This window comes from Thamnophis elegans, chromosome 14, assembly GCF_009769535.1.
Source record: "Thamnophis elegans isolate rThaEle1 chromosome 14, rThaEle1.pri, whole genome shotgun sequence".
Taxonomy (NCBI): domain Eukaryota; kingdom Metazoa; phylum Chordata; class Lepidosauria; order Squamata; family Colubridae; genus Thamnophis; species Thamnophis elegans.
In genome coordinates, this window is record NC_045554.1 from 46194724 (window position 1) to 46266812 (window position 72089).

The following is a 72089-nucleotide window of genomic DNA, read 5'->3' on the forward strand; positions in this document are numbered from 1 at the left end:
TCAGAATAAACCGATTTACACTGTGAAATGAACTTAGGGGCAAGCAAAACTTTTTCTTCCCCTCTGTACCAAAAGCCATTGGGCAGAGTCCCTAGGGAGTGGGCGGCATACAAATCTTATTAAAGTTGCAAAGTTGCAAAGACAGGAATTCAGGGTCAAAACCAAAAGTCAGAGCAGTACAATAGTGAAAGTAGACTCTCATGGTTCCACCACAAAACCGCGGTAGACTAAAGCGCGTGTGACTAAAGCGCGGTGACAAAACCGCACCGTCAAAACTGCGCGACAACAGCGCGCCGACAACAGTGCGCCGACAGAAGCGCGCTGTAACATAACCCTAAACCTACCCTAAACCTTACCTTAAGTTAAATCGCGCTTCTGTCGGCACGCTGTTGTGGGCGCGCTTTTGACATCGCGGTTTTAGCGCCGCGGTGTTGTCGGCGCGCTTTTGACGTTCACGGTTATGTCGTGCCACGGACTCTCATCCCTATCAACGGTACAATTCTTGCTGGACATAAATTATTTCAAGAATTCTCCCTTCACTATAGGGCATTGCATACCAAAACTACTAAACACAATAGCAGTAGCACTTAGACTTATATCCCGCTTCATAGTGCTTTTTACAGTCCTCTCTAAGCGGCTTAAAAATCCGAACAGGCCTCAATACTCTTAGAAGAGAAAGAGGAAAAATTGTTTTCAAAGACAAGTTATCCAATAAATTAGTACTCAAATTATTAAAGGATCCGAATCCTATAAATAACTTTTTGTTAAAAAAATACCTCACTTTGTATTCAAGTCAGGTATGTTTGCAGCCACATGTTTCACTTAACTTAAGGAACCAAGAGGCTCATAACAATCAGCCAGGCCAATAAAAAAACATAACAAATGTTGCTAAATTGCCAAGGTAAGGTATTAATTGCTACAGAGGAAAAATTCCTTGTTAATATGTTTACAGCGTATTAGGAAAAATGCCACTAATCATTCATTTTAGTAGCGCCCGGATCAAAGGCGGCAATCCTGCATTGAGCTTTCAAGACAAATAGACAGAGGAAATGATCCCCCCTTTTCCAAAATTATCTCAGACCAAGGGAGCCCTCGATACGGTTTTAGATTCCCTCTTTACCAGCTCTTAACATGTGCTGGTGATTAGAATAGACAGCCAGATGTTACATTAATAAAGCACTGTTGAATCAGGATTTTCAAGAGATGCATCGAGTGGATAAAATCGAGGTCACGTGATGTGTTAGTACCATGTTATAATGCCTTGGTAAGACCCCACTTGGGACATCGCATCCAGTTTTAATCGCCACAAAAGATGTTGAGACTCTGGAAAGAGCGCAGAGAAAAGAGGACCGGAGGCTAAAACATATGAAGAACGGTTGCAGGAATTGGATATGTCTATAAGAAGGACTAACGGCAGGGGTGAAATCCAGCAGGTTCTGACAGGTTCTGGAGAACCGGTAGTGGAAATTTTGAGTAATTCGGAGAACTGGTAGTGGAAATTTTGAGTAATTCGGAGAACTGGTAGTGGAAATTTTGAGTAATTCGGAGAACTGGTAGTGGAAATTTTGAGTAATTCGGAGAACTAGTAGTGGAAATTTTGAGTAATTCGGAGAACTGGTAGTGGAAATTTTGAATAATTCAGAGAACTAGTAGCGGAAATTTTGAGTAATTCGGAGAACTGGTAGTGGAAATTTTGAGTAATTCGGAGAACCGGTAGTGGAAATTTTGAGTAATTCGGAGAACTGGTAGTGGAAATTTTGAATAATTCGGAGAACTGGTAGTGGAAATTTTGAGTAATTCGGAGAACTGGTAGTGGAAATTTTGAGTAATTCGGAGAACTGGTAGTGGAAATTTTGAGTAATTCAGAGAATTGGTAGTGGAAATTTTGAGTAATTCAGAGAACCGGTAGCGGAAATTTTGAGTAATTCGGAGAACTGGTAGCGGAAATTTTGAGTAGTTCAGAGAACCAGCAAATCCCACCTCTGACTGGTCCCAGAGTGAGGAGGAAAGGGGGATTTTGCAATATGCTTCCCCTGCCACATCCACAGAACCGGATGTAAAAAAAAATGAATTTCATCACTGACTAAGGGTAATATGATAATAGTGTTCTAATATCTAAGGGGTTGCCACAAAGACGAGGGGGGTCAACCTGTTTTTCAAAGCACCTGAAGGAAGGACAAGAAGCAACAGATGGAAATTAATCAAGGAGGGAAGCAACCTAGAAATAAGGAGAAATTTCCTGATGGTAAGAACAATCAACCAGTGGAACAGTTTTTTTAGCAATAGCAATAGCAGTTAGACTTATATACCACTTCATAGGGCTTTCAGCCCTCTCTAAGCGGTTTACAGAGTCAGCATATCGCCCCCAACAACAATCCGGGTCCTCATTTTACCCACCTCGGAAGGATGGAAGGCTGAGTCAACCCTGAGCCGGTGAGATTTGAACAGCCGAACTGCAGAACTGCATTCAGCTGAAGTAGCCTGCAGTGCTGCATTTAACCACTGCGCCACCTCGGCCTCCAGAAGTTGTGGTGCTCCATCATTAGAAGTTTTTAAGAAGAGGCTGGACGGCAAAGGCACATGGAACGCTATTCCCTTCCCACCAAAGGGGGTCCCTATTTTTCTACTTGCATTTTTACGTGCTTTCGAACTGCTAGGTTTACAGAAGCTGGGACAAGTAACAGGAGCTTACTCCGTTACGCGGCGCTAGGGATTCGAACCGCCGAACTGCCGACCTTTCTGATCGACAAGCTCAGCGTCTTAGCCACGGAGCCACTTCGTCCCTTTTATGCAATATACTTACACCCCAAAAGCAAAAAGCCTGCAAAACTTCTGCTTTAAATGGCCCTTCTGCAGAAAATGGGAAAGTGACTAAATATCTTGTAAAGCATTAAAATCTAGAAGATTGTGTAGCCAATAAACGGTTTGTCTGGGCTCAGCCAAATCGAGCATCGTAAGATAAGATGAGGAGATTTGGCTGCTATTAAGAGGTTGAAAGAAGCGCTCGTAAGTCACTTCAGCACATGTGAAATATAGGTCCAAAGTGTTTTTTTTTCCCCCAAAGCAACAAGAACAACAACAACAAAACCCCAAAGCTGCATCGATTTCCCCCGATGCATCCCCCCCCCCTGATTAGAGCTAGCAACATTGCATCGTTTGGAAAAGTAAACCGCTGGCTATAATTCAAACATAATTGGAATATGCCAATGCTGAGATGTAATTTGTGTCTCTGTTTTGGTCTTTTAGCACCATCCAACACAACGGTTGATGAAACATTAATGGGAACTAGTCTTCGGTTCTAACTTAGGCACAGAGAGAGGGAGGGAGGGAGGGGGAGAGAGAGAGAGAGAGAGAAGACTTGCAAAAAGAGGAAAGATGAGCTCATCAGACAAAGTTGAACAACGCTCAACATCGACCATCAAGACCTTCAATCTTTTCTTATTTCTCAGTTTTAAGAAGCAGATTTTTTGGGAGGGGGGGAAGACGTTCAGTGAAGTTAGAATTTGTAGATTGGCCTCCAGACCTTCCAGTAATTTGACTTCTATCCTTACTGTCAAGATTTCCATGTTGCCTTCAACGTAGGGCCTGTTTAACAAATGCGTTGTGTGCAATTTAACTCAACGGTATACTTTAGCCCTGAGGAACTCCACAACAGAAATGCACATAGTGTTGTTTTTCTTTTGGTCTTTTCCCGGCAAAAAGGGGGAAGTGGGGGGGGGAATGCAAAACCAGTTATTAGGAGCAGGTTCCCGCCATAGGATGCTGGTAACCAGAAGCTATCTCCATCTCTCTGGATTTCCATGATCAGAAATTCAAAAAAAGAAAGGACCTGGAACAGAGGTAGGTTGCTCCCGGTTCGGCCCGGTTCAGCCGAAGCAATAGTGATAATCTGGCCTGGATGGCAGAACCAGCAGCGACCCAGGCTGGCCATGCCCCCAAACGGGTTCCCCGGTCTCCGTTGCTGTTGCTGGCATCTTGTTTATTAGCTTTTCATAGTCTTCGTGCATGTGCACAACCGTTCACAACAGTGAACTGCGCATGCACAAGTAACGTGCGACTGGCGTGCGAGCAAGCAAGCGAGCCGCTATCAGTTCACATAGGAACCTAATCCTGGTCTGGAAGACTTTGAGATGCTCCACTGGGGATCAGTCTGTGTATGAGCTTGCTCTCTGTTTGAAGGGAGGGTCAGACCCTTATCAAAGGGACAAAGGTTTTGCAGCTGTCAAAGATCTTCCTTGCCTTTACTAAATGTAGGTTGGCTGGATGGTTGAATCACAGTAGTTTCATACAGCATCTCCCATGTTTTATGGATCTCATGTCTCCTCTGTGCTATGTGCAAAAATGTAAGAACCACCTCTACAATGTATAGGTATGAAAATCTCTCTCTCTCTCTCTCTCTCTCCCCCTCCCTCCCTCCCTCCCTCCTTGTGTGTGTGTGTGTGTGTGTGTGTGTGTGTGTATGTTTTCCAGCATAAGTCTGGAACACCTGGAGCAATTTCAACCAAACCTGGACTAGGAAGAAAAGGATTATTCTTTGCTTGGTTCTAATCCAGCGAAGGGATCCTCCCACTCAATTATGAAAATACGAAGCAGGTTTGAAACTTTGGAAAGAACAAGAGAAGATAAGAAGTATAAATCATATTAAAAGGTGCTCTGAAGACACGAAAGCAATAGGAAAGAATGGACATGAATGATGAACTCATTTGCATTGTAAAAAGAAGAAGGAAGGAGGAGGAGAGAGGAAGGAAGAAAAGAAGGAAGGAGGAGAAAAGAAGGAAGGAAGGAGAGAGGAAGGAAGGAAGGAAGGAAGGAAGGAAGGAAGGAAGGAAGGAAGGAAGGAGGAAGGAAGGAAGGAAGGAAGGAAGGAAGGAAGGAAGGGGGAAAAAGGAATTCAACCAGTGTCTGGAATATTTTGCAGAAAACAGATATGGAACTTTATTCATTTGTTATATTTTTAAAATGTGCCATCATCAAAATAAAGTTGTCTAGTATTGCCCTATGCATCTCCTAGGAATTATGTTTTTTCCCCCAATGTACTTAAACTATATTAAATGAAAACTCTACTGTAGCTAAAAAGAAGTTGCAGTCTATTTCCCCAATACACCTAAGCAATTTCATGCCATCTAAGTTTTGAAACAGAGAAATCTGCCTTATTCAAAACCAGACAGAGGCCAAAGGTGGGGAGCTATTAATGAATTACTCTACAACTCCTAGCTGCTTCAACCGATACGGCCAAGAGGGGTGATAGTAGAAGTATCAGTAGCCGCATCTGAAGCAGATATACAGGTGAAACTTGAAAAATTAGAATATCGTGCAAAAGTTCATTTATTTCAGTAATGCAACTTAAAAAGTGAAACTAATATATCATCACGATTATGAAAAATCGCGGCTTGAACTATCTTGCTTTGCATGTAATGAGTCTTAGTTTCACCTATTAAGTTGCATTACTGAAATAAATGAACTTTTGCACGATATTCTAATTTTTCTAGTTTCACCTGTAGAGCTATATAGCTATGTTATAGCTTCAATGACAAGCAGAGGACAACATCTGGAGTTCGAAAAGCTCCAAATGGTACCCCAAAATCATAAGAGATGGTAATCTTGCAAGATATGGGATATTTTTAACGTGAAACTTATCTACCCATCCATCCATCCACCCATCCATCTATATGTTCTCTTGCAGAGTAGGTACCCTTCTTTGGTGCAATGGATTTCTTGGTGCTCACAAATAAAATATTACCAACTGTTGAGGTTTAATGTCTTGAGGGATCCATCAGCACCCAAAATAAAGAAGGTCTCCTTCAAGTCAAGTTGAAGGACACAACAATCAGTTTTGTTTGGAACTGTGCAATAAGTAAGGGTTTGAAGTTTAATAACATTTGTATGCCGCCCAATCCCGTGGGATTCCGGGCGGCTAACAATACAATAAATCAAAAAAGGAAGAAGAAAGAAAAGATAGATTTAAAAAACACATCATGCACTCCATTTTGAGTGGGGCTGGACCATATTTTGGGGTCAACAGCCCCAGGCCAGCCAGAACATCCAGGTTTTAATGGCTTTACGGAAGGCCGGGAGAGTGGGAAGGGTCCGGATCTCTGCGGGAAGATCGTTCCACAGGGCCGGGGCAGCTACAGAGAAAGACTTCCCCCGGGGTAGTCGCCAACCAGCATTGTCTGGTCGACGGTACCTGAAGGAGGCCCAATCTGTGCGATCTTATAGGTCGTTGGGAGGTGTGTGGCAAGAGGCGGTCCCGTAGGGTTACCGTCAGTATATGCTTGAGCCCAGCAGAAGCCCATTAAAAATTGTTGGTATTAATTGCGAAGTCATGTCCCACCCATGGAAATTATTCCTCCAGGCCTTCCTGTCCTCTACCATCCCCTGGAGTCATTTTAAGCTCACGCCGACTGCTTCAGTGACTCCATCCAGCCACCTCATTCTCTGTCGTCCCCTTCTTCTTTTGCCCTCCATCGTTCCCAGCATGAGGCTCTTCTCCAGGGAGTCCTTCCTTCTCATTAGGTGGCCAAAGTCTTTTGAGTTTCCTCTTCAGGATCTGGCCTTCTAAAGAGCAGTCAGGGTTGAGCTCCTCTAGGACTGACTGGTTGGATGGCCTTGCAGTCCAAGGGACTCGCAGGAGTCTTCTCCAGCACCCAGAGTTCAAAGGCCTCCATTCTTTGGCGCTCAGCCTTTCTCATGCTCCAACCTTCACAGCCATACATTGCTGTGTATTAAAACTATCTTACAGCAGTTAGAAAGATCATTCTCTCTTTTTTTCTTTCTTTCTCTCTTTCTCTCTGCTAGTTCATCCACCACTTGCTTGCAGTTCCCTTGGCTGCTAGTTTGCAAATTTCATTCAACTTTTGTTAGGTGAAGTGAAACAAACACCCGCTTATCTGCATGCCATTTTGGATATAAAAGTGAACTGTCAAAGGCGTTACGAGGTCTACAATTATAATGCCGCATAATCAAGAAACCGCACCTGTCTGGGAATTCATTACCGTATATTCTCTCCCTCCTGACAGAGGGGGTACAGAAATCTCCCGAGTGACAGGTGATGGCTCCAGCTCAGATCTAAAGGGACACCAACCAAATTATTTGCAGGCAAATATTTTAATGTTCATTTGTTATTTCCTCTCCAGGGTTTCCCGAAGAGACTCTGAAAAAATCACTGAGCCATTTTTATCTTCCTCTCAATTCTCTTTTTCTTCTCCTTTGCAAAATTAGAGATTAACGCCAACTGCTCCAGACAGTTCAAGACTATGGAAATTGTCTTTTTAGAGGAGGCAAAAAGAAGACCATTTTTATAAGTAGGGGGGGGGGGGGTCTCGCACATCACATGTCGTAAGTACTGGAAACTTTTTAAGAACCTTTGGAAGCAACTTAATGGTTGGGAGCGTGGCACGACAAAACCGCGGTCCACTAAAGCGCGCCCGATTAAAGCGCGTCGCTGACGTCATCAGCAGGGCGACAACAGCGACCGCGGAGAAAAAGGCGCTTTAAAAAGCGCTTTGAAAGCAAGCCGATTCACGTTAAGGTAAGGGTTAGGGTTAGGGTTAGGTTAAGGGTTAGGTTTAGGATTAGGTTAAGCATTAGGGTTAGGTTTAGGATTAGGGTTAGGTTAAGGGTTAGCGTTAGGTTAAGGGATAGGGTTAGGTTAAGGGTTAGGTTAAGGGTTAGGTTTAGGGTTAAGTTTCGGGTTAGGTTTCGGGGGGTTAGGTTTAGGGGTTAATTTTAACTTTAACGCTCACAGCGTGCTTTTTTCGTCGCGCTGTGATGATGTCAGGTACGCGCTTTCGTCGAACGCGCTTTAGTCGACCGCGGTTTTGTGGTGGAACCAGTTGGGAGGGTGATGGTTTTTTAGGGTCAGCCTATTCTCCAAAGCACCTGAAGTCAGAACAAGAAACAATGGATGGAAACTAATCAAGGAGAGAAGCAACCTAGAACTAAGGAGAAATTTCCTGACAATTAGAACAATTAAATCAATGGAACAGAAGTTGCCTCCAGAAGTTGTAAATGCTCCAACACTGGAAGTTTTCAAGCAGAGGTTGGACAGCCACTTGTCTGGAATGGGTATAGAGTCTCCTGCTTGAGCAGAAGGTTGGACTAGAAGACCTCTAACATCCCTTCCCGCAAAGCCCTCCGCGAGCTGCACTGGCTGCCTATTGGTCTTCGGATACGCTTCAAGGCGCTAGTCGTCACTTATAAAGCCCTTCATGGTATTGGACCTGGGTACTTGAGAGAGCGCCTGCTGCCAATTACCTCCAATAGACGGATCAGATCCCACGGAGGAGAGCCTTCTCTGTGGCTGCTCCGACCCTCTGGAACGAGCTCCCCGTGGAGATTTGAACCCTCACCACCCTCCAGGCCTTCCGCAAAGCCCTTAAAACCTGGCTGTTCCGACAGGCCTGGGGCTAAAGAGCTTTTGCCCCCCTCCTCGAATGGTATGGTTGTTGTGTGTTTTTTAAATTGTGTATTGTTATGTTCGTCTTTTTATCCCCTGTCTGTACCCCCTTCCCTGACTTGAATTGTGAGCCGCCCTGAGTCCCCTTCGGGGAAAAGGTCGGCATATAAATGTAATAAATCCAATCCAATCCAATCCTTTGATCTCTGCTATTATTAGGGGGCACCCAGAACTCCACAGCTCAACCCTGAGCTACAAATATTCTCTTCCGTTGGTACCATTTTCATTGCTTTCACCAAGTGTCCTCAGAGATATCATTTCATTGTACCAAAAGGGATTTCAAACCAGTTCTTCGAGCAAGCATCTGCCGCCCAAATGGACGAAGCCCAACTTTCTATCGAAACAAACTGGATTTGGGCACAATGGCTCAGCAGTGAAAGATGCAGAGCCCAGGTGTGAGACCCGAGCATTATGCAAGGGGGGGTGAGCTCCTGTTACTTGCTCCAGCTCCTGTCCGCCTAGCAGTTCAAAAACATGCTCCTGCGAGTAGGTAAATAGGCAAGCATTTAGGTGGGGAAGGTAAGGCATCCTGTGTGCCTTTGGCATATAGCCATGCTGGCCACATGACCATGGATACGTCTTCAGACAATGCTGGCACCTTGGCCAAGTAATGGAGATACCATGTCCTAGAGTCAGGCACGACTGATAGGGAAACCTTTACTTTTAAGTCGAGATCTAATTTACTAACATATAGAATAGAATAGAATAGAATAGAATAGAATAGAATAGAATAGAATAGAATAGAATAGAATAGAATAGAATAGAATAGAATAGAATAGAATAGAATAGAATTCTTTATTGGCCATGTGTGATTGGACACACAAGGAATTTGCATTTGGTGCAGATGCTCTCAGTGTACAGAAGGAGAATAAAATGCATTCATCAAGAATAAAAAGATACAACCCTTAGTGATAGTCAGTGTTACTAATAAGCCATCAAATCGTACTAGGAAACAAATAAAAACAATATAAATTGAAAGATACAGGCAACATGGTTATAGTCATATGTGTGGAGAGATAGATACTAGGAAGGAACAGAAGAAGTTTAGCAGAGTGGTGTCATTTGGGGGAAAACTGTCCTTGTGTCTAATTGAGTCCCCTTCGGGGGGAAAAGGGCGGCATATAAATAAAATAAACATTCAAAATAAATAAACATTCAATTGTTCTGGTGTGCAGTGCCCTATAGCATCACTTTGAGGGTAGAAATTGAAACAATTCATGTCCAGGATGCGAGGGGTCTGTAGATATTTTCACAGCCCTCTTTTTGACTCTTGCAGTGTGCAGGTTCTCAATGGAAGGCAGATTGGTAGCAATTGTTTTTTTCTGCAGTTCTAATTATCCTTTGAAGTCTGTGACTGTCTTGTTTGATTGCAGAACCAAACCAGGCAGTGATAGAGGTGCAGATGACAGACTCAACAATTCCTCTGTTGAATAGAATCAGCAGCTCATTGGGCAGTTTGAGATTCCTGAGTTGGTGCAGAAAGAACATTCTTTGTTGTGCTTTTCTGATGACGTTCTTGATGTTAGGTGTCCATTTTAAGTCTTGAGATAGGATAGAACCCAGAACTTGAAATTTCTCACCTAAGCAAAGACGACCAAGGGGCATCTGTTGCTGGAAGTAAAGAAACCGATTTTCCCAAACCCATCTTCAGACTAGACTAGAAATGTTCGCTAAACGGCAAGACAAAGAGCTAAGATGGGAAGACAAATCAGGATCCTTAAAAGAAGTTAAATATGGCAAAAAGCAAGGGGGGAAACCCACACACACACACCAAAAGTGATTTTAGCTGCCTTCTTCAAGTCTCGCAAGTTATGTTGGCCATTATTCCTTATTATAGCCCTGGGAAAGAAATGTGCGCTGAAGACAAAAAAAACAAAGTTAGCAATGATTTTTCAGTCACGGAGCTTCCTCCGGGGATCACTTATAAAAGACGAAAGGCAACGCGGAAGAAAGGATGTGGAAAGCAAAATTGTCTAATTGTATCTGTTGAGACAAAGCAGGCTCGCGGATATGCGTGGCGCGAGCAAGCTAAAGGCAAAGACGCATTGAAAGCACCACGTTAATTGGGGCTCCCGGATCTTGGTTCGGGGCAGAAGGAATAGAATAGAGCTGGAGGAGACCTTGGAGGTCTTCTAGTCCAACCCCCTGCCCAAGCAGGAGACCCTACCAAAATAACAGAGGGGGAAGGGAGCTTGAAATTCTTCTTTATAAGAGCCGAGGTTAAATGCAGCACTGCAGGCTACTTCAGCTGACTGCAGTTCTGCAGTTCGGCTGTTCAAATCTCACCGGCTCAGGGTTGACTCGGCCTTCCATCCTTCCAAGGTGGGTGAAATGAGGACCCGGATTGTTGTTGGGGGCGATATGCTGACTCTGTAAACTGCTTAGAGAGGGCTGAAAGCCCTATGAAGCGGTATATAGGTCTAACTGCTATTGCTATTCTTGTCCAACACCCTGCTTAGTATTTAGTATTTATTAGTTTGTCAAACATGTACAAGATGGCAGGTATAAATATAAACATGGATATAAATGAAAAAATAAATACAAATAGATGGGGGGGTAGGACAGAGATGGTAGGCACGCTGGCGTGCTTATGGACCTCTTAGGAATGGGGTGAGATCCACGGTGGACAGTTTGAGGTTGAAGCTATGGGGGGGTTGAGGATGTAACAACGGAGTCAGGTAGAGCAATCCAGGTGTTGACCACTCTGTTGCTGAAGTTGTATTTTCTGCAATCAAGTTTGGAGCGGTTGACCTTGAGTATGTATCAATTGTTTGCCCTTGTAGTATTGAGGTTGAAGCTCAAGTAGTCATTGACAGGTAGGCTGTTGTAGCGGATAATTTTGTGTACTTTACTTAGATCATACCACAGGCGGTGCAGCTCCAGATTGTCCAAGCCCAAAATTTCGAGCCTGGTGGCGTAAGGGATTCTATTGTGAGTAGAGGAGTGGAGGATTCTTCTCGTGAAATACCTTTTAGGCAGGAAACCCTATATAATATAATAGAGGAGCCGAGGTGGCGCAGTGGTTTGGGTGCAGTACTGCAGGCCACTTTAGCTGACTCTGATCTGCAGTTCAGCGGTTCAAATCTCACCGGCTCAAAGTCGACTCAGCCTTCCATCCTTCCGAGGTGGGTGAAATGAGGATCCCAGACTGTGGGGGCGATATGATGACTCTGTAAACCGCTTAGAGAGGGCTGAAAGCTCTATGTAGCGGTATATAAGTCTAATAAATAAATAAATAAATAAATAATTTCAGACAAGTGGCTGTCCAATCTCTTAAAAACCTCCAGTGACCTACAACTTCTGGAGACGTTCCACTGATTAATTGCTCTCACCATTAGGACGTTTCTCCTTAATTTCAGTTTGCTTCTCTCTTTGATTAATGTCCATCCATTGCTTCTTATCCTGCCTTTAGAATAGGTTGACCCTCTCTTTTTGTGGCAGCCCCTCAGGAACTGGAATAATGCTATCATGTCTCCCCTACTCCTTCTTTCCTCTAGATTAGCCAACTCCAATTTCTGCAAACCGTTCTTCGTGTCTTTTAGACTCTGGTCCCCTAATCCTCCTTGTTGCTCTTCTCTGCACTCTTTCCAGAGTCTCCACATCTTTTCTACATCGTGGCAACCAAAACTGGATGCAGAATTCCAAGTGTGGCCTTCCCAAGGCCTTACAAAGTGGTATTAACACTTCATGTGATCTTGATTCTATCCCTCTGTTAACCCAGCCTAAGAGTGTGTTAACTTTGTACGCGATCCACTCATCCATTTCATTGGAAATACTAAAGGCATGTATTGATTGATTAGCCCTTGGACCATATCAAAGTGCAAAGTTCCTAAACAAATTATTATTATTAAAATTTGATAAAAGCAATACAAAATGGAATTGGATAAAATACAATTTAAAATGGAATGGGAATAAAATGCGATTTAAAATGGAATTGGAATACGATATAGTCTAAAGTGACATTGGAATAGAATACAATAATTTAAGATAAGAGATTAAAATAGGATGAAATTATATTTCAGTGTCACCCCTGCAATCTACCCCAATCAGTCCCACGTAGGCAGATCTCAACCAAACCATTTTGTTTTAAGTCCTGTGCTGCGTTAAATGTTATTTTCCGCTTCTGGCCACACAGAAGGGAAGTTGTTTTGATATGGGGATCCCGATGGGTCTTTCATTTGGTATATAGACCAAGGTATTGGAAACACTAGAGAGTCCTCAATTTTTTTTTTTAAAAAAGATAAATGATTGAGAGAGCAAAGCAAATAAATAAATAAATTGAACCAATGGGCTCAAGGACTTGGATTAGTCCAGCTTTCAGAGGTCACTGCCAATTGAATGTTTCTGAAGCATCCGTGGAGTTCCGTCTACAAACAGATATCTAAGCTCTAGCATTAGGGAACAAGGCAGCCTTGCCAGCTATTTACCCTCCTCCTCCCTCTTGCCCTCCAAAATTATGAGCAACTAATCCCCTGTAATCCAATTAGAAAGGATCAGCAAAATGCGGAACTCAAGAGTATGGCTCTCAACAGGGACAAGCAGAACTCATGTTCAAAATTTGCAAATGAGGTTGCACCACCGGGGTTTATTCCGGTAGACAAAAGGCCCTTTAGGCATGCCTGTGATTTGAGCGGATATTATTGTTTTGAACCTCGCCCAGATGTGAAGTAGCCTCTGGCCAGTGGAAGGATCCACCAAGGATGGTCTTTTAGGGGATAGCGTAGCCACGTTGAACTCCAGTCATCAGAGGGTTAATGAGCGGAGGCCTGGATGACGCAGCGAACTGGACTCCTGAATCCATCTTTCCAACTCTGCAACTCTTATTCCACAACTTCAACATTAAGAGCACTTTCACTTAGAGTTCCATTCATAACCGTTCAGGGAATTTGTATGGAAAAGGTCCTTGGTTGAGGGGCAGTTTGGATGGAGAAGGTCTTGGTGCAGGGACAGGCTGTGTGGAGAAGATCTTTGGTCCAGCGGCAGTTTGTATGGCAAATATCCTTGGTTCAGACACAGTTTTATGGAGAAGGTCCTTGATTCAGGAATAGTTTTATGGAGAAGGTCCTTGGTTCAGGGACAGTTTTATTGAGAAGGTACTTAGTTGAGGAGCAATTTGATGGAGAATGTCCTTGATTTAAGAACAGTTTTATGGAGAAAGTCCTTGGTTCAGGAATAGTTTTATGGAGAAGGTCCTTGGTTCAGGGACAGTTTTATGGAGAAGGTACTTAGTTGAGGAGCAATTTGATGGAGAAGGTCCTTGATTCAAGAACAGATTTACGGAGAAGGATCTTGGTTCAGGGACAGTTTTATGGAGAAGGTCCTTGGTTCAGGAATAGTTTTATGGAGAAGGTCGTTGGTTCAGGGACAGTTTTATGGAGGTCCTTGGTTCAGGGACAGTGTTATAGAGAAGGTACTTAGTTCAGGAGCAATTTGATGGAGAACGTCCTGGCTTCAAGAACAGTTTTATGGAGAAAGTCCTTGGTTCAGGGACAGTTTTATGGAGGTCTTTGTTTGAAGGACAGCTTTATGGAGAAGATACTTAGTTCAGGGACAGTTTTATGGAGATCTTTGTTTGAGGGAGTTTCATGGAGAAGGCCCTCGGTTCAGGGGCAACACCCCAAGGACTGGCTGAGACCAGTAGCACTGTCATTTCTCAGCCTAAAACCACCTTTGGTGATAAATAAAACCTGGCCAGAATACAAAACAGGAGAGACTCTCCAAAGCAGGAGAAGGAATCAATTAATGAAATTCTTTGATTGCCGTTCACACTTCCCAGACTTTTGACAGTTTTAAGGATGCAGAAGGCAGCTCCATTACGGCACCTTCTGTTTTACAAACTCTTAAGATGGTACAATATCAAGAGCTGGATGGGATAATATTAATATGCCATTTAAATCCTTTAAGTAGATTAAGAGGAATTATTTCCCCACCTCCCCCTGAGAACAAAAAAAACACGAACAGGTGTCAGAAAATACTTTTCTTTTTTTTTACTCCTAAGGTACACAATTAAAGCCCAAAGAAAATAGGGAAGGAAGGAAATAAAAAAGAAAAGAGGAAGATAAAAGCTTCAAACATATGCTGATCGGCCCGAAAAATATGGAAACCAAATCAGCTATAAGAGGAAAATGAGGACTTCATAAATTCCCCGGCTTAAGGGATCTTTTTTTTGTTGTTGCTGTTGTGTTGACTTTCCTGCTACAGTTAATTTTATTAATGGAGCAGATTGCAAAGGGTTTTTTTCTTCTCCAGTTTATTGGGAAAGAGCTTAGGAAGGAATTAACCTTCCCCAGGAAGCTGTTTCTCATTTCTCTCATCCCCAAAGTACTGAACTAAGTGCAGAAGAGGTAAAATCCCGAATCAAAGACCAAAGAAGGTACGAAGAAGGCCGCTGTTTCAGTAAAGACATGGATGCTCTCGCTAAAAGTGTGACGGGAAGAAAAGCTGATTGTTATTAAAGAAGAGATTGGACAATTATTTGCCTGAAATTGCATAGAGTTTCCTGCTTTTCGTTGTAAATGTGTTTTTATTTTCCATTTTCATTTCGTACAGTCACATATATACTGTGCATAACCGGGGCCATATAACATTAAACAATAAACACAGCCATTCCTCTTGTCAACAATACCCCCAAAAAATAGAAACCCAATGTACCTCTTCGACCCTCCATACACCCTTTCTTTTGCCCCCCTCCAACTTTCCTTCTTCCCTCCAACATTCCCCTCTACCCTACTTCCCTTCCCCCTCTATCACTCCTCTCTCCCAGTACACTCCCTCCCTTCCTTCTCACCCTCCCTCCCGTCCTCTCTACCCCTCTTTCTTCTATCCCTCTACTCCTCCCTTCGGTGTATTTCTACTATCTATTAATATATTCAGCTTGTCCTATTTTTACAGTGAAATTAAAGAGCAACAGTATACAAGTGCAGTTGCGTTACTTTAAAATCTAACACATACTATATAGAGTTTCCTGCTTGAGTATGGGGTTGGACTAAAAGACCTTCAAGGTCCCTCCCAACTCTTTTCCTCTGCTCTCTGAATGCATTTTATGTCACTGTTGTACGCTTCTAGGGTGGGCTGGCTTATAAACACAAAACCGAGACTCACTGTGATGAACTGAATTTTTTTTTTAAATTATCTAGTTGAAGCAGCTTTTTCCTCCCCAGCTCCAATTATTTTTCTTTCTCCAAATTTTCTTCCCCTTGCGTTCCATGGGGATTTCCAGGTGCTGCAATTTCTTCCCTGCGGTCCTATGCTGCATGCATGGAGCAAATTGATCAGCTCATCAAGTGCCTGATAGTCCCTGTTCATACAGAGAGGCAGGGTGTATTAAGGCCAAGCCAGCAGCTGCTAAATTTCTCAGGTTAAAGTCCCTGGGAATTTGCAATCATATGGCATAAAAGGTATTTATTTCTTGAATGAAATGGGGAGATAAACATCAGCTGCACATACAGTGGGTGCTTTTTTCCCCCTTTTAATATTTGGGAGAACCAGAGAAAACCCCTTTAATTAAACGGATGTGAATTTCTCTCATTCACATTTAGCAAGGCCTGGCAAAGAGTCTTTTAATGGAATATTTATGACCACAGACCTTATCTAGCTTGGAAAGCTGCCATGTAAATATTTTCTAAATGAGGCACTGTGCAAGGAAAGACTGGGCACAGAGTCTCTGAGATTCACGGACAGATCTTCATACTCCTAAAATGAACGAGTGAACAAACAAATGAATTGTTTCCTGAAAAAGCCCATTCCCCTTTTGCCCCTCTTTTATTTCCTATAGGAGGGGCCAATCATCTTTCACCGGTGGCCTTACTCCCAAGTCTACCCTGATTTCTGAGTTGTTCTTTTCTTCTGGCAGCTCTGCGCATGCGCACACTGGGAACAGGCTCCAGCTGTTCCTCTGCCTCACTGCTGTCTAGCTTCGTAGGCACCTGATCACTGCCAGACAGCCTCGGCCCCCTCTCTGCCTCCGACGCAGATCCCTCATCCGAGACTTCCCCAGTCCGTGACCCGTCAAAACCGCGCTCAACTAAACCGTGCCCGATTAAACCGCGTCGCTGACATCATCAACAGGGCGACAACAGCCAGCGCGGAAAAAGAAGGGAGCTTTAAATAGCGCTTTGAAAGCAAGCCGATTCAACTTAAGGTAAGGGTTAGGTTTAGGGTTAGGTTTAGGGTTAGCTTTAGGGTTAGGTTAAGGGTTAGGGTTAGGTTAAGGGTTAGGATTAGGGTTAGGTTTAGGATTAGGTTTAGGGGGGTTAGGTTTAGGTTTAGGGGTTAATTTTAGGTTTAGGGTTTACAGCGTGCTTCTGTCTCCGCGCTGTTGTCGCCCTGTTGATGACGTCAGCGACGCGGTTTAGTCGGGCGCGGTTTAGTCGAGCACGGTTTTGTGGTGGAACCTCCCCAGCCTCCGGAACTGGCCCATGTTCCTCCCCAAACTCCTCACTGTCCGGTTTTGCTGACCGCTGGCAGGCCACAACATACCCATTTGTGACCCTAGCAAGTTTTGTAGAAGTATATGAGGGAGCTTAACAAAGGACTGTGGACCCTCCCCCACCCCCCACCCCAATCCCCAAATGAAACTATGTGCCAAGGAAGCATTTTTCCATCCCCACTTGAACAATACGTCTCTCTGGATATTTGGAAACAAACCAACCTTTGGCATTTATCCAGGAGCGCCTCTCGACTTGAACTTAATGGGCCTGGACTCCTTACTTAATTGCACCTTAAACCTCAAGGTGTAAAACACTCACCTGCTCTCGAAAGCATGTCCCATTCAAGTCACCCGGTAGAACTAATATGTACGCAAAGACCCATACAATTTCCTCCATTTCTTCCTTCCAGCCGGCCCGCAAAAAAAATTGAAAACTAATGTTTCCTTTTATCGCCTTGGTTCACAATGCCTAATTAAATGCATATTTAGATACTTCCGTTCAGACTGCTGACCATTATTATTATTATTATTATTATTTTTAACAACTTTTCAAAACGTCTCTTTTGGGTTGCTAATTGGAAGGTGAGAAGAGCTCGGGGTCATTTTCTAATGCTCTCATCCCACGTTCAAACTACCGTTAAGGTTCATCTCAGCATTTCGAGAGTCGGCTTTTAGCGACTCAGGGCCTGCAACGCACTGAAATTAAACAAGAGCAAAGTGGGTGAGTTAGCATGAAAAGGGATGGGTGTTAAATTTTTCCCAGACGCACAAGAGTTTCTGGAACTGGACGATGTGAAAAGGTCAAGAAATCTTGACAATTCTTTTAAGGATTTTACTGGGTTTCCAAGGAGGCCTAATTTTGGATTTATTGTACATATCTACCTGTTTGTATGTGGGCCTAAAGATGATGTGAGTAGCCTGAGGTTCCCCAAAATCATAAAGTACTACAATCCATCAGACCTGCCTAGATACTATCTCTCATCTATCTCTTATTTGTCCTATCGGTCCCAGACCGATCAGGCTGGGGGGGTCAAAATTTATACCCCTCAGACAGGGTCCGCAACTTGGGAGTCCTCCTGGACCCACAGCTGACTTTTGACCACCATTTGTCAGCTGTGACCAGGGGGGCATTTGCCCAGGTTCGCCTGGTACGCCAGTTGCGGCCCTACCTGAACCAGGAGGCTCTCACAACAGTCACTCGAGCCCTTGTGATCTCTAGGCTGGAATACTGCAATGTGCTCTACATGGGGCTGCCCTTGAAGAGCATCCGGCGACTTCAGCTAGTCCAGAATGCGGCCGCGCGAGTGATCGTGGGTGCACCGCGGTTCGCCCACATAACACCGATCCTCCGTGAGCTGCGCTGGCTACCTGTTGATCTCCGGGTGCGCTTCAAGGTTCTACTCACCATTCATAAAGCCCTTCATGGTAGTGGATCTGACTATTTGAGAGACCGCCTTCTGCCAATTACCTCCCTTCGTCCCATCAGATCGCATAGAGTAGGCCTCCTCCGAATTCCATCCGCCAGTCAGTGCCGACTGGCGACTACGCGGAGGAGAGCCTTCTCGGTTGCAGCTCCGACGCTTTGGAACGATCTCCCCGTGGAGATTCGCACCCTCACCACCGTCCAGACCTTCCGCACAGCCCTTAAGATCTGGCTATCCCGTCAGGCCTGGGGATAAGATCCTAATCTCGCCCCGCCCGAATGTCGAATGAATGTTGTGTTTTACTGGTTATTTTCCTTTATTCACATTTTTTTTGTGTGTGTCCTGTCTTACACTCCCCTCCTATGAAATGTAAGCCGCCCTGAGTCCCCTTAGGGAAAAGGGCGGCCTATAAATGTCAATAAAATGCTAAAAAATGCTATCTAATCTATTATGTATCAATCTATCCATCATCTATCATCTCTCTCTGTCCTATATCTACCTACCTGCCTATCATCTATTACTTCTGTATCCCTTTATTTGTAAGGTAGTTGTGACTCAGTCACTGAACTTGTCGATCAAAAGTCAGCAGTTCAGCGGTTTGAATCCCTAGCGCCATGTAACGGAGTGAGCTACCGTTATTTGTTGCTTCTGTCAACCTAGCAGTTCGAAAGCATGTAAAAAAATGCAAGTAGAAAAATAGGGACCACTTTTGGTGGGAAGGTAACAGCGTTCCATGTGCCTTTGGCATCTAGTCATGTCAGCCACATGATCATGGAGACGTCTTCGGACAGTGCTGGCTCTTCGGCTTTGAAACGGAGATGAGCACCGCCCCCTAGAGTCCGGAACGACTAGGACATACGTGCAGAACCTTTACCTTATCCCTTTATTTGTAGCTTAATCTCTCGGCAGACGGTTGAACATTAAGAAGTTTCAGGCTAAGCCTTTGACAAGGCAGTAAGGGTCGTACTTTATGCAAGGAAAGAGATTGCACTTGCAAATCTCTTCCAGACTGCTACAAAACCAGACTCGGATCAAACATTCACATCATCAAATACTTTCGGCCCGTTTAAGGTCTCCAAGCAGGAATGAAGAAACTCTTTTATTTTACGCAAAGGGCAAGGATTTCAGTTCAGCCGCCACTTTATAAAGACGCATGGCGTCACCTAAAGAGTTCATTAAGCAAATGCACTGAAGATGCGCATGGTGTGATTTGAAGGAGGCCAAATCAAAAGGCTCGGTGGGACCACTTACGCTGCGGCTGTCGCACAACACAATTATTTTTTGAGACCAGGCATTTTTATCCAAAAGCAAGAGTACATAAATTTAGACCTAATTTTCCGAGGTGAGTGGAAAATTACATCTATTATCTGCAGGGAGACTATTTTGATGTTGGTGTGGGGCAGGTAATGGAGAAAATCGAAAAGAAAAACTCGAGAGTTTTATTCTGACACAGTTTTATTATTCTGTTTTTTAACCAGATGTTTCTTCCAATCTCCGAGAGGAGCGTGGAAAAGGCACTTAGGATGTTATTATGCCATTTTAGTAATCAGCTGAGACCCCAACCCAACTAAACATTATAAATTGTCCTTTATACCAGTGGTTCCCAAACTTGGCAACTTTAAGACTTGTGGACTTCAACTCCCAGAATTCTCCAGCCAGCTCTGCTGGTTGGAGAATTCTGGGAGTTGACATCCACAAGTCTTAAAGTTGCTAAGTTTGGGAACCACTGCTTTATACCAACGGTGAAATATAAACTTTGCCCATTCTACTCCTTTGGCTGTTCAATGTCAAACTATCTATGAACAAGAAAACAGGGCTGCAACCCAGATAAATATTATAAATTATCATTAACACCAACAGTTAAAAAACATAAATTTTGCACATTCTGTTCCTTCAGTTTTTTTAATTTCAGACTATCTATGAATAAGGAATACGGGGCTGCCAATTGTCTCAGATGTTCTGCAACTTCACACTCGGCTTTCCCTTTTTGGTGGTGATTTTTCCCACACTGACAAACTACCAGATGCTGTGCTGTCTTTTTGGCAGCTTTTTCAAGATCCTACCCCAAGTTGAGCATCAAAGCTCATTTATTAATTCCCTTTTAATGCTTCTGCTCAGCTATGCTTTCGGTCCCCAACAGGTAAGCTACATGCAATTTTAATTAGGACATTGGCAGTCTCTGGCGTGTTGCTTTTGTTCACGGATGAATGTTACAACGTCTCCTGGTTTAACTTCATAAATCCAATTTGCCATTATTCATGAAAAGAACTACAGCAGGGGTGTCAAACTCGCAGTCCGGGGCCTGGATGAGTCGCATGCTGCCCATGCCTACACCCGGTTTAGCAAAGGAGGAAAAAAGCTGTGATACGTCATGTGACAACACCGGGACCACACACGTTTGAGATCCCTGAACTAGAGAAATCCCCCCCAAATTTAAGCAAGTTAACTCAGGAACATCCTCAATATCCATTAAGGGGAAAGATAGCAAATTCTCCTCACTTTTGAACCTAATCTCAGCAACCCACTTGGTCATCTGTAATCCACAGCGGTAATAATCCATCTAAGACAGTATTTCTCAACCTTGGCAACTTGAAGATGTCCGGACTTTAACTCCCAGAATTCCCCAGCCAGCATTCGCTGGCTGGGGAATTCTGGGAGTTGAAGTCCAGACATCTTCAAGTTGCTAAGGTTGAGAAACACTGATCTAAGAGAATTGGCTGCTTTTCCTAAAAATGTTAAGGCACAAAGCTGACAAATAAATTGTACCACAGACAAGACCCAAAGGTTCTGAGACATAGTAAACCTTAGGTTTTAATCGCTTATGTTTCTTGTTTCCTTAATTCGATACATTTTTCAAATACTATTGTTTCTGAAACTTCTGCAACAAATCACGTATGGCTGAATTGTTATTGTTTGTAAACCATTTCATAGCAGCAAAATGCTTCATTTCCAGGCGGATGTTGCCCCCAAAACCCTTGAGATGGAATATAATAGAATAACAGAGTTGGAAGGGGCCTTGGAGGTCATCTAATCCAGCCCCCAGCTCAAGCAGGAGACCCTACACCATTTAGGTGACCTGAATCAAAAATTCAGCACAGCAGAGGGGGGAAAAAACAAGCAAGTTCTTGAAAAAGTGTTAAGAACATGCTGTTTTGTTTTCCCAGTTGGATGAAAATGCCTTCCTTGTTTCTCCCTCTGATATTGATCCCTTTAATGTCCAAGAGTGCTCGGTGGTTCAATAGTGCTGTCAAAGATGCAGATGAAACAAGACTATCGATCGACTGAGAAGAAGGGACAACAAGCCCTTCACAGAAACCACCAACAAATTGCCACCACTTATCTAAGGGGAGGAGGTCGAGCAAAGCCTGAGATTCAGCCTGCTGGAAGCACCACCAGAAACCGTGCGGTCTTCTTCTCTGGCGACATCAGGCAGAGAGAGGCCAGGACAACCCAACTGCAGATCCTGATGAGATCCGGAAGAGAACTTACTGGTTCACCAGCAGCCCGCTTCTCCCTTGAGTGGGACCGAGTCGAGATTCCCGTTTAGCCAGAACAGCCTTGGCTCGCCGGGATTATTTTAAAGTTTGCTATTCTGCTGAAACTGGGAGACCAAGGACAGAAGCTGCTCGGAGGCTTTGATTTGCTTCGTTCCAAGGTAGGTGGCGCTGTTGGCCGTCGTGTCCTCCAAGAAGTAGCGGTAGTTGGCCATCATGCCGCAAGAGGCCGTCAAGCCACGGGGACTGGCGTCGGCCATCCAGTTCAGGCGCCACAGCACCGCCCCGTTCTGTAAGTGGAAATTGGCCACCGGGTTGAGCGCGTAGCCGCGGTGCTTCTCTCCGTAGAGGTACCAGGCGCAAAGCCTCAGGAGGGGCTGCTGTAAGACCCGAGCCAGCTTTTCAGACTTCACCCACCCGTTGTTTGTGAAAAGGCGCTTCAGTTTCTCAGCCGCGGGGTCTCCCGTGATCTCCGAAATTTCTTGCATCTCCAGATCCGTGAAAGGGTTTCCCCGGCCCAGTTCGTTGGATTGTGAGCACAGCAGACCAATCAGCCATTTGGTGAACCCCGGGATGGGAGACAAGGTGGAGAAAGCTTTGATTTGAGGAAATTCATCCTGCGGATTTTCAAGTTTGTTCCGAAACAAAACAAAAAGACAGATTTTTGGGTACAGCTAAATGAGGATGGAAAAAAATAAATCACAACAAGGTCGAACATTTAAAGCAGGAAGCACAAACAGGTTTGAGATGCGGCTATTTTCATCAGCAGGTTATTGTTTGTGTGTGTTTCATAACTTCGTTTACTGCAGAAGTAAAACATTTCAGCTTAGGGTTTCTTCATTCCTGCCTAATAAAATGCCATCTGCCCAAATACTTATACTCGCAATTTGAGAAGCAGTAAAACTACCTACAAGGCATCTCTAAAATCTTTGATTAGCCATTTTCTCATGGATACTGGATGTACTTTCAAGGATTTTTAATTTTTCTTGGGCCCTGGGAAATCTGTAGAGACACTGATTTTTTTGTTCAGTAGGTTAAAAACCTCCCCCTCCCATTTCTAGCCCTTCAAATTTAACAACTGAGCAGCTGAACAGCTGTAACACTCGGTTACCTTTCCAAGAAACAGATGTTCTCTTTATTTTGCCCGTATATTTCTTAAAATTTAGGAAACCCATTTCCTAATATGGGTTTTGCATCTGAGGAACCCAAGGCTATTTTGCCTCCAGTGTTAACTACCGTATTTTTCAGAGTATAAGACGCACCACGATTTTGAAGAGGCAAATTTAAAAAGTTTTTGCACTCTGCAGACCTTCTAAAAACGGCCCCTTTTTCGCGAAAACGGGCCGTTTTTGTGCCAAAAAAGGGCACGCATAGCCTTTAGGAGGCTTGTAGAGTTCTCATGGGGGCGGGGGGGGGGGGAACCAAGCAAAAAAATGGCCCTTTTTTGTGAAAACGGGCCCATTTTTTGTCAAAAAAAGGGCATGCCTACCCTTTAGGCAGCTTATAGAGTGCTCCTGGAGGTTTGGGAGGGGCAGAAATCGGCCTGTTTTTCATTCATTTTTGTCCTCCCCAGCCCCCAGGAGCACTCTATAAGCCTCCTAAAGGCTATGCACGACCACTTTGGGGAAGAGGCTGGGGTTTCAGGAGGCCAAAAATGCTGTATTTAGTGTATAAGATGCACCCAGATTTTCAGCCTCCTTTTTGAGGCAAAAAGATGCGTCTTATACGCCGAAAAACACGGTGTATAAAAGCAAAAAAATGCATTTCCTTGTTCCAATGGGGTCTTCTCCCAAACTTATTCCAACAAGGAAAAAGCTTTAAGAAAATGATGTCCAAATTGCATTTTCTGCCCTCTAAAAAAAAAGGACATTTTAGATTTTAAAAAAAAAAAATCCAGACACCAGTAGACCTTCCTGGAGGTCGAAATGTACGTTATGCCAAAATCCCTATTATTCACAAAACATGAAGTCCATAAGCTGCTGGAAAAATAAATTAGTACTGCATAAAACCAACACATTGGCCACATATTGTCCTAAGCTATTATGTGGCGTGTTTGCTTTTAGCTTCTAAGGTGTGTGAATGCTCTCATTACAGCTTGGTTTTGTGTGTGAACCAATCCATTATAGCTTGTTTAACAAATGATGTAAAAAAATAAATAAATCCTGGCTTTGTAGGCTTGTGAACTTAGCTTATCAGTTATGTACAATGCGGCTGGCGAAGGAGGGGGGGGGGGAATTGTTTTATTCATGAAATACAGAGGCAAAATATACTAGCAACTTCGCAAAGGTTGACAAAATATGTCTTGATTAGCAGTAAGCTCATCAGCTGCCCTAGAATAAATCAGATTTACTGCTCACTTCTGCTGGTCTTAAGAGGAGCCTTTACCATACAGGTAGTCCTCGACGTACGCCCACAATTGAGGCCAAAACGTTTATGTTTTACGACCTTTCTTGCCAGAGTTGTTAAGTGAATCACTGCAGTTGTTAAGCTAGTTAACCCGGTTGTTAAGTGACTCTGTCTTTGCTCGTCAGAAGTCTCAAAGGGGGATCATGTGACTCTTGGACACTGCAACCGTCATAAATATGAGTCAGTGCTTCAATGGTCGTAAGTGGGGAAAACAGCCACATCACTTTCTCCAGTGCCGTTGTAACTTTCAACAGTCACTAAATGAACTGTTTTGCAAATTGAGGATTGCCTGTATAGTGGTGCTCATTTGAGACCCAGAGAGAAATAAAAACTAGGCTGAAAGAGATATTATTGCTGGTTCCACCACAAAATCGCGGAGGACAAAATCGCGCTCGACGAAAGCGCGCATTTGACGTCATCACAGCGCGACGAAAACATCGCACTGTGATCGAAAAATGTAAAAATAAAGCTAAAACCTTACCCTAACCCCCCCAAACCTAACCCTAAACCTAACCCTAAACCTAACCCTTAACCTAACCCTAAATCTAACCCTAAACTTAACCGTTAACGTAACGCTAAACCTAACGCTAACCCTTAACCTAACGCTAAACCTAACGCTAACGCTCTAAACCTGACCCTAACCCTTAACCTAACCCTAACCTTTATGTGAATCGGCTTGCTTTAATTTTAATTTTATTTCAATTTTTAATTTTTTTCGTGGCGCTGTGATGACGTCACATGCGCGCTTTCGTCGAGCACGATTTTGTCCTCCGCGCTTTTGACGGGTCACGATTATTGCTATGGCCAAATCTATTCTTTCAGCAAGCTGACTGGTATTAGCGTCCTGTTAAGGACACGGTATTCACAAATATTCCGATTCCCGCTTTAAGTTTTCCTCGTTCGGTTTCCAAAGGTCAAATCTAAAAAAAAGTTTAAGATCTGAATCGCTGCAGTTTCAAAAGCCCCAGAGCCTGTCTCGTTGCATTTTGATGTGTCCGTGACAGCCATAATATAACATGTTCTTTTTCTGGGGAAATTAAAAGTTACAGAAGCTTGAAATTAAGTGATTTGGAATTAATCAAATAGATGAGGGAAAACAAAGCAAATAATGATATATCTTATTTTCCCCACATTGTTTATTCCCCAAAGGATATTTGAGAGTCAACCGTGAGAAATGTATTACAATACATTAATATCTAAGGGAATGAACCCCGGCAAATGGAGCAGTACCAAGTAATTTAGTTTGGTATTTAAATGAGGCGGCTGCACTTTTAATAAAGCAAATTTCTAAAGCGCCTGCCTCAAAACTAAAGTTCAACAAAACGTGCTTCTCCCTTTGGACCCGTCTTAAGTAAACAACCCACAATCTTCCACAACTATTTGGGAGAGTTTTCCTTCAAGCCCTAATAGATGATTCAAAAGTCAGCCGCAAAAGATTTTCACGTGTTTAAGTTTTTGGACAGGAACTTCCTATGCTGTTCCAGCCCCACCCCAAAGCTGGGTACATTTTGTACAAGGCTTTTTAATGTTATCCACGTTTGGCTAAGCAGTGGGATAATATTAATGAATGACCTCAGACTACAAGACCTCCACAGTCCCTTCCAACTCTGTCATTCTGTCCTTTCGTAGAGCTGGAAGATTGAAACCTGAGTTTCTAACAGCCCATTGAGCTAAAGGACTCCATGGTCTGACTTGGTTTATTGATTGATTTGATTTGATTGATTTTATTGTATTTCTATGCCGCCCTATTCCCAGAGGGACTCAGGGCGGCTCACAAACCAAGTAAAGGAGGGGGGGGGATTCAAACAGGGAAAAAAGACAATGGACAAACAACACAACAATTTAAAACAATCAACAGCCACACTATTCGAGCAGGGACGGGAACTCATCAGCCCCAGGCCTGTCGGAACAGCCAGGTTTTAAGGGCTTTGCGGAAAGCCTGGAGGGTGGTGAGGGTCCGAATCTCCACGGGGAGCTCGTTCCAGAGGGCCGGAGCAGCCACAGAGAAGGCCCTCCTCCGGGTGGTAGCCAATCGGCATTGGCCAGTAGATGGAATTCGGAGGAGGCCTAATCTGTGGGATCTAATCGGTCTGTTGGAGGTAATTGGCAATTGTTTAAAGCAGACCTTGGCATTTTACGATTCCTGGGTCACATCTGGCCCTTTGGCTGTCCCTGTTCGGCCCATGTGAGGTCACGGGAAATGAAACCTCAGAAGTAAATAAAGTGTACATCATGTACACAATATGACTGCATTGCTTTTATTCTGAAGGCGACTCTTTTTTTTTTTTTTTCAATTTAGGTATATCTGTGCATGCATGTGTACCTATGCGCCTTCACAGTAATATGTTGGTTGTATTGGTTCAGCCCTCCCACAATGGTCCTAGTGAGAAAATGAATTGCCCACCACTGGCTTAAGGAAACCGCACTGTTTTGTTTTGTGTTTAAAAAGGAAAGCAGGTAGGAAGGAAGAGAGAAGGAAGGAAGACAGAATGAATGGAGGGAGGAAGGAAGGAAGATAGAAGGAAGGCAGAAGGGAGGGAGGGAGAGTGAGTGGGTGGGTGGGTGGAAGGAAAGGAGAATGAATGAAGACAGAATGAATTAATGAAGGAAGGAAAGAGGGAGAGAGGGAGGGAGGGAAAGAGGGAGAGACTGGGTGGGTGGAAGAGCCGAGGTGGTGCAGTGGTTAGGGTGCAGCACTGCAGGCCACTTCAGCTGACTGTTATCTGCAGTTCGGCGGTTCAAATCTCACTGGCTCAGGGTTGACTCAGCCTTCCATCCTTCCGAGGTGGGTAAAATGAGGACCCAGATTGTTGTTGGGGGCAATATGCTGACTCTGTAAACCGCTTAGAGAGGGCTGAAAGCCCTATGAAGCGGTATATAAGTCTAACTGCTATTGCTATTGCTATAAGGAAAGCAGAATGAATGAAGACAGAATGAATGAATGAATGAATGAATGGAGGAAGGAAGGAAGGAAGGAAGGAAGGAAGGAAGGAAGGAAGGAAGGAAGGAAGGAATTTAATTCCAGGGGCAACATCCCTTTTGGCACCTACCTGCAGCTCTTTGACCACTCGCTTGATGAGATACGTGCCAAGCTCCACGCCCTGCAGGCCCTGCTGAGTCAAACTGATGGAGTAGAAAATTGCAGTGGTAATTCTGTCCAAATCTTCTACTTCCTGCAAGGGAGGCTCTTTTACTATATCCTGGAGAAAGATTAAGAAAATGAGTGATGGCAATCTGGGTTTGAATTCCAGCAGATTCACGTTTCACAGTCCAACTCTCACAGCAGAGGGGGAAAGATTTTGCACACTCAGCTGGGCTCCGATTTCCAACCAAGGATTTGCTCTCTCGTGAGCTGCACAACCCAGGACTCTTTCAAAACATACCATAATTTCAAAAACTGTCAGAGTGCGCACAGAGTGACTATGTGAGACAACCCAGGAGCAAATACAGTAAACAGAAGTTTGTATTTCAATAGTGGTTTTTATCTACAAAGAATATATACTTATACGTACTATAGTCAAATCTCAAACAAACAGCAATCAGCACACACGGAGAGGTAGATAAGCCCCAACAGGGCCTCTTCTTATGACAGGCTCTTAAAGTGATATCAGCCCAAAAACCTTGCTGACTCATTCCCAGCATTACCTCATCGTAGCAGCTGATCATAAATCATTCATCATCATTACCCTGACAAAAACTGAGAAAGCATTGCCGCTGCTAACTGAAATAGGACATTAGGAAACAGAAAGAGGACAATTAGGGTGCCAGCTGGGCTTTGCAAATGGTGACGAAGCTCTACTGAAGGAGCAACTCAATCAGCATCCTTGGATAACAACAAAGGCTCCCTATAAGCTAAACATTTATTTTATTTTTAGTTTATGAATAATTGGTAGACGTCCATGTAGGCCGCTAAGCACTAAGGGCAACTAGAAGGACTTTTAAGAAACTCATCTACATAGGCATTTAAAGTTGATTTTTAAGCCGAGGGGCTTTTTTTAAAATTTCCTTCCTCTTAATATTAACTTGCGATTAAAATTTGAGGCTATGTTTGATCCCAAGTAAAAGCCAAACAATGGTACCTGGATGTTACTGGATATTTCATCAGTCAGTGCGACGTGCAAAACAATCAGGGGTTCTCCGGGTATTGCACAGTGGGCAAAATAGTAACACCTTCTGTAGGACCCAACACGGCGCTTCATATCCATCCAATTTCGAACAGGATGCACAGCTTCGCTACTACAATAAAAATAAAAATAAAGAGGATGGAGGCTTGCAGGTGTCGATGCTCTTTCCAACTTCAGGTTATGCACGGACAATCAACAGAGCAATGTAACCTCGATAATGTGCGTATATCAGGTGGCATCAGATTGCTTTAACTTGGGGAAGTGCCACACGGCTCATCAATTTTTGGCACTTACTCGCTAATCTTCTGAAGAATCTCACAGGGAGACTGCCACGTAACTCGTTCCAAGGTTAGGAATCCAGTAGAAAACCATTCTGACAACATGTTCTTTAGTACTCCATTCATTTCCTGCAAACAGAGAAGGGCAGTTATTAAGGCTTCAGCAGAAAAGATACTAAATAAGCAATCAACATAAATCACACTAGGAAACGAAATAAAACAATATAAATCGTAAAGATACAAACTATAAAGCTATAATCGTAAGTAGGAGATAGGTAAGTGGGAGGATGTGAAAAATAATAGTAATACAACCTTACTAAAGAGTTTTGACAGTGTTGTGGGAATTAGTTGTTTAGCAGAGTGATGGCATGGGGGGGGGGGGGAGAAACCTCGCACCAGATCTCTAGAATATATAATTGCACCAGATCTCTAGAATATAAACTATAACCCTAACCCTCAGAAGCATTTTCCAGTTCAGCTGCTAAATTTTAAAAGAATGCCACACCTTCATACTCTTAAATTGCCTTGGCATATGCATTAGTTTAAAAATAATTCATGTTTTTTTTTAAAAAAAAATAACTGATATATATGCACAGATAATATAAGATCTAATCTGAAGCGCCTTAGCCAACTGATGAACAAAGAATAATTAAAAGCCCTTGTTGCTAAGATTTTACAAGTTACACTTCCTTATTCCATGACCGTATTGCTAGCAGAGACGTTATAGTTATTAATTTCTGAAACCATGAGAGGCTGAACTAAGTGTTTGCAAATTGGTTGGGAGCAGAATGAAATAAACAGTTTTTGGAATTCATCTTCATCTGATTTGCTGTTGTTTTAGAAAACAGCAATTTCACATTAGATTGACAAATGTTCCATAGAAGAAAATTAACTCAAGTCAACCTCCCCTTTTAAGAGGTTTACTGGAAACAAAAAATAATATTAACACTTTTACGAACTGTGATCTCAGAGCAGAACCTGAGCAAAGCAGAAGTATCTGCGGCAGTATTTTTATGAAAATAAATAGAAGCGTTAAACAAAATATATCGGAGAGCTTTCTTTGCCAAAAGAATTAGCTCCAAAAATTCAAAATAAAAGGTTTTATATCATAAAGCGTCTTTTAATTTGCTCTACTACGGTATTAAGATTTGTACACTGGCTTCAAACTGTTTTATGGTATATCATAAACTAGAGATGTGCCACCTCCTGGGTGAGCAGAGACGGTTTAAAGGTGGTTCAGCTATGACCTATCTCTGAACCCTGCCTTTCTCGGAAAATTTGCAATTTTTGTAGTTTCACCTCTCTTGACGAGAGGCAGGAGGAGTTCCTTAAATCTTTCTTTAAAAAGTCAATATTTTGTAGCGAAATGTCATTCCTTCTGCTATTAAAAATGCAAAAATGTTTGTTCTTCTCCTGTTCATTCAGAAAAAGACGCAAACATAAGAAATTACATGTTTTTTGGGCAGCCATGGAATACACTATAATACACATAGGTTTTTAAGGTATAAAAGGTAAAGGTTCCCCTCGCACAAATGTCATTCCCAACTCTAGGGAGCGGTGCTCATCTCCATTTCAAAGCCGAGGAGCCAGCGCTGTCCGAAGACATCTCCGTGGTCATGTGCCTGGCACAACTCAATGCCAAAGGCGCACGGGACGCTGTTCCCTTCCCACCTAAGGTGGTCCCTATTTTTCTACTTGCATTTTTATGTGTTTTTGAACTGCTCAGTTGGTAGAAGCTGGAACAAGGAACGGGAGCTCACCCTGTTACGCAGCGCTGGGATTCAAACCATCAAACTGCCGACCTTTTGATTGACAAGCTGAGCAACTTAGCCACCGTGTCCCTATTTTTAAGGTATATAGTCCTCAATTCTAAAGATAAAAGCTTTCCCTGTTGTGTCTGACTCTAGAGCAGGGATATGATGGGTTACGCGGGCTGGATGCGTCATGTACAGGCCAAGCCCACCTCAGCTCCGTGAAGAGAAAAAACATTGCAAAATGTCACGTGACGGCAATATGACGCTGCGACTTTGACACCCATGCGTGGTGCTCATCTCAGTTTCTTGGCTGAGGGAGCCAGAGTTGTCTGAAGATATTTTCTGTGATCCTGTGACCAACACGGCTGTATGCTAAGGATGCACCGAACCCTGTTACCTTCCCACCAAAGTGGTACCTATTGATCTACTCGCATTGGCATGCTTTTGAGCTGCTAGATGGGCAGGAGGCAGGTAACAGGACTGCACTCCGTTGTGTAGCTCAGGTCTCGAACCTCGGCTGTAACCTTTCCACCTGACAAACTCAGGGGTTTTTTTTTGAGCCCTGAGCTATCTGGCCCTATTCCTCAATGCATACTTCACAAAATTAATGTTTCCGTTAATTTGAAAGCATGATTTCCAAAGATTTAGAAATAGGCTAGCGATGAAGAGTTTTCTTGGTGAGTTTTCTCGCTGAAGTGTTCCCTCGAATTTCCCAAATCTTGCCTGCTTCGATTCAATGGAGGGTGGGGGGCAGACCCGCATATTCTTGGGCTGCCCACGTTTTACAACTGCTTTAACCACCCAAACACTTAAAGAGGTTTTTAGGCCATGAGCTTTTAAAAAGGGCTTAGGGGGGCCATCGCGCCTCGAAAGAAAAGCAAAGACACATAAAAATAGACTGTCCTCCGTGCTGCCCAGATGCACTTTCTATCCTCTTTTTAAAAAAATTCTTTTTTAGTCTATATTCCATTGCTGTACTCTGCCAGTGGACATGCCTAAGCAGAAACACCTGCTCCGAGGTCAGAGGTATCTCTCATCCACCACAAATTCGGCAGGAAGGACATTTACTGTTTCTTAGCAACTGGTCACCAAGGAGCGAAGTCATTTTCCTGCATCGCTGCTCTTGAACCCACTGGCTATTTAACCTTAAGATGCCAACCTTCCCTGCTGACCCCTGAGGACCGGGAGGGTGGTGCTCGCTCCCCGAATAGGAACCTGTGACGCTCAGAGCTAAAAACAAACAAACTACCCTTGATGACCTTCTTCACCTCGTCATCCGGCAAAGAGCAAAGCTGCCAATCATGTAGGGTTCGGGGTCGTTTTTCCTCCATCGTTCAAATTCCCTGGTGGCCAAACCAATCTCGTTGATGACCGCGACTTACAAATGCAGGCAGGTCCCAGGTTAGGACCATAATCGAGTTCAACATTTATGTTGCTAAGCGAAACATTTGCTAAGGAAGCTTTCACCCATCTTACAAATTACCTTGCCCCAGTTCTTCAGGGAATTGTTGTGAAATTAGTCACACACTTGCTGAGTGCCTTTCCCCCGTTGATTTTGCTTCTCAGAAGGATCACATGACCCCTCCGCCAGGACATTGCCACCGTCATAAATATGAACCAGTCGCCAAGTGTTTGATCATGTCACCATGGGGATGCTGCAATGGTCGTTAAGTGTGAAAAACGGTCCTAAGTTGCTTTTTTCAGGGCCGTTGTAACTTTGAACGGTGACTAAATAGCAATAGCAGTTAGACTTATATACCGCTTCATAGGGCTTTCAGCCCTCTCTAAGCGGTTTACAGAGTCAGCATATCGCCCCCACAGTCTGGGTCCTCATTTTACCCACCTCGGAAGGATGGAAGGCTGAGTCAACCTTGAGCCGGTGAGATTAGAACCGCCGAACTGCAGATAGCGGTCAGCTGAAGTGGCCTGCAGTACTGCACCCTAACCACTGCGCCACCTCGGCTCTAAATGAACTGTTGCTAAGTAAAGGACTACTTGTAGCCCTTAACTTACAATCATGTTTTTGACAACCGCTCGAACAACACTGGGAAAATGACTTGCCCGTGATCTTTGTGCTCACAACCACTGCGGCATCTGACACAGAGACGTGCCGTCCGAGGGACACAAGATTGCCATTTGAAGCTTTTCAAGCCAGCTTCCAACAAGCAAAGTCAACAGGGGAAGCCGGGCGCGCTTAACGACTGTGTGATTCATTTAACAGCCACAGCCAGTGTTTCTCAACCTTGGCGACTTTAAGTCCTGTGGACTTCAACTCCCAGAATTCCCCAGCCAGCTATGCTGGCTGGGGGATTCTGGGAGTTGAAGTCCACAGGACTTAAAAGTCGCCAAGGTTGAGAAACACTGGCCACAGCTATTTGTTTAGCAAGCATGCTCAAAATCGGGTGCAACGCATTTAACAAATGTCTTGCTTAGCGACGAAACTTCTGGTGCCTCTTGCAGGCGGAAGGTCACAAGGACTACACACTGCTTAGAAGGGCGGCCATGCCGAAAGAGGAGAAAGAAATCGTGCGAGAGGGGTGTGTGAAGCTACTCAGCTCCTGGGCTCATCCTACGCCGAGGCATTGCCAAAGCAGCTGACAGCATCACTCAGGAACCTGGATTGTGGAGCAAAGGTTATAACTCTGCAGTGATCTTGTCTGGTGCCCTGCCCCACAGCGCACTCATGCCCTATGTGGGTAACTTGAGCTGAAGTTTCAGTAAAGATACCTCTGAAAGAACGTCCGCAGAAAAATTAATGGCTCTTCTTTTTCTGGAATATTCTGTACCTTTTTCTTATCTCAAGGCAAACGGCAGGATCTTATTTAGATTACACCAAATGAAAAAAAAATGTTTAGATGACGGAGGTTTGAGAAACAGACGAAGCTGCCTTGACTGATAACACGGTGTTAAGAAGCTTATACAAATTTTGCCTTTTGAAAAGGGACGCCACGGGATTACGCAAGAGACAGAAAAACATGCTTAACGCGGTCTGCTTCTGGGACCCACATTTTGCTGCTGCAAAAACGCAGTTCATTTTTTAAAAAAGAAAAAAGCTGAATTAAAGTTACGAAACGACAGAAAAGTTGGTAGGCGTCAATTCCACACAAATAACTCAACTAAATTGAAATATTATACTATCAGGTCCTTGCAAGAAATTTCTCTAAAATTTCTCTCTCTTTAATTTCTCTTAAAAAAAACAACCTAGAGTTCATCTCTAGCACACAGGCACAAAGGATAACAAAAGAAACAAACCACGAGCAAAAAAATAATAATTAAAAAACTGAGATCTGATCATCCTTTGAGTTAGATTAAAATTACTGTTCTCAAACTAAGTGCCAACTATTCTACATGATATACAGAACTAAAATAATAATCGTTCTACTAAATGCCAAGTGCGTGTTTTCTGGATGTGCATGATCTATTCTTTTATTATTAGAATTTTTCTCCTGTTAACCTTGTAAGCGACCCAGAGTTTTATGAAGTGAGCAGCCCCTCAATTGTATAACTGGGTAACTTTGACCACAAACCCTATTGAAGGGGGAAAAACAAAACACTTGTGAAGGACACAGCTTGTATAATTAGGCATATTTTGTTTGTTTTTTTAAAACCTTTCCTGCTTGAAGTACAATGTTTCTTGCCAAGGCCAAATTTTATTCTTAGCACAGCTATGCCCTGTTTCCCACATCAACATGTGATGTTCCGCCACATGGAAATTTGGCACTAAGGCATGAACTTTGCTCTAGTTCTATGTGTCTTCTTCAAGGGTATCAAACACTCCACACTGCTACACATATTTTCCTCCAGTTACAAGCTGAACTGCCCTGTTCCCCAATGCACTTTATTCCCAAGCAAAGCAGGAATAAATAGAAAATATCTACAGTTTTGAAACATGTAACCCTCTGGGAAAAAGAAATCTTTGGAAACTGCCATCCCTCCTATTACCAAATACCACAAGAGTTCTATTTCACTATATATATTCAAGATAGATGATGATGATAGATAGATAGATAGATAGATAGATAGATAGATAGATAGATAGATAGATGATAGATAGATAGATAGATAGATAGATAATTACATACATACATACATACATCATATGCATATATTTCATTATTTTAATCAAATTTATCCCCCACCCCACTGCACATTTCCCAAGAATCATTACTAGATCAGCCCCTTCTTATTGAACCTATACCTGTCAGAACAATGCTTTATGTTGAACATCTGCCTAGCTTTTACTTGGCCCAAATTAACAGAACAGATGTTGCACATCTGCTTGGCATCATTCCTAGAGCAGCACCTTTCTGTTGAACCTCTCACTGGCACTGTTGCCGGAACAATCCCTCCTGTTGAACACATGTGCGGCACCATTGCTAGCGCAGCCCCTGTGGAACCTCTGCCTGGCACCATTGCTACCACAGCTCCTCCCAATTGAACTTCTGCCTGGCATCCTTAGAATCCTAGGGCCAGAAGGCACCCGGGAGGCCTTCTAGTCCAATCTCTTGCTCAAGGTGGGGGGGGTTCCATCCCGCTGCCACAACAGCCTCACCTGCAGAGGTCCTACCTGGCACCATTGTCAGGGCAAACCCTCCCTTCCCCCTCCCAACATCTGTATGGAATGATTACCATCATAGCATTTCCCTGCAGAACCTCTGCCTGACTGAACAGCACCTCTGATTGAACATCAACCTGGCACTAATGACCAGAACACCTCCTGTTGAATCTCTGCTTGACACCCCACCCCAAACTACCACTCTCAACCCTTCCTGTTGCACATCTGCCTGGCATCATTCCTAGAGCAGCACCTTTCTGTTGAACCTCTACCTGGTCCCACTGCCAGTCTCAGCCCCTCCTGTTGAATATCAACCTGGCACTGACGATAGAAGTTACCCTGTTGAACCTCTGCCTGACCCTTACTGCCACCAGCCCCTCCTGTTGAATATCAACCTGACACTAATGACCAGACCCCCTCCTGTTGAACCTGCCTGACACCCCCACTACCACTGCCAGCCCCTCCTGTTGGATATTAACCTGACACCAATGACCAGATGCTTCCCCGTTGAATCTCTGCCTGACACACACCCCACTGCCACTCTCAACCCTTCCTGTTGCACATCTGCCTGGCATCATTCCTAGAGCAGCACCTTTCTGTTGAACCTCTACCTGGTCCCACTGCCAGTCTCAGCCCCTCCTGTTGAATATGAACCTGTCACTGACGATTGAAGTTACCCTGTTGAACCTCTGCCTGACCCTTACTGCCACCAGCCCCTCCTGTTGAATATCAACCTGACACTAATGATAGAAGTTACCCTGTTGAACCTCTGCCTGACCCTTACTGCCACCAGCCCCTCCTGTTGAATATCAACCTGGCACTGACGATAGAAGTTACCCTGTTGAACCTCTGCCTGACCCTTACTGCCACCAGCCCCTCCTGTTGAATATCAACCTGACACTAATGACCAGACCCCTTCCTGTTGACTCCTCACTACCACTGCCAGCCCCTCCTGTTGGACATTAACCTGTCACCAATGACCAGGTGCTTCCCCGTTGAATCTCTGCCTGACACACACCCCACAGCCACTCACAGCCACTCCTGTTGGACATCAACCTGTCACTGATGATAGAAGTCACCCTGTTGAACCTCTGCCTGGTCCCACTGCCAGTCTCAGCCCCTCCTGTTGAATATCAACCTGACACTAATGACCAGACAGACCCCTTCCTGTTGACTCCTCACTACCACTGCCAGCCCCTCCTGTTGGATATTAACCTGACACCAATGACCAGGTGTTTCCCTGTTGAATCTCTGCCTGACACCCCCCCACTGCCACTCACAGCCCCTCCTGTTGGACATCAACCTGACAGTAATGACCAGACCCCCCCATCCCCTCCTGTTGGACCCCTGCCTGCACAACCCCACAGCCTCATCCCCGCCGGCTCTCACCCGGAGGTGCGGGCCCGGGGCGTCCAGTGCGGCCAGCGCCTCCAGCAGATCCCGGCGCAGCTCCACCAGGAAGCGCAGGCCGCCCTCCTGCCGCGCCAGGTGCTGGAAGAGGCCCCGGTAGCGCGGGGTCAACGCGTGGCGCAGCCGGTCCTCGGCCTGCAGCAGCGGGCCCGGCTCGCCCTCCTGCAGCCGCAGCACCCGCGCCATGGCCTCGGCCACCCGCCCGCGCTCCACGCCGAAGCCCCCCGCCAGGCGCCTCAGCAGCTCCGCCCGGGACCCTTCGCCGCCGCCGCCGCCGCCCAGAGACCGGTAGAAGCGCATGAACTCGGCGCTCCGCTGCTCCAGCGCCGCCCCGGCCGGCGCCGCCGCCTTCTCCCGGGTCTCGTAAGGCGGGAGCGGCGGGACGGCCCGGCAGAGCGCTTCGTCCAGGAAAGCGGAGGCTTTGGTTGCCATGGCGACGGCGCTAGGCCGCGGCCGGCCGGAAGGAGAGGGGGCGCGCGCGAGAAGGCGGAAGAGCTGCCGCGGGGTCGCCTGGCAGCGGCTCCAGGGGCGCATGCTACCCTCCCCGCTACTCCCCGGCGCTGCCCTCCGAATCTGCTCCCCGGGCGAAGCGGGAGGCAGAAATACGGGCAGGAGGAGCGGCGGGAGGGGTGTGTGTGTGTGTGTGAAGAGGGTGTGAAAGATCGGGCGAAGGCGATTGGGCGCCTCTAGAGGGCCTGTCCTCTCGGCGCGGCCAATGAAAATAGAAGGGGGCGGAAGCTGCTGTCTAAATCGGATGACGTCACCGGCGGGGCCCACCGCCTTGCGGGGAGAGGCGGAAGAGCTGCTCTAGGCCCCGCCCACCGATGCCTTTTGATTTAAAGGGGCCGTGCCAGGAATACAGGTGCCATAGTCGTGGCTGCGGATGATGGGAGTTGCCCTTGCAACTCCTTAGAGGGGGCAAAGTTGGGGAAGAGGTGAACTGAGGGTTTTTTATTTATTTATTTTATTTATTATTTTATTTATTTTATTTATTATTTTATTTATTTTATTATTTTTTATTTATTTTATTTTTATTTGTTTGTCAAACACAGGTAACAGGTATAAGTATGAACATAAACATGAATAAAGGAAGTAGATGCAGATGAAGAAGCTTTATTAGATAAATCTTCATCTAATAAATCTTTTTTTGCTTGCAGTGATGAAAAGGAAAAAAGGAACAGAAAGACAAAAGGAAGGAAAGAGAAAGAGCGAGAGAGAGAAAGAAAGAAAACACATGGCCGGCAAGCCACTCCCACCAGGTCACGTGGCTGGCAAGCCACTCCCACAAAGGAGGCCACACCCACAGAGTAGGTTCCAAAAAATTTTGAAACCCACCACTGCAGAGTTGGTAGTGAATGCAACTCCTGTGTGAGTTATGGAGAGTAACTTAATGGTAAAGGTTCCCCTCACACATATGTGCTAGTTGTTCCTAACTCTAGGGGGCGAGGCTCATCTCCGTTTCAAAGCCGAAGAGCCAGCGCTGTCCGAAGACATCTCCGTGGTTATGTGGCCGGTGTGACTCAACGCTGAAAGCGCACGGAATACTGTTCCCTTCCCACCAAAGGTGGTTCCTATTTTTCTACTTGCATTTTTTACGTGCTTTCGAACTGCTAGGTTGGCAGAAGCCGGGACAAGTCACGGGAGCTCACTCCGTTACGCGAAGCTAGGGATTCAACCTCCGAATTGCCGAGCTTTCTGATCAACAAGTTCAGCATCTTAGCCACCGAGCTAATCTAAACTTACATATCCACTAAATCCCAAATGTTTCCTCTTTTTCAAGAGGAAACTGGACTTTCTTGCTTTTTCTTCGAAGACGTTTCGCTTCTCATCCAGCTCTGATTGGATGGTGGGGAACAGAAGTTGAACGTCTTCAGAGAAAAACCAGAAAGTCCAGTTGCCTCTCGAAAAAGCACCTTTGGGACAACCAAGACCTGGAGGACTGAGGACCTCCATAGACATTTCCACTAAAGCCTCAATAGAGTGGAAGGTACAGGCAATCCTCAAGTTACGACCAAAATTGGACGCGGAAGTCATGGTTGTAAGGCACGCTGGCTGTTAAGTGAGTCACCACATGATTGCCTCTGATTTTACAACCTTTTTATGCTGTAATCTTTCAGTGAATCCATTGTCTGCAATGGAGGGAGGGGGAGGGGGGCTGCCAGAAACTAGAAGTAAATAGTCTCCTGCAAAAAATAAGGAGCTGAGTTGGCGCAGCGGTTAAATGCAGCGCTGCAGGCTACTTCAGCTGACCGCAGTTCTGCAGTTCGGCTGTTCAAATCTCACTGGCTCAAGGTTGACTCAGTCTTCCATCCTTCCGAGGTGGGTAAAATGAGGACCTGGATTGTTGGGGGCGATATGCTGACTCTGTAAACCGCTTAGAGAGGGCTGTAAAAGCCCTATGAAGCGGTATATAAGTCTAACTGCTATTGCTATAATAATAATGCATGTTGAATTGTCATCGTGGTTGCAGGATGCAAAGAGCTCTAAATCCAAGCTGGATTCGTTGTAATGTCCAAAATGCAATCACGTGACCAATGGGACAATCCTCAGGTCTTCCAAATCCAACTCGTAAGTAACGCTAGGGAAGTCTGTGCAACTTCACAGAGTCATAAAGGGACTAGTAGTAAGTCAAGGACTTTCTATCTGCAAGCAACAGAGCCTATTAGCATAGTACACAAAATTGTTTGCTACAACTTCCTACCCGTCAACGAACTCCTTCAGCTTCAACCGCAATGATTACACGGGCAAACTATCGATACAAAACTCAAGGTCAACCGCTCCAAACTCGATTGCAGAAAATAGGACTTCAGCAACAGAGGGGTCAACGCCTGGAATGCACTACCTGACTCCGTTGTTACAGCCTCAAAGCCCCCACAGCTTCACCCTCAAACCGTCTACCGTGGACCTCGCCCCATTCCTAAGAGGTCCATAAAGGGGGCGTGCATAAGCGCACCAGCGTGCCTACCATCCCCGTCCTACTGTCCCCATTTTATTTCTACTCATTTCCTTTGTTCATGCCCATGTTTATACTTATATGTTATCTTGCAAATGAGGTTCCACCACAAAACCGCGGTAGACAAAAGCGCGGTCGACGAAAGCGCGTATGTGACGTCATCACAGCGCGACGAAAAAGATCGAAAAATGTAAAAATAAAGCGAAAACCTTACCCTAACCCCCCCAAACCTAACCGTAAACCTAACCCTAAACCTAACCCTTAACCTAACCCTAAACCTAACCCTTAACCTAACGAAAAACCTAACGCTAACCCTTAACCTAACGCTAAACGTAACGCTAACGCTCTAAACCTAACCCTAACCCTTAACCTAAACCTAACCCTAACCCTTAACCTAAACCTAACCCTAACCCTTAACCTAAACCTAACCCTAACCCTTACCATTATGTGAATCGGCTTGCTGTAATTTAATTTTTATTTCAATTTTTCGATCTTTTTTGTCGTGCTGTGATGACGTCACATACGCGCTTTCGTCGACCACGCTTTTGTGGAACGCGGTTTTGACGGGTCACGTGCAAATGACATCAAATAAAGCAACAATAAATAAGGTCCTTTAAGACGCAAGAGGCACAGAACATGATATCCTTATCCCGAGACTCAAATGTGTCACATATGAACTCAGTCCCTGCAGCTCAAGCACGCGTGCCTCCTTCCTCATCTTTCATCCTGGCCTTAAACCAAACGGGTCTATTTTGGAAGCATCTGATTATTAGTCAAAAATTCAACCCAGGTAGATTCCCTCTCCTCGTTGGCCCACCAAACCTTTGCTGGATGTTGCACCCCCTGCAGAAAACACCCTGTCAAAAGTTGCATCCGCAGGGGCTTCAAACCTTGCCCACCCCCGCCCCAATTGTGGGCTGAAATTTCTTTCCGCCTTAAGGATTATCTTCTCTTTCCCCGCTGCCCTTTTCCTACCCACCGGTCCTCCCCACTCCCTGAAAATTAAAGCACTCTTTGTAGATTCCGGATCAAATTAATTTTCCCCCCAGAACACAGATTCGTGGAGTAAAGATTTTCAAAGGGTCCAGTAATTGAGACCAGCTGCTTGCAGAGGAGCTAAATTAACAGCTGGGCTTAAGACGGGACAAAGTCCAGTTGGAACATTAGCCTTCTAGGAGAATGGATGACCCGAAGCCCCTGGAAATCGACCTCTTTTATTACATGAGGCCTGACACGAAGTAATCAGCTTTAGATTGGGGCTCTCGCATTGTCCAGCCCTGACCTTAATGTCGACCTTTCTGGCCCAATCTCTCTGTCCTTTGGAGTCCAGAAAATTGCACTCCCATAATGAAATTAGGCAGCATGGAAAACGTCTCACAAGCTGTCTACAAAGTTAACTCCAGGAGGAGGAGGAGGAGGAGAGGAGGAGGAGGAGGAAGAGAAGAAGAGGAGGAGGAGGAAGAAGAAGAGGAGGAGGAGGTCCAGTTGCCTCTTTAAAAAGCAACTTTTGGGATGAACCTGGTGTATCTACCCAAGTGGCAGAGATCACCAAATCAGAGGTGGGTTCCTACCAGTTCGCACCAGTTCGGTAGAACCGGTTCGTCAAATCTACTGAACCGGTTAGAAGAGATTCCACCAGTGGACCCGGAAAGCAGGCCACACCTACAGAAGAGGTTCCAAAAAGTTTTGAAACCCACCACTGACACACACACACACACACACAGACTCACACAGAGAGAGAAAGAGAAAGGAAAAAATAAAGAAAGAAGGAAAGAAAGAAAAGAAAGAAAGAGTGAGAGAGAGATGAAAGAAAAAAAGGAAAAAGCGACAGAGAGACAAAAGGAAGGAAGAGAGAGAGAGAGAAAAAACACGTGGCCGGCAAGCCACTCCCACCACATGGCCAGCATGCCACTCCCACAAAGGAGGCCACACCCACAGAGTAGGTTCGAAAAAAATTTGAAACCCACCACTACACCAAATGTACTAAACCCAAACGAAGCCCAGTGCGTATTGCTCACCCTGGTAATCAAACAAAATATCTAAGTCGTCTAGACTTCATACAACTTCTAATCTGTCCTGTATGGATTCCTCTAAAAAGCCAAAAGAACTTCCATTGAAGGGGTGCATCTGAAGAAGACTTACACCTGAGCCCGTGGTGAGATTCAGATTTTTTTTGCTACCGGTTCTGTGGGTGTGGCATGGCTTGGTGGGCGTGGCAGGGGAAGGATACTGCAAAATCTCCATTCCCTCCCCACTCCAGGGGAAGGATGCTGCAAAATCTCCATTCACTCCAGGAGAAGGATACTGCAAAATCCCCATTCCCTCCCCACTCCAGCGGAAGGATACTGCAAAATCTCCATTCCCTCCCCACTCCAGGGGAAGGATGCTGTAAAATCCCCATTCCCTCCCCACTCCAGAGGAAGGATACTATAAAATCTCCATTCCCTCCCCACTCCAGGGGAAGTATACTGCAAAATCTCCATTCCCTCCCCACTCCAGGGGAAGGATACTGCAAAATCCCCATTCCCTCCCCACTCCAGAGGAAGTATACTGCAAAATCTCCATTCCCTCCCCACTCCAGGGGAAGGATACTGCAAAATCCCCATTCCCTCCCCACTCCAGGGGAAGGATACTGCAAAATCCCCATTCCCTCCCCACTCCAGGGGAAGGATGCTGCAAAATCTCCATTCACTCCAGGAGAAGGATACTGCAAAATCCCCATTCCCTCCCCACTCCAGGGGAAGGATACTGCAAAATCCCCATTCCCTCCCCACTCCAGAGGAAGGATACTGCAAAATCCCCATTCCCTCCCCACTCCAGGGGAAGGATACTGCAAAATCTCCATTCCCTCCCCACTCCAGGGGAAGGATACTGCAAAATCCCCATTCCCTCCCCACTCCAGGGGAAGGATGCTGTAAAATCCCCATTCCCTCCCCACTCCAGGGGAAGGATACTGCAAAATCCCCATTCCCTCCCCACTCCAGGGGAAGGATACTGCAAAATCCCCATTCCCTCCCCACTCCAGGGGAAGGATGCTGCAAAATCCCCATTTCTTCCCGATCAGCTGGGACTCGGGAGGCAGAGAATAGATGGAGGGGGGGGGAGGCCGTCAGAGGTGGTATTCACTGGTTCTCCAAACTACTCAAAATTTCCCCTACTGGTTCTCCAGACCTCTGAATACCACCTCTGATCTGTGCAGGGGGGACCAATGACATCCATCTGGCCATGGGACAAGTATGGACACACAACAGGAGATTTCTTTGCTTAAGCGGTGTCTGGATTCAGAAGCTAGAAAGTCTTCGCCAGGGGTCTCCAACCTTGGCAACTCTAAGACACGTGGACTTCAATTCCCAGAATCCCCCAGCCAGCCATGTTGGCTGGGGAATTCTGCGAGTTGAAAGTCTACGCATCTTATAGTTGTCTTAGTCCATTAATGGGAGATTTGGAGAGAATCTGAAGGGTCTAAATTATTGGATTTAGCTCCACCACTTTTTATCAAGGCATCTCTATGCTGCTAAGTCAATGCTTCAGAGATTTTGGGGTGTTTTGCTTTGCTTTGGAGCGCGTGAGCTTGTTACAGCCTTTAAAAAAAAAAAGACATCCTTATTAGAGAGAGACAAACAGCAACTACATTAGAGGCTGAAGCTGTTAACGCTTTTTTATGACATGTAATTTCTCTTCCGCTTCATACTCAAAATCAAAGGCTTTTATTCTCCTTGACACTGTTTCTTCATTGTGAGTGTCAGCCGGTGCGTGCGTGTGTCTGTGTGTATATTAATGAAGGAGGGGTTTTTCCCCCACTTACTCTGAGGCAGACAAATGGCACTGTCAGGGAGACACCGAATTTTGTGTTCCTTCTCTTTTCATCCCGGCTGGGAAAGCGTTTTATAAAGATGATTTAATACGCCACGAGGCTAAGGAACTGGCACACTTCATCCTTATACGTCTGCTTGGAACGGTTTTCGGAGCCCATTTTTTTATAGGTTTATATCAAAAGGAACCGGCGCCTGGAATGTCTTGTCTACACCCCATTTCTAAAGTAACAAGCTGAATTAAAGTATTTGAAAGACCTGATTTCCATCAGGAAGACTCCTGCTAATTCCCCAGTCCTGCTCAGCTGAGGTGTGTTTGAACAAGCCATTGTGTTCTAGGTCATACACCCAGGATTGAGTTTTTCCTAACAAGGGGGTAGAGGGCGTCATCAAACATAAGTTCAGGGCCAGTCTTAGTTGCATTTATTTATTTTTATTTTAAACTTTTTATTTTGTTTATGCAAACCTCACGTCTTTGCAACGCATTACACTTCTTTTACATATCTGTTGTGATTCTTTTATCTGTACATTTTGTAGTTTATAACTATAACTTTAAATATATATATATATATAGCAATAGCAGTTAGACTTATATACCGCTTCATAGGGCTTTCAGCCCTCTCTAAGCGGTTTACAGAGTCAGCATATTGCCCCCAACAACAATCCGGGTCCTCATTTCACCCGCCTCGGAAGGATGGAAGGCTGAGTCAACCCTGAGCTGGTGAGATTAGCAATAGCAATAGCAGTTAGACTTATATACCGCTTCATAGGGCTTTCAGCCCTCTCTAAGCGGTTTACAGAGTCAGCATATTGCTCCCCACAGTCTGGGTCCTCATTTCACCCACCTCGGAAGGATGGAAGGCTGAGTCAACCTTTGAGCCGGTGAGATTAGCAATAGCAATAGCAGTTAGACTTATATACCGCTTCATAGGGCTTTCAGCCTTCTCTAAGCGGTTTACAGAGTCAGCATATCGCCCCCACAGTCTGGGTCCTCATTTCACCCACCTCGGAAGGATGGAAGGCTGAGTCAACCTTGAGCCGGTGAGATTAGAACCGCTGAACTGCAGATAGCAGTCAGCTGAAGTGGTCTGCAGTGCTGCACTCTAACCACTGCGCCACCTCGGCTCTAAGTTTATTACATTTGTCGTTTTGTATCCATTTCCTATTATTTATTTGCTACAGTCTATTTCGCATTTCTATCTTTTAATCATTTTCCGGTTTTGTAGTTGTTTTTTTAATTTTCTTCCTTTCTTTTTTGCTTTCCTGCTTCCCCCCCATTTCCTCTAGCCTTGGCTCTTTATATGATATATAAAGAGCCAAGGTGGCGCAGTGGTTAAATGCAGCACTGCAGGCTACTGCTAGATCAGCAGTTCAGCGGTTCAAATCTCACCGGCTCAGGGTTGACTCAGCCTTCCATCCTTCCGAGGTGGGTAAAATGAGGACCCAGATTGTTGTTGGGGGTGATATGCTGACTCTCTGTAAAACCGCTTAGAGAGGACTGAAAGCCCTATGAAGCGGTATATAAGTCTACTGCTATTGCTATATTGCTATAAACCCCATACCCAGTAATATTCAGATTCTTCTTTCTTTTTTAATTCTTTCATGAGCCTATCCGTCTCTGCACATTCCAATATTTATTTTTATTACATTTTCTTCTGTTGGTGTGTAATTATGCTCAACAATTCAGGAAGACAATTAGGATAAAAGGATTCAGGAAAAAAAATATTTCATTTGTTTATTGGAATTTGTCAAACAAAAATGAGAACAAGAATAAGAGAATAGAAATACAATAGAAATACAATGACAGGGACGATAGGCACGTTAGTGCATTTATGGACTTTACTAACCACTTAAGTCTGAAGTAAGGTCCACGGAAGTCCATTTTTCCCCTAGCTATGTGTGACACTTACTTGGGAGGGAAAATTGTCCTGCCCAGCCCCAGATGAAATCATCTACCTGTTCCCCATGTCACTTTCAAAATCAGTCTCCCCTTAACCTCCCAGTGGTTTCCTCCAGATACCTTATTCCAGGGGTGAAATGCTACCGGTTCGTGCCAGTTCACACAAATCGGTAGTAAAAAAATGCTTTAAAAAAGTTTTTTAAAAGGTGATGATCACACAGAACAGCTGATTGTCACAGCTGATCGTTGGAATCTTTTCTTTTACTTTTTAAAAGCATTTTTTTACTACCTATTTGCCCAAACTGGTAATAAAACAACGCTATTTTTTTTTTAAAAAAAAGTTCTGACGATCAGCTGTGCGACTATTTTTAGCATTTTTAACTACCGATTTCGGGGGAACGGTAGTTTAAAAAAATGCTTTAAAACTTTTTTAAAAGTTGGGTACGCCCACCCAGTCACATGACGCCACCACCAAGCCACGCCCACAGAACCGGTAGGGGGGAATTTTGAATTTCACCACTGACCTTCTCCAAATATCTTCGCTTTGCCTTGTAATTATTCCACAAATTAAGAAGTTTGAAACAAGCTCATCTCTGTGCCTTAAATGAAGCTGGTTTTGTTTTTCCGCACTTCCCCCCCCCAATTATTTCCGTAATTAAAGCTTCTCGGAACCAAAGTGAGATTCACCAGGGTACCCCCCCCAAAAAAAATCGGCCACATTACCCCTATCCTTTCGTTATTCTTGTTATATCTGAATGTTTGAGCCTGTTTCAGTATTAAAAGGCACAGTGAGGATAAGAACTTCTATGTGGTTTTGAAAAGGAGATTTTTTTTTTTCCAAAATAGCATTTTTCCCAGGCGTGCGTACGTAAAAAACACTGCAAAGATTATCTGGAGAACACCTAATTATGCAAATCAGGTCTCAGCCGAAAAACTTCTCAAAATCCAACATCTCCATTTTCTCATTTGATGCAGAATGTTTTAATCAAGTCAACTTGTTTCGTGGTTCCCTCTTGCCAGCAGATGTCAGGTTGGGTTTTTCAAGGTTTCATTAGGATTGAGATGTTCACAGGAGCTACATCGGGGAAGCCGAAATGGGAACAAGCAGATTTTTCTTTCTAGAGCCGCGACGTCGAACCCATGGCATGGGTGCCACAGGTGGCATGCAGCGCCCTCTCTGTGGACATGCGAGCCGTCGTCCTAATTCAGTTCCACCACGCATACGCACGGACCTCCCACTGGCCAGCTTGTCGTCGGGTCTCTGCCGCACATGCGCGGGTTGTGGGTGCATGCGGGGGGGGGGGGAACGACACAGATAACTGATTCAGCAGGATTCATTAACTTCTTTATATACATAATAACACCAGGGATGGGTTGCTGTCGGTTTTGCTACCAGTTCGCAAACCGCCCCCATGCGCGTGTGCTATTCAACGTAAATTGTTCTTTGCGCATGCACAGAATAATTTACAGTGACTGTGCACGCGCAGTCACTAAGAACCCTTGCCTCCTATTCAAGAATGGACGTTAAAAGTAGTAAACTTAGCAGAGGTGGCCAAAATCTCAGCATATTTGAAGGACCATTCAGATGAGAAATATGTTGGAATGGAGAAGATGGATGGACTACTTTCAAAATAAATAGCAATAGCAATAGCAGTTAGACTTATATACCGCTTCATAGGGCTTTCAGCCCTCCCTAAGCGGTTTACAGAGTCAGCATATCGCCCCCAACAACAATCCGGGTCCTCATTTTACCCACCTCGGAAGGATGGATTACCTCCCACAGACCCATTAGATCTCACAGGGTTGGCCTCCTCCGGGTTCCGTCTACCAGCCAATGCCATCTGGCTACTACCCGGGGGAGGGCCTTCTCTGTGGCAGCTCCGGCCCTCTTCAATAAACTCCCCACAGGGATTCAGACCCTCACCTCTCTCCAGGCCTTCCAAAAAGCTGTCAAAACCTGGCTTTGCCGGCAGGCCTGGGGGTGATGAGTTCCCTCCCCTCTCGACTTGTATGGTTGTGTGACTCTTGCTTATTTTAATTATTTGTATTTTGTTTTATGTTCCCCTTTTCCCGTTTTGAATTGTTCGCCGCCCTGAGTCCTCCCGGAGAAGGGCGGCATATAAATAATAAAATTCAATTCGATTCAATTCAATGGAAGGCTGAGTCAACCCTGAGCCGGTGAGATTTGAACAGCCGAACTGCAGAACTGCAGTCAGCTGAAGTAGCCTGCAGTGCTGCATTTAACCACTGGGCCACCTCGGCCTTCGGACTAAGAAATTTCAATTAGCTTATGAATGAACAAGGAATGTTACAATTTATCTAAAGTTAGCTTAATAAAAGGGGAGTTAAAGTACAAGAGGAAGTAGGATGCTATAGTTAGTTAGCTTATGTTAGTGTATGATTGTTAAATGTTTATACCCTGTATTTTGCTCTGGGAGGTTAGGGGGAGGGAGGGTTGGAGGGGGGGTAGGGTTGGGGCGGAGGGAGGGAAGGGGGAGGGGAAATATTTGTAAAATCTATTAAAACTCTTCAATAAAAATAAAAGAACCAAAATGGCACCAGCCCAGCAGCAACGTGGGAACTGATTTGAGGGCATGGCAGGCCTGGGTCACAGCCAGTTCAGCAACCCCACCTCTGAATAACACATAAATAAATGTATAATACCAACAGCAGATTCTTCCAACGTGATAGAGAGGGGAGATTGGTTTCCAGTTTCAATTCAGAGAGCAGACTAGATTAGTTCTCTTGCACAGACTCAGAGCTACATAGGTAAGCCACGCCCAGGCTCCGAGCCCTCTGGCATGGCTCTCATTCACCAAATAGTTCCCATTGGCTGACCCAGTTGCCATGCCTATACATTGGCTGACCTTGTTAGGACCCTGTCCTATTCTAGCCAGTCGCCAATGACTGACCTGTTGCTATATCCTATTCCAGTTCATGAATATTCTGACAAAACTCTTTCGGGAAAACTGAATCATTTAACTTTTCCTTATTTTAAACAATTTCGTATCGCTCTTCAGGGAATCTAAGATTCCAGGATATTAGGAGGATTTGAACCAGAGGTGGGTTCCTACCAGTTCGCACCTATTCGGTAGAACCGGTTCGTCAAATCTACCAAACCAGTTAGAAGAGGTTCCACCAGTGGACCCGGAAAGCAGGCCACACCTGCAGAAGAGGCTCCAAAATTTTTTGAAACCCACCACTGGTCCTTGGATATGATTATTCTACACTATCATGCTCCTATTTATAAAACTCAGGGCCTCTGTGAAAGGTAAGGATGACTACTGCGTTTGTGGTGCAATCAGAACATTGCGTGTGTTGAAGTTGTTTTAACGCAAACCAAAGATGCCTTTTAAAAAACAAGTTGACATCCTATTCTTATGCATGCCAGTGCTGTGTGAGAGGTCATTTAAGGTGGTTCTGACAAGTGTCGTCGGCATCTTTATATCCGGTCACATGGGTGGCAAGCCACTCCCATCTGGTCACATGGGCAGAAAGCCACTCCCAGAAAGGAGGCCACACCCACAGAGTAGGTTCCAACAATTCTTGAAACCCACCACTGAATTGAACCAAAACATTAGCTGAATCGTAGAAATGGTGCTAAGCAGATTTTGCAAATGTCACCCAAACTAATTTAATTTTCCTAGCCAATTAGTCAGGTGGGGAAGGGGAGGGGGGATTTGCACTAGTTTTGGGCTTCATTTATTACCCCAGTAAATGAATTCTTTCAAGGCTTGTACATGGCTTTCCTTCAAGTCCCTTCAGATGTCTGTCAAGCCAGATGAAAATAAATGTTTGTGTTAAAACCCTATCCAGTTAAATAAATCTTCATCACAGAGCCTCACTTCGGAACTGAATGAGGCTCAGCGAATTTATTTCGCTTCGGAGTCGCTCTCGGCACACCTGTTGACCGAGCATAATCTGTTGAATAAATTGTGTTTCCTTTAAGCAGAAGCATCTGAGAAATTATTTCCTTCAACAGCGAGCGGTCCCCGATTCCCCGCGTAGCTTTTAATGCTGCTAAAAGTTTTTGACAACTTGATTTCGGCACTTGTCACCAGCAAGAGCGGTTAGCTGTTCTTTAGGAAAAAAAACGTCTTCGTTTCGCCCTCCTCGGGGTGTGACGGATCAGAGAGCAAAGTCAACAGCGGGAGGGAAGCTAAATGAAAATAGAAATCCAAATTTAATGAAGAGCCGGACAAATAAGACTTAGCAGAGTCTTCGGAGGAGGTGACAGCTCAATTAAAGTCCTTGCTGAGAATTTAGTGTGACGTACGTTCACTTCTAGGTAGGAAGGAATCGCTGCACACCAAAAACAGGCCAGATAGATTTCAGAAGTGCCAAAAAGTTGACAGAAAGTTAACAAGCAGAAGAATGCTTAGCTCTCCCTAGTTCAGACTTCCGTCTTCAGGAGGCAGTGAAATGTTCAAGTGGCTGATGGGGTTACCTAGTTGGGTAAGGAAACGTCTGCAAGGAAACAACCAAGTTCAGAGGCACCAAGGGCCTCACAGTCCTCCTCCTCCCTTCTAGCACTGATGATGTTCCCTAGTTGGGTTGTGAAATGTCTGCAAGAAAAGACCCAAGTTCAGAGAGCACCAAGGACCTCACAGCCATCGTTGTCATCATCATCATCATCATCATCCTCCTCCTCCACCTCCTCCTCCTCCTAGTACTGATGAAGTTACCTAGTTGAGTAAGGAAACATCTGTAAGAAAACAACCAAGTTCAGAGGCACTAAGGACCTCACAGTCCTCCCCCTTCTCCTCCTCCTCCTCCTCCTCCTCCTCCTCCTCCTCCTCCTCCTCCTCCTCCTCCTCGTACTGATGAAGTTACCTAGTTGGGTAAGGAAAGGTCTGCAAGAAAACAACCACATTCAGAGGCACCAAGGACCTCACAGTCCTCCTTCTCCTTCTCCTCCTCTCTTCTAGTACTGATGAGGTTACCTAGTTGGGTAATGAGACGTCTGCAAGAAAACAACCAAGTTCAGAGGCACCAAGGACCTCACAGTCCTCCTCCTCCCTTCTAGCACTGATGATGTTCCCTAGTTGGGTTGTGAAATGTCTGCAAGAAAAGACCCAAGTTCAGAGAGCACCAAAGACCTCACAGCTATCGTCATCCTCCTTCTCCTCCTCCTCCTCCTCCTCCTTCTCCTCCTCCTCCTCCTAGTACTGATGAGGTTACCTAGTTGGGTAATGAAATGCCTGCAAGAAAACCACCAAGTTCAGAGGCACCAAGGACCTCACAGTCATAAATATGAGTCCATTGCCAAGCATCTGAATTTTAATCCCATGACCCCCAAATGGGGATGCTACAGTGGTTGTAAGTGTGGAAAAATGGCTGTCAGTCACTTTTTTCAGTGCTGTTGTAACCTTGAACAGTCAGTAAGTGAATGGCTGTAACTCAAAAGTTCTTCATGGGCATTGAAGAGTGAGAAACTCTTGACTTCAACCGTGACGTATCTCATGAAAAGAATGCCAGGGGCGCCAGTCTCCATTCTCACCATAAAACTCAAATGCCATGCTGGATAATAATGATGCCACGGCTGGCAGGGGGTTGATTGCCAGGCCAAATTCAAGAACCTTTGCTGAAAATTTCCAGAAGAACTTCTCTCTTGGTGAAAAGGGTCCAATTTGTTCAGCTCTGGGTCATTTGTCTTCTCCTGGCAGGTGTTCCTCGATGCCCATCAAGTTACGTTTGGCAATTAGCTGAACTAATGCGGGGGATACTTTCGCCGATCTGCGGCGCGAACCCCGGGAGAAATTCTCTGTTTCCTTCACCAGCTGTTTAGCCTATAATCAGCCAGGTACTGAAGAGAAGGGAAGGCTCTCTTGGTTTGCAAGTATAATTGGATCAGTGAAGCATGTTAGTGCCAACAGCTTCCTAGGGAATCTACTACAACTATCTAATTAATGGGGAGGAGATCTTAAGTTCTGGCAAGAGGTGTGTGCAGGCGGGGGAAAGCCATTTTTCCAACAATGTATATACAGTCTTGGAAACAGCTGGATGGCTTTCTATAATCAACGTGCCTCTCATTCTTCCCGGGCGAGAAGATATCCATGTGTTGGAGATATGGAACTGGGCCAGAAGCTAGGGAGATGTCAAAAGATCTTGGTAGTTTTGACTTTCAGTGGTAGGATAGGCCACTGAATATTGTTGTTGTTAGTTGCGAAGTTGTGTCCAACCCATCGGGACCCCATGGACAACATTCCTCCAGGACTTCCTGTCCTCTACCATCTTCTGGAGTCCATCTAAGCTCACACCAACTGCTTCAGTGACTCCATACAGCACCTCCTTCTCTGCCGTCCCCTTCTTCTTCTTTTGCCCTCAATCTTTCCCAGCATGAGGCTCTTCTCCAGAGAGTCCTTCCTTCTCATTAGGTGGCCAAAGTATTGGAGTTTCCTCTTCAAGATCTGGCCTTCTGAAGAGCAATCAGGATTGATCTCCTCTAGGACTGACCGGTTGGATGGCTTTGCAGTCCAAGGGACTCGCAGGAGTCTTCTCCAGCACCAGAGTTCAAAGGCCTAAAATGCTTTGGTGCTCAGCCTTTCTTGTGGTCCAAATTTCACAGCCATCCATTGCAACTGGGAAAACCACAGCCTTGACTATGCACACTTTTGTTGGCAGGGTGATGTCTTTGGTTTTTAGTAGGATGTCTAGATTTCACTTTCCTCCCCAGAAGCAAGCGCCTTTTAATTTCTTGGCTGCAGTCCCCATCCTTGGAGCCAAGGAAAATAAAATCTGTCATTACCTCCATTTCTTCCCTATCTATTTGCCAGGACTTGAGATGCCATGATCTTAGTTTTCTTAAGGTTGAGTTTCAAGCCAACTTTTGCACCCACATCATTGAATATAGTTGCTTTTAAAAAGAAATGGCAATTGTGCAAAGGAATTTGGCTGCTGTGATGTTTACACAAGATATAACGGTAAATCTGGATTGGATCCCCTCCTAACCACTATAAATTTGCAATATATTCTATGTTGGGTCCCTCGGGGGGTAGGGTTGTTCTGTTAAGATACAGCCTGTTGTGCCTTCAAGTGGCTTCTACTGTTCAGCATAGTGGAGTTGCCATGGTAGTGGCTTCCTAGTACTCCACAAGGGGGCTCCCTCTGGTAAGGGGAAAATCCAACACAAATAATACTGTATTAGACAGGATTACGATAAATAAATACCCGGGGAACGCCGAGTTATCAGCTAGTTTGTTAGAAAGCTACATGGCATGACTGAAACTCAATTCTCCCACCTTTACAGTAGAGAAACTAGGAAGGATCTCTTTTAATCTCTTGCCCTGCCTGTTACGTAGCTGTGGGGTATGCCATCTTTTATCTGACCATTCAGCAACTCTTTGCCCCTTCTCCCAAGGTCTTCCCCACATACCACTGCAATTTTACTCCTCCCTCCTCCGGAACTGAAACACACACAAGCCCACAACCTCAGACTTAATTTTCCACCTTTCTATTTGTCTTTTTTTTTAGATAAGGTTTTATTTCTTTTAAAAAACACAAATATTTCATCATTCGTCAATCATTAAAACATTGAAGTACAATTTTTTTTGTATGCCCCTCCCTCCCTCCACCCCCCCCAACCCCCCTCCTCCTTCCCCCCCCCCCGACTTCCCAGAACCCTTACACGGTATGGATTTTTAACTAACACAGTCTAAAATCTATTGAGAAAAAAGAAATAAAGAAATTAATGACATTCTACATTGACCTTAGCTTCTTCTTACTGAACTAACTTTTAACAGTTTAAATCATTTCTGATCTTAAGCATAGGCTAACTGGAATTTCTTGGTCCCGTATTTATTTTGTATATAGTCAATCCATTTTTTTCCAGTCTCGTTTATATCTCTCATTTGAGTGATCTTTAAGATATGCCGATATTTTAGCCATCTCGGCTAAGTTTGTGACTTTCAATGTCCATTCTTGGATTGTAGGCAAGTCTTCCTTCTTCCAGTATTGCGCCACCAACAGTCTTGCTGCAGTTATTAGGTGCAAAATCAAGTTAGTCTCTACCACTGTAAAGTCAGTACATATACCTAGTAAAAATAACTGAGGATCTATTTGTCTTTTTGTCGGGGAAGCTTAAATCAATTGTACAGTATCTTCCATTGTACCGTTCCTGATGGCATTGACTGCGTTGAGTTGTCTAAGAACAGATAATTCCCCTGACGAATCCAAGGCTACACCTGGATGTAATTGAGATACATGATCAAGATGAAGCCCAATTTCTGCATTAGTTCCTTGCTTATCAGCGCCTGAAACAGAAAAAGTGGTTTAATAGAACAAGCCGTTTGGGAGAACAGGATGGATGGAAAATGGTCACAGCCATCTGTTGAATCGTAAACCTCAGGGCTGCTATTTGAAGGTTCTTGTTTCCCCCCACACCCACCAACCCCCGGCATTCCCCGATCTCAAAATCTCTTAGGAAATTAATCTCTTATTCGATTTTCCTAACAATTTCCCTTTTCACATCACGCTTCTGGAACAATGCCAGAAGTCCTAATAATTTTTGAAAGACGCTCTGGAGTCTCTCAGGAATCAAGATTAGATTAGCGAAAGGGGCATCCCTGGAGCTTTTTAAAGTTCCTTTCTTTTGGCTGCTTCTACCTCCTTTCTTTGTTTTTTTAAAATGAATTTTAAAGACTCCCAAAGTTACAAAGTCAGCTGAAAAGCAGAATTAAAAGTTTCCCGTGACCTTGCTCACTATCCTATTACACTTTTAATGAAGAGCCTGGTCTGCTTTTCATTATAAAACGATACCATCAAAAACCACCATGATGGGGTCCCCACAGCATTGAGACCATTTATAATAACTGTGCTTTTAAAATATCAGTAGTGCAGCTAGTCCTCAACGTAGGATCATGATTAGGTCATGCTACGCAAGGCAGTTGTTGAGTGAATTTTTCTACTCGGAAACCACTTCTGGACTTTGTGCTTGAGGTGGGGGAGGGGGGGAGAAATGAAACTTTGATTTTGGGGTTGAAGTCCACAAGTCTTAAAGTTGCCAAGTTTGGGAACCACTGACTTAGGGCCAGAGTACCTTCGAGACCGCCTGCTCCCACATACCTCCCAGCGGCCAGTAAGATCCCACAGATTGGGCCTCCTTCAGATGCCATCAGCCAAACAGTGTCGGCTGGTGGGGCCCTCGGAGGAGAGCCTTCTCTGTGGCTGCTCCGACTCTCTGGAACCAGCTACCCCCGGAGATCCGGACCTTGCCCACTCTCATGGCCTTCAGGAAAGCTGTAAAAACCTGGCTGTTCCGGCAGTCCTGGGGCTGTTGACCTCACTGTTGAGATCCAGCCCCGATTAGAATGAATGGATGAGGGTGTTTGCTATTTTTAAACTGTTTTCTTTTTATCTTTTGTGTTTTTCTTACATTTTTTTTGTAAGCCGCCCGGAGTCCTTCGGGATTGGGCGGCATATAAATATATTTAATAAATAAATAAAATAAAATAAAACCAGGACCAAGAAAGAAGGAAAATAGCAAGAAGGTTTGATCAGCCGAAGGTTGACAGCATAAGGGGAGATAAGAGGTAGAACATATCTCTGTAAAAGAAATGGACACAGTGAAGCACGGACGGGGCCTCCCGAGCCCTTAAGTCAATGTACCTCAAGCCCTTTCAAAATCCATAAAAGGAACCATCAAATATCCATTACCTGGGTAGATGGGAAGAAACAGCCTTGAATTTAAACCTTGGAAAATAGAATCAGCTCCCAGCTTTCACGGCGTTGGGCCCTGCTAGGCAAATCTTTCACCGGTGTCTAGCTTCATTCACGTTTGCAATAACGATGCTCATCTCCAGATGCCCTGGGAGCTTTCTGGATAAATTTGAAGGCTGAGATTTTATAGCTGTGTGTGCTGAGTAAGATTCCTGACAGACATCCTTTGCCCCGGCCTTGCTTGAAATGAACCTTCAAAGGATTCTCACCCACTACTAACGAGAATAATTTGCCGTTTGATAGCCAATACGGCAGGTAACAGGTTGTTTGCAGGTGAAAGGGGAAGCTCTCCTAGGTATTGACAAAGATTTGTGATGAAATACCACAGCAGAGGAAGAATGGGAGGGAATGTAAGAGTAGGAAAGAGGGGAGGAATGGGAAGAAGAGGGGAAGGGTAAAGGGGAGGAAGGGGAAGGAGAGAAGGGAAAGGAGAGGAGGAAGGAAGGAAGGAGAGAAGAAAGAGAAGAAAGGGGGGTAGGAAGAGGGAGGGAAGGGGGGAGGGAAGCAAGGAGGGAAGGAAGGAGGGAAGGAAGGAGAGAAGGAGAGAAGGAAGGAGGGAAGCAAGGAGGGAAGGAAGGAGAGAAGAAAGGAGGGAAGGAAGGAGGGAATGTAGGAGAGAAGGAAGGGGGGAAGGAAGGAGGAAAGGAAGGGGAAAGGAAGGAGAGAAGGAGAAAAGAAAGGAGGGAAGGAAGGAAGGAGGGAAGGAAGGAGGGAAGGAGAGAAGGAGGGAAGGGGAAGGAGGGAGGGAAGGAAGGAGGGAAGGAAGGGGAGTAGGAGAGAAGAAACGAGGGAAGGAAAGAGGGAGGGAGGGAAGAAGAAGTAGGACCATTGTAAGATAAGATGGATCTATGGGATGTTAAAAAAGCAATCTTCAAGTATATTGTCAACTGTAGGGAAAATTGTTATAAATACATATTATTAATAACAGTTACGAGATCATATAATTGTGAATGTATATATGAAATTGATAAAATAAAATAATAATAAAAAAAGAAATACCGCAGCAATAATAATGATAATTAGTTCGGTGACCTCCTGAGATGGAGGGGGTTGGAAAGGAATCTTTTAAAATGAAAAAAAAAATCACCATCTTTTTAAATAAATACTTGCCGTCGTTATTTTTTTCCCCCTCCCCTCCATGGTTTCCAACAAGAGAGCTGGGAGGACATCATGTTTCCAATTAATTGCCATAGTTACTACGTGAGCATGAATAGCCTGGTTGAGCAGGGCTCAAGCCATCCATCAAAAGCGTGCTTTGATTGTGCAAATCAATTGCTTGTGGACAAAATATCACCGGCGTTGGCTGGGCTAGTGGCTCTTGCACAGGTGAATTTACTGATCTCCCCTATAAACGCTGCTGATGGGAATTAATTACGGTCAGTCAAACTGCAGAAGGACTCTAAGCCACCCAGCCACCTGCCTCGGAAGGGTGTCAGCCTCTTAGCCAGAGGTGGTTATAAGCTGCCTTCTAATCTATGTGGTTTGTGGCACTCCCTGAGCATTACACACACACACACACACAAATCTACTTAGTTCACTGTGTGTTTTAGATCTGTAAAAAGCTCTACAGGTAGGCCTCGCCTTGTGCTCATTGCTTTAATGACCATTCAAAATGAAGACCACACGAGAAAAGAATAGAATAAGAATAAGAATTAGAATAGAATAGGAATTAAAATAGAATAGAGAATAGAATAAGAATAGAGAATAGAATAGAATAGAATATACCATATACAATATAGAATAGAATAAGATAGAGAATAGAATATACAATATACAATATAGAATATAAAAATAGAGAATAGAATAGAGAATAGAGAATATAATATAATAGAATAGAATGTACAATATACAATATAGAATAGAATAATAGAGAATAGAATAGGAGAATAGAGAATAGAATAGAGAGTAGAGAATAGAGAATAAAATAGAATAGAATATATATACAATATAGAATAGAATAAGAATAGAGAATAGATAACATATACCATATATAAGAATATAGAATAGAATAAGAATAGAGAACAGAATAGAATAGAAGAATAGAGAATAGAGAATGAGAATAGAGAATAGAGATAGAGAATAGAGAATAGAGAATAGAATATACAATATACAATATAGAATAGAATAAGAATAGAGAATAGAATACAATATACCATATAGAATATAGAATATAGAATATAGAATAGAATAAGAATAGAGAACAGAAGAGAAGAAAAGAGAGAATGAGAATAGAGAATAGAGAATAGAGATAGAGAATAGAGAATAGAGAATAGAGAATAGAATATACAATATACAATATAGAATAGAATAAGAATAGAGAATAGAATATACAATATAGAATAGAATAAGAATAGAGAATAGAAGAATAGTGAATAGAGAATATAGAGAATAGAGAATAGAGAATAGAGAATAGAGAATAGAGAATAGAGAATAAGAATAGAGAATAGAGAAAGAGAAGAGAATAGAGAATAGAGAATAGAATATACAATATAGAATATAGAATATAATAGAGAATAGAATAGAATATACAATATAGATAGAATAAGAATAGAGAAGAATAAGAATAGAGAATAGAGAATAGAATAGAATTCTTTATTAGCCATGTAATTGGACACTCAAGGAATCTGTCTTTGGTGCAGATGCTCTCAGTGTACCTAAAAAAATACATTCATCAAGAATCATAAGATACAACCCTTAGTGAGTCATAGGATACTAAATAAGCAATCAAAACATACTAGGAAACTAAATAAAATGATATAAACCGTAAAGATACAAGCAACAAGGTTATAGTCATCAGTGGGAGGAGATAGGTAATAGGACTTATGATCAGTCCTCACATCAATGATTGTCACAGCTTCGCCACACTCACATTGTTAAAGTTGGACATTTGGCAACTGGGATGTATTTACAACGGCTGCAGCCACTCAGGTTGTATGATTGTCATTTATGATTCTCCCAGTCAGTTTCTGACAAGAAATATCATTGGGGGAAGCTGGATTGCTTCATTTGCTTAGTCGCCATGATTATTTGCTTAAGGAGCAGGGTGGAAAAAAGTCATAAACTTAGTTACACTTAACAATCATCTTTCTTAGCAATGGAAGTTCCAGTTCGTATTGCAGTTGTAAAGTCAAGCATTAGCAGTAGTTGTCCCAAAGGTGCTTTTTTTCAAGAGGCAACTGGGATTCTTATTTTCTTTGAGACATTTCGCTTCTCGTCCAGACGTTCTAGAAGCTGAAGAAGCTTCTTGGGTGAGAAGCGAAACCTCTTCAAAGAAAAAACAGAATTTCCAGTTGCCTCTTGAAAAAAGCCCCTTTGGGACATGACCTGGATGACCGAGAATCTTCATAGACTATTTTACCAGTAGATAATAATATGTATTGCACACAGAGAGAAAGAGAGACAGAAGACCCAGAGAGACTCACAAACACTGAGAAGCTTCTTGGGTGAGAAGCGAAACCTCTTCAAAGAAAAACAGAAAGTCCAGTTGCCTCTTGAAAAAAACACCTTTGGGACAGCCAGGACCTGGAGGATTGAGAATCTCCAGAGACTGTTTTATCGGTAGATAATAATATGTACTACAGAGAGAGAGAGAGAGAGAGAAGAGAGACAGACAGACAGACAGACAGAGAGACAGCAAGAGAGAGAGGAAGACACACACAGAGAGAGGAGAGAGAGAGAGGAGAGACAGAGAGACAGAGAGAGAGGACAGAGAGAGACAGAGAGAGACAGAGAGAGAGAGAGAGACAGAGAGAGACAGAGAGAGACAGAGACACACACACACAGAGAGAGAGAGAGAGAGAGAGAGACAGAGAGAGAAAGAGACAGACAGACAGACAGACAGAGAGAGCAGAGAGACAGAGAGACAGAGAGAGACAGAGACACAGAGAGAGAGACAGAGACACAGAGAGAGAGAGAGACAGACAGACAGACAGACAGAGCAGAGAGACAGAGAGACAGAGAGACAGAGAGACAGAGAGAGACAGAGACACAGAGAGAGAGACAGAGACACAGAGAGAGAGAGAGAGACAGACAGACAGACAGAGAGAGCAGAGAGACAGAGAGAGAGAGAGAGAGACAGAGAGAGACAGAGACACACACAGAGAGAGAGAGAGAGAGAGACAGACAGACAGACAGAGAGAGCAGAGAGACAGAGAGACAGAGACACAGAGAGAGAGACAGAGACAGAGACACACAGAGAGAGAGAGAGAGAGAGACAGACAGACAGAGAGAGCAGAGAGACAGAGAGACAGAGAGAGACAGACACACACACACACACAGAGAGAGAGAGAGAGACTCTCAAGAAGCTTATAGAATGAGAAGCAAAAAGTCTTAAAGAAAAACCGTCTAGTTGCTTCTTGAAAAAGCACCTTTGGGACAACCATGATTTGAATGACTAAGAATTCCATAGATTCTTTATCAGTAGATACCATAATAATATGTATTACACTTTCTCTCTCTCTGTCTCTCTGTCTGTCTCTCTCTCTCTGTGTCTTCTCTCTCTCTCTCTCTCTCTCTCTCTCTCTCTCTCTCTCTCTCACACACACACACACACACACACACACACACACACACACACACACACTGAAGAAGCGAAACGTCTTCAAAGAAAAACCAGTAAGTCCAGTTGCCTCTTGAAAAACCTCCTTTGGGACAACCGTGGCCTGGAGGATTGAGAATCTCCGCAGACATTTAGCAGTTAGGGTGCACGTACTCGGGATTCTCCAACAACGCTTACCCATTTTTATGAAAAACTCCAGGGGACAGTTGTATTCAGGGAGATAAGTGGCTATTCTTTGAAGTCCTCTAAATCCCCAGGTTTTTTACAAAAGCCAACTCCCTAGGAATATAAAGGGCATCGCATAAGCCTACTTCTCCCAGGACATCGAAACCTCTCATTTTTACAAGCGAGAGTTAACACTCACTTGCTTTCAAAAGGACAAATTGTTTTTCCAAGGGGAGTGCAAGTTGGAGGCAAGTTGTATGTTAAAATTCCTCTCCTTTATTACATCTGTTCCACACGTGATTTTCCCTCCCACCAAAGCTAGCAAAAACCAGACAAAGGTTTTTCCAGATATCTGGATTCCCTGCTCTTCGGGTATTGATTTTACCCGTCCATCTCCCATGGCTCAGTTACGTGAATAAAATAAAGGGAGCCAAGGGGAATAAACTACCGTCCTTCCCGAGGTCAGTAAAGCTTTGATGTGCCCTGCATCAAAGTTCTCATTGGCGTAAGAAAGATGCGCGCGCACGTTCTTCCTTAATGGGAAAACTTAATGTTGGCTATTCACCATTCAACCAGCATCTGCCAAAATATTCACGTCCCTCCGCCCCAGCAGACCACAGGACCAGGATTTTTTATGTTCTTCCTGGGTAGGACCGTCTCCCAGGGAATGCCCCATTCCCATCATTTCTTTTTAAACCATCCTTTCCTCCCTGGGTTGCTAAGCAACAAAAAAAAAATCCTCAAGGTTATGAAGGATGCCGTATAATGATCAGGGCTCTGATCCAGTCAAACTCACATCTTTTGCACATAAATCTTCTGGGCGGGGAGGAAAAACGCATGGCAAAATCCCAGAAATTGTTGGGGAATGTTTGATAAGGTAGATCTTCCTGAGCATGGTGTGTGCGTGTGTGTGTGTGTGTGTGTGTGTGTGTCTATGTGTAAGAGAGAGAGAGGGAGGGAGGGAGGGAGGGAGAGAAGAGAAGAGATTATTTCTTTTAAAGTAGTCTATTTAGCTCTTTAGATGATTTCAGGGACACCTCCATGGTCCAGCAAAAGAGACGACATGTGACTCCACACTTGCACTGTTCCCTCAAGAGTCTTCCTTGTAGACTTTGGAACATCTCAGAAATTGACATTCGGGTTTTTGAGGCCACGCCCAAACTACAGAAAAGACAGCTGAGGGCAGAGATAGTAGCAGACATCAAATATTGGAAGGATGATCAGACAGAAGAGTGAGTGGATGTCTTCCCTATAACTCCGGAGGAAAATATGGTAACTAGTGGGTTATATCTACCAGAGGAAGAAGTTCAAGATAGACATCAATAGCAATAGCAGTTAGACTTATATACCGCTTCATAGGGCTTTCAGCCCTCTCTAAGCGGTTTACAGAGTCAGCATATTGCCCCCAACAACAATCTGGGTCCTTATTTTACCCACCTCGGAAGGATGGAAGGCTGAGTCAACCTTGAGCCGGTGAGATTTGAACCGCCGAACTGCAGAACTGCAGTCAGCTGAAGTAACCTGCAGTGCTGCATTTAACCACTGTGCCACCTCGGCTCTTAAGGAGGAAATTCCTCATCTTATGAGCTATCAGTCAATGGAACAGGTTGGAAGTTGATGTGGTGAATTCTCCTTCACTGGGGGACTTTAAGTAGGGGCTATAAAAGATACGCTTGTGAATCCAACACAGAGCAGGGAATTCAACTAGATGACCTTGAAGTCCCGTCCAAGTTTATGATTCCATCACGGTCTAAAAGGGATCTTTTAGTCCACTTAAATAGGAGCCAGCCGTGTGCACCAGCAGCTGCCAAAAAAGCCAACACAGTTCTAGGCTGCATCAACAGAGGGAGAGAATCAAGATCACGTGAAGTGTTAATACCACTTTATAATGCCTTGGGAAGGCCACACTTGGAATACGGCATTCAGTTTTGGTCGCCACGATGTAGAAAAAGATTGTGGAGACTCTAGAAAGAGTGCAGAGAAGAGCTACAAAGATGATTGAGGGACTGGAGGCTAAAACATGAACAACGGTTGCAGGAACTGGGTATGTCCAGTTTAATGAAAAGAAGGACTAGGGAGACATGATAGCACTGTTCCAATATCTCAGGAGTTGCCACAAAGAAGAGGGAGTCAAGCTACTCTCCAAAGCACCTGAGGGTAGAACAAGAAGCAATGGGTGGAAACTAATCAAGGAGAGAAGCAATCTAGAAATAAGGAGAATTTCCTGACAGTGAGAACAATTAATCAGTAGAACAACTTGCCTCCAGAAGTTGCAAATGTTCCAACACTGGAAGTCTTTAAGAAGATGTTGGATAGCCATTTGCCTGAAACGATATAGGGTTTCCTGCCTAGGCAGGGGTTGGACTAGAAGACCTCCAAGGTCCCTTCCAACTCTGTTATTCGAGTATGAAAACTGAACGATATCCTGTCTTTGGATCACTATCCTCCCCCCCCCCCTCAAAAAAATGGCTTTTTTTTTTGCATGTTTCCTTTGCTTGGCTTTTGCATGGAAGCTCTCCCCAAACAGGTTAACCATTTAAAAATGATATTATTGACATCCAATGGATGTTCTCTTAGAGGCAAGGAGGGCTGTGTCTAAACGTCTCACCCACTTTCCTCACTAATGTAATAATTACGCTAATGTGGAATCACGGTGATTAATTACTGTGTATCGTAAACATTGGTCCCAAACTGACTTGACAATGAATGTTCAAATGTTGGAAATCACAAGGAGCGTGGTAGAAGGGGTTTACAATGAAAGATGTTAATGAGTTTATACAGGGAAAGGTGTTAAAGAGGCTTCTTGTTTTCAGTAAGGTTCAGAAAAAAAAGAGGACAAAATAGCATATTTATTATTCATCTCTCCATCTTTCCATCTATCCTTCCTTCCACACATTCACGAATCGTCAAATTTCTGGATAGGACAATTATGCTATTCCCCTTTTTTTAAAAAATGTGTTTGCTTTCTTGTGATGTTCGCCGTGTTGTTTTTACAAGAAAGTTCAGACAATGCTTTGAAAGCTTTTTTTTCTTAAAAAAAGGACAAGATTTGAAGAGTTTGAGGAGCTTCGCTTTTTGAACTGTGAAGTTGATTAGATGACCCTGAGTGTATCATTAACTCTTCGGGGAAATACAGGTTTAGGTTAACTTGATCTGCTCAAAAGAAAAGACGGGGAATCCTGAAAAGGAAACAGAAAGGAAAAAAGAAAAAAGAAAGAAAGAAATCTCATGTAGCATCATTGCCTGGTGGTGAATAAAGTCAAATTTGTTATCCAAGTAGGGAAATCACACTCTTGTGCAATGCTTAGAGAGCAAATTTTTTTGTGTCTTTTACTGACCCCATACTCCTTGCATTGGAGTGGATCCCTATACATATACATAGATGTATACAAGTGAGTCTCACTAATTTTAAAGGAAGATTTAAATGTGTATTAAATCAAGTCATGTCCTGCTGCTGGTCTGTTGTGTGTGTTTGTGTGTGTGCTTGTGTGTGTGTGTGTAAATCTCCTATCTCCCCACGTTCTTTATTGCCTCCTTAATTCTCTAGTACGTGATCTGCAAAGCCTTCTCATTTTTTCTTAAATAAAATAAAACCGTGTTCTCTGAAATCAGATTGATTATATCTCACCCGGCCAAGCCTAATATTTTTTCTCTTTTCCTTCTTCTCATAGCAAACTACATATAAATGGACTTTTTTTTTCATATAAAAGCACACACTTTTTATATCTTCATAGACTTTTTAAAATGTCCAATTCACATGAAAAATACCTCCAGAAACTAGAGATACAGATAACTTAACGGGGGGGGGGGGGAGAGGGGGGGGAAACCAAACCAAGCTGAACTGTAGATGTCCAGTAGCTAAATTGCCAGCACAGCAAGGGTTTTGGATGCTTCCCCTGTAATTTATATAAATCACTGCTTTGTGAAATGTAATGAAGTTAATATCTTAAAAGTGGCAGAGAAAAATGCCCTTGTTTTGGCAGTTTGGGGCAGAAAAGCAGCAAAACAGTGATTTGAGAAAGAAGACCGGGGGAAAATACTTTAGACTAATAAACTATGAACCCTGCACTCTGTTTTTGCAAAGAGTTTGTTAAATAGGTGAAAATTAACCTCAGCGTAGGACAATTAGTAGTTCTCATCTAACGCCTTATGAAATCAAAGTTACGAAATATCCGCCAATTTGCATCCTATTAATTTCGGCGCAGAGATTTCGAAGAGGGTGGTCAGGGGAACAGGATCTCAATCCAGAAGAACGCTGGGATCTGTTTTCACAGCTTAATCGGCAAATTCCTTTTTTATTTCATTGGTCAAAGAGCCGCACCCAGAGGTGGTTCTCAGCACGTTCTGACCAGTTCTGGAGAACCGGTAGTGGAAATTTTGAGTAGTTTTGAGAACCGGCAAATGCCACCTCTGACTGGCCCCGCCCCCATCTATTCTCTGCCTCCCGAGTCCCAGCTGATCGGGAGGGAATAGGGATTTTGCAGTATCCTTCCCATGCCACACCCACCAAGCCGCATCTTCAAGGGATGGCCCTCAAGCATTCCTTGCGAGCAGTCCAGTCCTTGGTCACGAGATAGGACAAAAGGTCCAAGGTGAGTTGCTAAAATTAGCCGCAAAATTAGCTGAAAAAAAAAAGAGAAGAAGAAAAGTTTCCCCAAACAATTTTGTGGCAATATTGTCTCTCATTAGCAACTTATTCATTGTTAATCCTGTAGTGCTGAAAATAACTTAATTGATTTCATCTGTCATGGGGTAACCGAAGAAGCTGAATGCATAATTGTCTTCAATGATTTTGCTTGCTAATTGTTTCCAAGATAATCCGGGCACGTTTGAAATAAAACACGCTACCTGGGTGGCAACACGTATGACGTCCTCTTGCAGTTCTAGACTGAACGGAGTATTGATTTCCTCGGTGCTAATTTATTATTTCATTTTTTTAAACCAAAAATAATAATCGAATCACAGGGAGCTGATGTCCCTTGATGGCAATTGCATTTAGCTGCTGAGAAGTTCCATACTTTTGACGTTCCATCTTATATTTACTTTTCCCCCCCTTCCTTTTCCTCCAAAGGAGTGTCTGAAATCTGTTTCCTTAGGACAAATGGTGCGTGAAACTACTTTCGGGAAAGTCGTTCCGAATTTGAATGGCCTTCGAAAATGCTTCTGTGATTTAACTACAGAAATATCCACAATGGAGGAATTACAGAATAACAGAGAGTTGGAAGGGACCTTGGAGGTCTTCTAGAGCTGTCCAATCTCTTCTTACAAACCTTCAGTGTTGAAGCACCCACAACTCCTAGAGGCAAGTTCTTCTGCTGATTAATTGTTCTAATTGCTACAAAATCTCTCCTTAGTTCTAGGTTGCTCCATCTGAAACAAAAAAATTGCAGGTCCCATAGTTCTCGATCTACGACCAAAATTGAGCCCAAAGTTTCTGTTGCTAAGCAAGACAGTTGTTAAATGAGATTTGCCCCATTTTATGATCTTCCTTGCCACCCTTGTTAAGTGAATCATTGCAGCTGCTAAGTTAGGGATACCATTGTTCAGCGAATCTGGCTACCCCGTTGACTGGTCGCAAAAGGGGACGATAGGACCATAGGATGCTGTGACCGTCACAAATGCGACTCAGTTGCCAAGGAAACTTGGACCGCGTAGCCATGGGGATGCCACAATGATTGTAAGCGTGGGAAAGGGTCATAAGGCATTTTTTTCAGTGCTGTTGTAACTTTAAACGGTCAATAAGGTTTAATTTTTTTTTAGTTTTTAGGGTTTTTTTTAGTTTTGGTTTATTTGTATGCCGCCCTTCTCCAGGAGGGACTCAGGGCGGCGAACAACTCAAAGGGGAAAGGGAACATAAACAACAGTACACATAATTAAAATACACGAAAATCACACCGCCATACAAGTCGAGAGGGGAGGGGAACTCATCAACCCCAGGCCTGCCGGCACAGCCAGGTTTTGACGGCTTTCCGGAAGGCCTGGAGAGAGGTGAGGGTCCGGATCTCCGCGGGGAGTTCGTTCCAAAGGGCCGGAGTTGCAACAGAGAAGGCCCTCCCCCGGGTAGTAGCCAGATGGCATTGGCTGGTGGACGGAACCCGGAGGAGGCCGACCCTGTGTGATCTGACGGGTCTTTGGGAGGTAATTGGCAGCAGGCGGTCTCTCAATTTTTAAGGTTTAAGGTTTAATTTTATTTATAGGCCGCCCAATCCCGAAGGACTCCGGGTGGCTTACAGAAGGGAAAGAAAGAAAATAAAAGAAAGTAAAAATAAAATAAGACAAGTTAAAAACAACACAGATACATTCATTTCAATCGGGGCTGGACCTCAACAATGAGGTCAACAGCCCCAGGCCTGCCGGAAAAGCCAGGTCTTGACAGCTTTTCTGAAGGCCGTGAGAGTGGGTGAGGTCTGGATTTCTGGGGGTAGTTCGTTCCAAAGGGGCAGCCACAGAGAAGGCTCTCCTCCGGGGGGGCCCACCAGCCGGCACTGTCTGGCTGACGGCATCCGAAGGAGGCCAACCCTGTGGGATCTTATCGGCCGCTGGGAGGAGTGTGGCAGTAGGCGGTCTCGCAGGTACGCTGGGCCTAAGCCATGAAGGGCTTTAAAGGTAATAACCAACATCTTGAATTGCGTCCGGAGACCAATAAACAAACGTAAATCAAGGACTACTGTACAATCCTGGACATTGACAAAAAGAGTAGGATATTTTTGGCTATCCTTAGTTACACTACTGAATGTATCTACATTTTACAGCAGCATCAAGATACAAAGCGCTTAGAAAATGGAAGATTTAATCTATTCCTCTGCATTATGCTTTATCTGTCAGAGTGTGAATGCATCTAACTATCTGTTTAATGAATACATTCGAAAAGCATTCAGATCCAACCGAAGTGCATATTTTTATGAACCCCTCCGACAATGATAAATTGAAATGATACAGCATACTATCAATTAAAATCAAAAGATCAAGCAAAGCCAGAGTTGGCTCTTTCGGCACGCGGTACGTTCCTCCGAGTTATTTTTTTCCGTCTTGGGAGTGAATTTTTCTACTTGCATTTTTTACGTGCTTTCGAACTGCTGGGTTGGCAGAAGCTGGGACAAGTAACGGGAGCTCACTCCGTTACGCCACACGAGGGATTCGAACCGCCGAACTGCCGACCTTTCTGATCAACAAGCTCAGCGTCTTAGCCACTGAGCTACTGCGTCCCTTACATATGTAGGTAGATGTGATATGGATCTTCCTGAAATCCGGGCGCGAGAGTTCGCAGATCAGATGCTAATATCTTGGGGCAGCTGCTCCGATATGCCCAATTATAGAGTTTCCTTAATTTTGAAACTTCCGTTCCTCCTGTACTGACTTCCTTCCTCCCCTCCTTCTTTCCTGCCAGCCCAAATTTTATTTTGCCCGGGAGCAAAAAGATTGTTTCTCATTTCCCTTCCCCGCTCAAAGGACTTCCTTTGATTTTCTTTAAGTGAAGGTGACTAATTGGGATGCAATTGAGGCCAAAGGTTTGCTGGAATTTGTCTCTTTTTTTTCATTTCTGCAAATTAAAACTTTTTTTCCCTTTGCCTGCCTGCCTGCCTGCCTGTCTCTGAAACTCTCATGTTCATCTGTTTGTCCCCGCAAGTTCATTCCTGAATATCTCCTCTCGAGCCAGCTGTTTTAATCCTTGGAATGATGCAGCCTTACTCACGCCCAATCTAGAATTCAATCCCCTCCGTGTAGAAGCTGTGGACTTGTAGATGTTGTGAATTACAATATTCAGCAGTCTGGATCACATTTCTGTTTTAAAGACATTGCAATGACTTTACCACGGCCTCCAAATGGCAACAGCGCCACCTAGTGGCCAGTCCGTGATGATGGTTTTGCGTTGCTGAATTATTACAATTTCTCTCAAAGTTAAATGCGCTTCCTGTTCTGAGAAGACCCTTGTCAATGGCCACACTTACTCGAGGCGTACCTCAAATGTACTTTTCGGCTGCTTGCTTTTAGAAGCAGAAGTGAAATCATCTTAAAATGGCCAAAGTTGGGAAACATTGGTATACAGAAACCCCTTGCCAATTGTTCGTGAAACTTATTTCAGCCAGTTATTACTCAATTTGGATGGCAGAGAATTCCCTTTTGAAATGTATTGCGAAGGAAAAGCGTTCGAAACAACAAGACTTTGCAATTATAATACAAGCCCAAAATTTGAGAGAGAACTTTTATAAGATGTTTTATAGATGGCATTTAGATCCTAAAAAACTGGCCTCTATGTATCCGAATTTACAACCTAAATGCTGGAGATGTGATTGTGCTGATGCTACATACTATCATATATGGTGGATTTGTAAAAAGGTTAAAGCGTTTTGGATAAAAAATATGGTGGATTATGCAAAATGTTCTTTAAAAAAGGATAAAGTTTACCCCTCAGTTATTTTTGTTAGGTATAATTACTGATTGTGCAGTTATAGAGACTAACTTGATTTTGCATTTAATAACTGCAGCAAGACTGTTGGCGACGCAATATTGGAAGAAGGAAGATTTGCCTACTATTCAAGAATGGACATTAAAAGTAACAAACTTAGCAGAGATGGCTAAAATATCAGCATATCTCAAGGACCATTCCAATGAGAGATACAAATTGGAGTGGAGAAGATGGATTGACTATACTCAAAATAAATATGGGACTAAGAAATTTCAGATAGCTTATGACTGAGGCAACAAGGAATGACATAATCTGTTTAGAGTTAGCCTAACAAAGAGGAGTTGAAGCTCAAATGATAGAGGATATTAATTTTTTACTTTTAAGTTTACTTTAGAATATTTTTGTTAAAGATTTATACCCTGTATTGGTTCTGGGAAGTTGGGGGAGGGAAGGGTGGGAGGGGTGGGGTTTGGGTGGGGAGGGGAAGGGAAGGGATGGGAAGTAAACATTTGTAAAAGGTTTTTTTTTAAAAAAAATTCAATTAAAAACAAAGAAAATACAAGACTTGGCAATTATAGATTCAAAATAAACTCTCTTCATCTTCTTGAAAATAAGGATTTCACAGAGGTCCCCAACGTTTGTGGGTCAATGTTAGGCAGACACCCACCATTCTCTTAAATCTTTTATTTTGATGCGCGAGAGGACATCGCACCTCTTCACCTATTCTTGCATCCAAGAATTGACTGTCGGGTACAACTTTTGGATGCTGGACATCAATAGATGGGTCAAGATGGCATTTCAAAGCACTGCAATTTGCTAGATGGAGACTTTCCTGTTGCTTTGAGAGAGGTAGATGAAAGCTAAGAGGAAGAAGATCTCTTAAAAGTCTGGAATCAAACAGGAAAGTCATCAATTCTCCCATTGGGAAGACTGAGTGGAACTTTCATCATCTAGTTATCTGTTCTGTGGGAGCCATCAACAGGACAGAATCCCTGGATGACACTTAAGCTTATTCGATGCCATTGAAGTCCACATTCAAAAGTTTGGACCACTTTTGAGTTCTCAGTTTTGAGTCAGTTTTGAGTTCCAAAATTCTTCAACCAACTGTCCTCAAAATGATGCTATAGAGCACTGCACATCAAGATAACTAGGCACAAGAACAGTCCCCCCCAAACGCCGTCACTCTGCTAAACAAATAATTCCTTCACCACTGTCAAAGTATTCACTAAGGCTGCATTACTATTACTATTAGTCTTCTCATCGTTCCTATCACCCATCTCCTCCCACTTATGACTGTATGAGGCCGAGGAGGCCGAGGTAGGGCAGTGGTTAAATGCAGCACTGCAGGCTACTTCAGCTGACTGCAGTTCAGCAGTTCTGCTGTTCAAATCTCACCGGCTCAGGGTTGACTCAGCCTTCCATCCTTCCGAGGTGGATAAAATGAGGACCTGGATTGTTGGGGGCAGTATGCTGACTCTGTAAACCGCTTAGAGAGGGCTGAAAGCCCTATGAAGCGGTATATAAGTCTAACTGCTATTGCTATTGCTATTGCTTTAACTTTATTGCTTGTATCCTTACGATTTATATTGATATTGTTTCCTGATTGCTTATTTGTACCCTATGACTATCATTAAGTGTTGTACCTTATGATTCTTGACGAATGTATCTTGTCTTTTTTATGCACACTGAGAGCATATGCACCAAAGACAAATTCCTTGTGTGTCTAATCACACTTGGCCAAGAAATAATTCTATTCTATTCTATTCCAAAAAAAAAAAAGGAAAATAAAGAAACTGGAGAAGAATCAGGACAATTATATCAATCAATCAGTGCACAGCTCCAAATCAAATGTATGATGATAATGATGGACTGATTTAAGTCTTGGTTTCAAATTATTTCAATGTTTAGGACAGAAGAAATAGTTACTTCCCCTCAATTCCAAAAAGATAAAAGGAAAGCTCACTCTTATCCATTATTGGGAAATCTACACTGGTCAACCAGATAAAAAGAAACACCAATCTTTAAATCTCATTAAGTGTCTTGGACAACTTTAAAGTTTGCATATCGCTTTGCATTGTTGGCTTTAATGGAGGTTTATTATGGGTGGTTGAAAACAAGCCATCTATTGATTGACTTCCTGTTCTTGGCTCAGACAATTTGGAAAACTCTGATTTAGTTAAACTGCTCTAAAATGGGAAAATTGTGGTTAAAGTTAACCAGGTTCTCAACTATTGTATGATTTAAACATGTTAAAATAAACTAATGACATGGCTTAGGGTAGCTTGAGGATATCCATCAAAGGCAAGCTTTAGCAAGAAAATATGGCGTTGATCCAACCCCAGACAAACTTCCTTTGTTCTTTCAATTAATTTAGTTTCCACTTAACGTGCGGCAAATCTACAATTAGCACTGAAATGAGACAAAAAAGAAAGGTTCTTCTCGAATAAATGAAGGGAAGATTCCAACGAGACCCAAATCCAGCTGGGTTTGCCAATGTGCTTCCCATGGTATCAGTTTCCGTTTAATTACTCCAGAGCTTAGCTTGTTTAAAGCAATTCCGTGGGTCTGGTATTCCCCACCGGGGTAGAGAAACACTGGGGCAGAAAAAGTGGTATTTTCTGCAGTGGGAAGGGATACAAAACTGCCATAAAGTTTGACATTTGAGCCGCATCTTGTAGGGCTTTTAACATTTGGAGAAAATGGGAGTTATAAATCAACCGGAAAACCGCCTTTTTAGAAGAGCGTGACGGAGGAGGAGAAAGAGGAGGAGGAGGAGGAGGAGGAGGAGGAGGAGGAGGAGGAGGAGGAGGAGGAGGAGGAGGATCATGCAATCATAAATATGAGCCAGTTGCAGGTGTTTCAATTTTGATCATGCGACCATGGGGCTGCTGCCATGGTCGTTAAGTGTGAAAAACGGTCATAAGGCACTCTTTTCAGTGCTGTCATAACTTCAGTCACTAAATGAATAGTTGTAAGTTGAAGACTACCTACAGAGGAAACAAAAGTCTGCTTTCCTATGTGATAGTGTTAATGTTAGCAAAGTTTTGTTCTGCTTTTTCTAGTTCTCTTCCATCTGCAAAATAATGGTATATAAGTCAACGGTGGAAGACTTTATTGGGCATTAAAGAAGCCTCAGGGAACATAATGGAGAGCCGCAAGATTCCTTCATAAAGCTTCGCATCCCAAGAGGTTCCAGTAAATACTTCTCAGCTCTTTCCACTTCCTTAAAATGCAACAACCCCTGAGATTTAAGCCTCGTTATTCAAATTCCCAAATCATTTACAAGTCTATGTGTCTTTAGCTTGCTCTTGGGAACGTAGGCATACAAGTTAAGAGCCAAGTTGCAGGATGAGCTGATAATTAATCCCTGGTAACATTTTTTTGTTGTTTTACAGCAGGCTGCACAACATGATGGATGAGGGGCTGGTCGTAAAAGCTCAAGAACAACATGTTGACCAGTAGTAAGCTGTCCGTTGCTGGAAAGCAGGATGGTTGCCTGTAGCATTGATACTGGAAAGCAGAGCTCGGAGTTTCTGTTGTGACACACAGCCCAACATTTATAGAGCCATTGTGAGTTGATGCCCTGATAGGATCTCCTGCTTGAGCAGAAGGCTGGACTAGAAGACCTCCAACGTCCCTTCCAGCTCTAGTCCGATTCTAATTTTTCAGGATGTATTTCAGCACCAAGGATAGCACCCCGGTTAGGAGAAGTGCTGCTCCATTGGGTCATAAGCAGGGGTGGGTTTCTCGCCCCATTCCAACCGGTTCGGTTGGAACGGGGCTGGCGGCGTCCTCATGCACACGCGCAGTGCACGCATGCGTACTAGCATCTGTGCGATGCTCCAGCTGCTCCTGGAGGATCGCGCAGGCGCTGTATGCATCCTGCGCATGCATGAAAGCGCAGAACTCGTCAAAACCGGGTAAGAAACGCGGGCGGGCGGGCGGGCCCTTCGGCGTTCCCGGAAGTTACTTACTTCCGGGTTCGCCAACCAACCAGTTCGCGGGGACCGCCACGAACCGCCTGAAACCCACCCCTGGTCATAAGTGAGTCTTTCATCCAATCAGCCACCTCTTTAAATCAGATTTGGCATATTTATCCACCTATCAAGCCCTGGAGGACTTGGCAAAGGCAGATTTTGTCATTGGAAGGGGTTAAAGGTCACAGATTGTAAACTCTTCCAAGTAAAGCTGCCTTATTGTTATTATAGTGTGACAAAGTATTGTGGCCCGCCAGCAGAGCTGGCAG

At 44.0% G+C, this 72089-nt stretch overlaps 1 protein-coding gene across 2 annotated transcripts; it reads right to left on the minus strand.

The window, feature by feature from the left end:
- Window positions 1-21135: 21135 nt before the first annotated feature.
- On the minus strand, window positions 21136-36990 carry MLYCD (malonyl-CoA decarboxylase). Of its 2 annotated transcripts, none has more exons than XM_032230581.1 (5): window positions 36311-36990; window positions 28629-28741; window positions 28290-28446; window positions 27261-27410; window positions 21136-22421 (listed from the first exon to the last, which is right to left on the minus strand). In XM_032230581.1, the coding sequence occupies exons 1-5, from the start codon at window positions 36863-36865 to the stop codon at window positions 21888-21890; spliced, it is 1509 nt and encodes a 502-aa protein (XP_032086472.1). In that variant the 5' UTR covers window positions 36866-36990; the 3' UTR covers window positions 21136-21887. The 2 variants fall into 2 exon arrangements, with proteins under 2 accessions (XP_032086472.1, XP_032086471.1); XM_032230580.1 differs by having other exon boundaries at window positions 21136-22478.
- Between the last annotated feature and the right edge of the window lie 35099 nt (window positions 36991-72089).

Bases quoted from the DNA above. Each gene is read 5' to 3' on its own strand.
- MLYCD (XM_032230580.1), bottom strand. From the start codon at position 36,865: ATGCGCCCCTGGAGCCGCTGCCAGGCGACCCCGCGGCAGCTCTTCCGC. The intron at 27,411-28,289 runs GTACCATTGTTT...ATCTTTCTCCAG, and splicing joins AAATATCCAGTAACATCCAG to GATATAGTAAAAGAGCCTCC. The intron at 22,479-27,260 runs GTAGGTGCCAAA...ATCCTCATTTAG, and splicing joins GAGTGGTCAAAGAGCTGCAG to CTGTACCCAAAAATCTGTCT.